This window comes from Macrotis lagotis, chromosome X, assembly GCF_037893015.1.
Source record: "Macrotis lagotis isolate mMagLag1 chromosome X, bilby.v1.9.chrom.fasta, whole genome shotgun sequence".
In the NCBI taxonomy this organism is placed as follows: Eukaryota; Metazoa; Chordata; class Mammalia; order Peramelemorphia; family Peramelidae; genus Macrotis; species Macrotis lagotis.
In genome coordinates, this window is record NC_133666.1 from 613,426,671 (window position 1) to 613,498,261 (window position 71,591).

The window sequence follows — 71,591 nt, forward strand, 5'->3', positions numbered from 1 at the left end:
TATGCTTATCAATAGATGGAGTATCCTTGCCAGGAGTGGCCCTTGTCTGTCAATCACAGGTCTGTAGCACACACACAAAACATACACAAACAAATTATATACAGAATCAATGCAAGACTGTTCCTTATAGTTGGAATGTTTTCCTTGTTTTTGGTCAGTCAGTAAATATTGAGCCAGGCATTGTAGTATACATTGGGGATACAAAGAAAGACAAAAAGTCAGTCCTTGCTTCCAAGCAACTCATTGATTCAGTGGGGGATATAATGTGCAAACAGTGTATAAGGTACAGGATAACCTGGAAATAGCCCATCCTTGAAAGCCCAAACTCAATGTCATTTTCTTCAGGAAGCCTTCCCTGATTTCTCCAGGTTAGTAATCTCACATAGAGTGTTTGTGATCTCTTCAATGTACTTGCCATATAGCTTGGGTATCCTTGTTATCTGTGTGGTGGCCAGAGAGAGGGAGATTGGAGTTGTGGATCGAGGGAGTGTAGGGAATTGTATAGAGAGGGTGACCATGGGCAGGCCATTTAGTCTTTTCTGATTGGCTTTAAGAATTGTACAATTGTCCTTTCTCCCTCAGGTCTCTGGTACCTCTAGATCTGTTCTTCCTCTTGTCCCCCCCCCCCATTTTCACTCCTTCTCTTGTGTTCTCTAAGATCAAAAGTTAGAAGTAGATTACAGTTTGCATCAGTGAAGAATTCCACATTGTTGAATTCCAGATCCTTTTTTCTATAAGGATCTCATCCCCTTGCTGGACTCTGAGGTTCTTGAGGGAATCTTACCTATTGAAACTTTGTTCCCCAGAAGTCAGTATAATTACAGTAGATTACAATAGCACCGTTGGTCCCCCCTGCTCATTAGAAAAATCATTCACAGTCTTTATTCACATGTACTGCTTCTCTGTATGGTGTGATACATGTGCGCTTGACCTTTTAAGTGTCATGAAATCTTCTGACATTCTTGGGAAGCCTAGAGATTCCTCAGAATAGGGTTTTTAGACATATTCAGTAAAATAAAAATGCATAGGATTACAAAAATAAGTATATAAATATTGAGCCAGGTATTGTGGTAAACATTGGGGATACCAAGACAGACAAAGACAATCCTTGCTAATAAAATAAATATTACAATAAAATATATAGGATTGCAAAAGAAAATTAAATACATTGAAAAAAATTTTATAAAATAAGTTTGTGGATTCCAGGTTAATAATCCCTAAAGTTAGTATATTCATTTCCAGAATGAAACAAAGACATGTTGATTATTGAACTGAAGTTAATAACATCTCCCAAATTAGAAATAGAATAAACATTGATGCTAGCAGGGGCATTGGACCATAGTGTTAGATTAAAGCCTATTGTGTGCAGAGTTAGGAGGAGTAGTCTAGGCCAGCTCCTTCATTCTGAGGAGGAAGAACCTAATGTCCAGTCATGGGTCAGAAATTACCCAAGGTCACCTAGTGATTTAGATGCATAGCAGGTTCTCTTGATTTCTAGGCCAAGTCAAGATTTTTCTTCATTACATCACAATAGCACCTACCCTTTCTCCTCTACACAGATAACACCTAACTGGGGAGTTTAACACATTATTAGAGAAGACTCTGAAGGTCCCACAGCATCTCTGCGCTTTCTTTTTCCCCCTTTGACTGACATCATGTACTTCACACAGGAAAATACTTAAGAAATCTTTGTAGTATTATATTATAACTGAGGGTCTGGCACCTAAGCCCAGGGTTTTTCTCAGTTCCAAGCTGGGCTTTTTCTAATACTTCTCTTAAAGTTGGGGCATAGGCAGATTTTCTCTGTGTGTGGTCAGTCCTGGCAGGGACCAACTATCCCTGGTCATATCTCAGATTGTAGGCCCGTGGGGGCCTCATCTTCCTCTTCCCTCTTTTCCCCCATGAGCCTTCAGAAGCTTGTGGCCTTTACAACTTGGCAACGGTCCCTCTATCCAAGCACAGAAGTCCCGAGGCAATCAGATTCCCCAAAGGGAACTGTGGTCTCTGTCCCCTCTGTAATTAGCCTTGATTGCACAGTGGAATGTTTTTGTTTGTAAAACCCCACTAAGAAGGGCAGGAGGCTGGGAAAGGAATAGACTTTGATATTCCCTTTGGAGCCTTGTACTTGGAAGGTCTACAGGGCTGTAGGCTCACCCAAGTGGTCAGCCTTCATAGGAGTAGATGGATCCAATTGGACACCCCCCATGTCCCCACTTTTTTCACTAGTAGAAGATCACCATTGGTAGACCCTCCCCCTCCCCATTTCCCTCACATTCTTTCCAATTTTTTTTTTCTCCTCCACACAGAATGCTCACTACTTCCCTGGATGTTGACCAAGAAATATTTACCTGGTATATTCATTCCTACATTTCCCCCTCCTGTCTTTTAAGTTGGATATTTTATGTCTCCTCAGTTTTATTATTGTAAGCTTCTTGAGGTCAGGGAATGTCTTTGGCCTCTTTTTGTACTGCCAACTTATAGTACCATACGTAACATATTGGTCCTTCTTTAAGTATTTACTGATCCAAAAACAGATGAGAAGTTGTATTCGATGATCTGATGGGCCCTTTTCTAACTGTAAGATTTTCTGATTTTGTGGTTTACAGTTCTTTAGTTCCAAAGTTCTTTGTTCTGATATTTTCAGGCTCAGTATTCTGTGGTCCTATAAGTCTAGTATGTTTTGTTCTAGTATTTTGTGAATCTGAGACATGCTTTATGATTCTTCCCCCACACACACACACACAGTTCCTTTTCCTTTCTGTGTTTTGAGGTTCTGTGATTCATTTCCAGTGTTCCATAGATGGGCAAGCAAGAATTACTTATAGAAATGTAAGTTGTAATGGTTATTTATTGAACACAGATTATTATACCTGCCCCGTCTGCATTGGGTTGCCCTGGGAGAGATACAAGACATATGGACTCTGTTCATTTGAGGTTTATGTACAGCTAGTGTGTGCTAACACAGAGTAGAGAAAGACCTAATAGATCGTTTTTGTAACTGGAATCAAAATGGCAAAGACAAATCACCCACCATAACCAGTAGTTATCAGAACAATTCAGGTCCCCTTTATTGTTTTAATACAGACACTAATGGCCTGGCTAGAGAGATCAGTGCAACCTAGAAAGGTGTCCCAGAGTAGGTAGGACTTGTTCGGGGCACTGAAGGATAGGTAAAATTTGCAGAGGCAGAGAGAAGGGGGGAGAGTATAGCAGGTAGAGCCAGAATGGCATCCCTAGAAGTTTCATACTGGAACTTGAGACTCCTTCCTTCATTCAGCAGGAGTTCTGATGCCCTTCCTAGGGACACCTCTATTTCCCCTCTCTGAGACTCAGTTTCTTCATCTGTGAAATGTGAAACTCTTACTTTTTGGGGAGGAAAGAACTAGATAAATTTAAGTCTTTTGCCCCATGATGTAGAGGGAAGTGAGCAGGGGCTAGATCCATTTAGAGAAAGGCTGCAACCTTCATCTTCAGCTAGCCTTGCTTCTCAGTTTGAGGCATTGCTCTCATGTTCTCTCATATGTCCTGGCACCATCTTCTCATTACAGTTCTGAAGTGTTCTCATACCACTTGACCATAATCAGTCAGCCAGTCAAATAGCTTTTATTAAGCATCTGCTAATTGCCAAGCACTACTAAGCTCTGAAGATACAAAAAGAAGCCAAAAACCAAACCAAACCATACCCTGCTGTCAACAGGGAGTTGGTGTTTTAAGAGAGAAGAGAAGCCAACACAGAATCAGATGAGAAGAAGAGAGATCCACCTTATTTATTAGTTGTTGGTTTGTCTGTATAATCTGCAGTATAGAGAGAGTTCTGATCATGAAATCAGAAGATCCGATTTTGAATCTTGGATTAGAAACTTTCTTGATACTGGGCAAAAGTACTTGAGTCACTGGGTTGATCATCCATAAAAGTGGCAGCAAGGTGGAAGATTAGGATTGGCCCTCGTAATGCCCATGGATCAAATCCTACCCACTGTCTACTTTTGTACAAAGCAAAGACAGGTTTTTATGTGGAAATGATTTGGCCCTTGGGGTATAATTTGTTGACCCCCCTTTGTATAGGGAAGAGTGCTAGACTCAAAGTCTGGAAGCCCTGAATTCAGATCTTGTTTCTGATTTAGTAGCTATGTAGCCCTGGTAAAGGGGGAATAATAGTAACCTCCTGCTATTGTTATTAGGATCAAATGAGATAATGTAGGTAAAACATAAGATCTAAAGTACTGTGTACTGTGAACAATCATTTGTAGGATTAAGGGCCAGGCTCGTGATTTCACTGATTCCCTGAGAATTTTTTACTAGGAAACTCTCTTCTCTCAATGAAGGACATTGTCTTCTCTACAACTTACAGATTTAGAGACTTTAAAAGATCTAGAACAACAAAAGAATAAGTGACTTATCTCCTGTCAGTTTTTGCCAGATGTCAGAGTTGAGAACAAGTCTTGTCTCTGAAGCTAGAACTCTATTCCACCACATCCAATCTGCCTCTTATTTCTTTTTCTTTCTTTTCTTTTCTTTTCTTTTCTTTTCTTTTTCTTTTCTTTTCTTTTCTTTTCTTTTCTTTTCTTTTCTTTCTTTTTTTTTTTTTTTTTTAGGTTTTTGCAAGGCAAATGGGGTTAAGTGGCTTGCCCAAGGCCACACAGCTAGGTCATTATTAAGTGTCTGAGGCCGGATTTGAACCCAGGTACTCCTGACTCCAGGGCCTGTGCTTTATCCACTGCACCACCTAGCTGCCCCTCTTATTTCTTTTTATAAAATGAATATGAGAATCAATCAGCAAGAATTTAAAATACTTGCTTAATTTATCTTCTAGTTCATACCTCATAAACTTCAAAATTTCTATAAATATGGTGTCTTGTTATTGTTTCCCACCCAACTACCTGTACTTTGGTGCTTAATGAATCTTAGTGGAGTTGAATTTGCATCCGTCCACCAATTCATTGAGGGGAGGTGGTATGATGATCTCTTAGCATTTTTTTTACCAGTTGGAGAAATTGAGGTTTAGAGGGAGAAAGTACTTTGTCCAAATACTTTGTAAGCTAAGAAGTGACTTAGACTTTTCATTAAGCACCTGGGAATTTAAAGAAAGGTAAATACACTGTATCTACCCTCAGGCTATTTAAATTCTGCTAAGGGAGACAGTTAATGATGTGCATACAAGTTGCATATTGGGTAAAAGGCCAGTAATGTAGGACAGAAGCCTAGTGCCTGGGGAGCATCTGAAAAGGTGGGATTTGATCTAATCCATTCATTCATTCATTTTAATTTTATTTATTTTTATTTTTTATCTGATTCTTAAAAGTAGACAGGGAGACTAAGAAATAGAGGTAAGGGGGCAGCTAAGTGGTGCAGTGGATAAAGCACTGGCCCTGGAGTCAGGAGTACATGAGTTCAAATCCGGCCTCAGACACTTAATAATGACCTAGCTGTGTGGCCTTGGGCAAGCCACTTAACCCCACTGCCTTGTAAAAAAACCTATTAAAAAAAAGGAGAAACAGGTAAGGATGGAGAGCATGATGACAGACAGTGGGAAAACTCACAGATGGGAGATGGTAAGACATAGGTAAGGACCAGCAAGAAGGGAGAGAGTAGAAATATGTAGAGTGGAGTAAGTTCTTTGAAGCCTGGATAGTTAGGTAGGGGCCAGTCTGAAAGTCAAACAAGGATTTTTTTCAATCCTGGAAATATTGGGAAGCCACTGGAGTTTCGGCCAGAGCTCTAGAGCTCTTTATCTTCAGGATACTCCATCTTAACCCTTTTGATATCTGAGTTGATGCCATAAGGATGACATAGGGACCTCAGCCCTTTTCCCATGCGTAGTGAGCTGTGAAAAGGTACAGGGACATACCCACTTCCTCATTGCTTAGAGTTCAAGGGCTCCCTGGAGGCTTTGCCCTTCAGCTCACATCTTCTGGTAAAGGTTTAGGGGCATCATGAAGAAACTCCACCCTCCTTGGCTCTGGCTCTCCTTGGCCTTGTGGCCCACCTGCTACTGAGTGGGAAGCCAAACCTGATTACCTTTCTGGGAAAGCTATTCTTAGCGGCCTTGAGGGAGCTCAGGGGCTGTTCCTAGAATCCTTGCCCAATGTCCTGCAGGTGGCCCCAAGGGCTGCGTGCCCAGCTCCTTCTACTCCCCACCAAACACAGTTTTGAGTCATGAGGCTGAAATGTTGGCAGGAGAAGCTTAGATTTCTTTGACCCACCTTCAGGACTCAACCCCAATCCCTTCCTTCAGGACTAGTGGGAAGATGATGTCTTAACTATCTTTTCTCCATTCTTCACCCCCCATCCTTCACATCTATAGAGGGCCAAATTCCTAAGGTTACCTGTAATATTTTGAGTAAGTCATTTTATTTTTTCCTGCCTCAATTTCCTCATTTGTAAAATGAGGGGCTAGATGATCTGGTCTCCAATGGTCCCTTCTAGACTTAAATATCTGATTCCAACATCCTCCAAGAGGAAAGACTAAGATTCAGGATGGGGTGGGAGTCCAAACTTTGCTACTTTACATGCAGGGTATCTTTGGGGCCACTGCTTAATCTGTCTTGGCCTTGCTATGCCTGTTTGTAAATAGAGGGAATTAGACCAGATGAATTCTAAGATTCGTTCCCACTCTCACCTTCTATGACTGCATGAGTAGTACCCATAAGAGGAGGCAGACCCCCTGGGGAGGAATCCAAGAGATGCTGAAATCCTGATATTGCCTGCTTGGGGAGACTGTGCTGTCCCTCTCTGCCAACCCTTGGCTAATTGCAAGCACTTGGTCTGTTTTTTCTTTTATGCCTGTTTGTTTTTCTTGGAAAACCTCGGAAGCCAATTCTCTTACCCAAGAGCAGAGGACTGCTGTGACTCAGCACTGTGGTCAGGTTATCTGCTGATGAGAGGGGGGCCTGGTTGTCTGGGAGTTGAAACTCTGAAGCCCCGTTCCCAGCTCTGCGAGGGCTTGGGTGACATGGGGAGGAGGTTTGGGGAGTGGGGCTGAGATCAGAAGGGATAATAGAATGCAGAATGTCAGAGCTGGAAAAGAGACTTTCCTTATAAGGCAGAAGGTTGGAACTGGAAGGGACCTTACATGATGATGGTGATGATGCTGCTTGTGTCGATTATCTTTGTCCAGGCTCCCTCATTATACAGTTGAGGAAACTGAGGCCCACAGAAGCTGTGATTTACCCAAAGCACAGTGTCTGGTACATGAGAAAGGTTAAATAACAAAGCTATACATGTCCCATTAGATACTAACAACAAATCCTGGGAGATAGGTAGTATTATTAACATCAGTTTTCATATGAAGAAACTGAGATGCAAGTTGAGTAATTTCCCAAAGTCGTGCAACTAATAAGCATCTGGGACTAAATTTGAAGCCAGCTCTTCCAGACTCCTGAGTCTATCAGTCTTACTCACTAGCTGCCTAAGTAGTTTTGATTGATTTTTTTGTCTAGGATTGATTGATTGTCTAATATTGATTGATTGATATGGTCCCACAAGTAGTAAGCAAGAGAGACGAAGTTTTGAACTTAGATCACAGAAAATCAGAGCTGGAAGGGAGATCTTAAAGATAATTAAATCCAACTTCTTAGTTTTATTTTTTTAAAGTTCTGTTTTTATATCACAGTCATTTCCAGAGACAACACAACCTATCCAGTTTATCAAGCCCTGCTTTGTCACAGAGAGAAAAGATTAAATATAACTGGTTGGTACAGTGACTACATCGCAAAGTGTAACTTCACATCCTGCATTCAAAGACCCCCTGCATCTCTCACAGAAAATTAGCAGGTGCAGATGCAGGCTTTTATTTTAGAGATCCAGAAAGGGAAAGGGACATTCCCAATCTATTTGAGGAAAAACTGCAAGAGTAAAGAATCTTCTGAATTTCAGGTTAGCAAGAGGCAACCTGGGAAGCAGGAGAGGCAGCTGCACAGAGAAGAAATCCTAGTAGGTTTGGTGTTAGAAAGCCCTGGATTCAGGTTCTGGCTCTTTTTTAGCTGCTTACTTGCTGAAGGAATGGAGGCAAAGCCCTTTTCTTCACTAAGCCTCGGGCTCCTCTTAATAATTCTTGTCAGTCTGGGGGCAGCTAGGTGGCACAATAGATAGAGCATCAGCCCTGGAGTCAGGAGGACCTGAGTTCAGATGTGGTCTCCAACACTTAATACTTAGCTGGGTGAACTTGGTCAAATCACTTAACCCTGTAACGTAGCAACCCTGTAACGTCTTTAGTGTGCTGGGAAGTGTTTAACAACTGACTCTGAATGGGGGAAGTGGACAAAGGAGACACTTTGAGGTTGGATCTGTATTACTTTCTCAAAGCTAGATGATCAACCAAACACTCATGGGCTGGGTCAGGTAGGCTCCAGGTCACTCTGCTTTTCCTGCTACCTCCCTGATGAGAGAATTTTCTGAGGAAAGTGCTTTGTAAGCTTTGAAGTGCTATAGAAATGGAATTTTATATCTGTGTCCATGTCTTATGTCTCTTATGTCTCTGTCCTTATCCATGTCCATATCCATTTCCATATCCTTATTTCTATATATCTATATCCATATATATGTATACACACACACACACACACACACACACACACACACAGAGTTAAATGATGTAATAGGTAGTATTCTGGGCCTGAAAACAGGAAGATTCATTTTCCTTCCTTTGAAGACTCATCTTCAAATCTGAGCTCAGTTATTTCTTAGCTTTGTGACCCTGGACAAGAGTCAAACTGTGTTTGCCTCAGTTTCATCATCTGTAAAATGGGCTGGAGTAAGAAATGGCAAAAAAAAATGCTCCAGTCTCTTTGCTAAGAAGACCCTAAATGGGTCATGAGCAGTAGGACATGACTGAAAATGACTGAGCAACAACAATAACAACAACAACAACAACAACAAAAGAAATTGGAATTTTTATTGTGGCCATCAGTTCTGTCTCTTTCTAGCTGTAGCACATAAATCTAGGGTGTCTTCTCCCTTGAGGTCAATTTTTCATTGTGGGGTGGGGGTCTCATACCCAGTAGGACCTGGAGAAGAAGAGATTTGCAGAGGTGGCTGCAAATGTAGACAGAGTTTGAGCTTCTTTCCCTCCCTTGTCTCATCACTCCCCTTTTCCTTCCCAGCTTGCCAGTGAATCTGCCAACCAGTGAGCAAGGTAGTCTGTGGGCATCTTCAAGCAAAGCCAAGAATCAGCAGCTCTCAGAGAACAAGTGAAGCCTTCTCTCCCCTTTAAGGCTCAGGCTTATTGTTCCAAACACTTGGAAGTATTACATAATGCATTAGACTACCTTAACTGTTGTTCGGTTGTTTCAGTGTCTGACTCTTTGTGATCCCTTTTGGGATTTTCTTAGTGGAATTTGAGTCTCATTCTTCCTTATCTCTCAATGAGGTTGGGGGGGTGAGGAAAGAGTAGCAGAGGGGATATGGAAGAAGAGAAGATGTGGACAAGACCACCATGGATGCCCTGTATTCTAATTCTGTCTTTTTGACTTTATCTTTTACTGACCTTGGACAAATCACTTAATCACCATTGTCTTCTGTTCTCTTTATTCTGAAAAAGGAGTGAGGTTGAACTACATGGACTGCTAAGATTCCTTGTTTTTCAGTTATCTTTAACTTTTTATAACTCTGTGGACTAACTGTCCATGATGTTTTCCTGGCAAAGATACTGAAGTGGTTTGCTGTTTTCTTCTACAATTTTATGGAGCCAGGAGTTAAGTGACTTGGCCAGGGTCACACAGCAAGTAACTCTAACTTTAGGCCCAGTATTCTATCCATGGTGCCATTTAACCACCCCACTATAGTTCCTACCAACACTTAGAACCTATGCTCCCTTTTCCATGCTCTACTGTTCAAGCTTTTCTCCTATCTATGTTGTAATACTAAGGAGTTAATGTAAATAGATTTCAGATAGCATGTGAACTTGGAGGGGGAATGCATCTTTATTTTCACTAACCAATGGTTTCTTTATAATACGTGTATTTTATTTTTTGACTATTAAAAACATTATTCTAAAGTTTCTGTGAGTTTTATCATTCTGTCAGAAGAGTACATGATAAACAAAAAAAGATGGAAAATTCCTTCATTGATCTGAGGCTGGTGTCCAGAATAAGAGAAGTGATAGTTCCCCCCTACTCCTACCCTCAAAAATGCCCTAGTTAGACTGCATTTGGAGTAATGAGTTGAGTTCTTTGAACTACAGTTTAGCAAAGACATTGACAGGACAGGGTCTGTGCTAGGGAGTATGACCATGGTCCCTAAGACCACAGACTAGAACCTAGGTCATGAGACCAGGAATGTTTAACCCAGAGAAGAAAAAAGGCACAGGAGGGAACAAGATTTTTCCTCTTAATTGTCTGAAGGACTTTCATATGGAAGAGAGAGTTGACTTATTTCATGTGGCCTTAGAAGGCAGAAGTAGGTATAGACTGGGGAAGTTACAGGGAGACATTTTTTATTGTTTAGTCATTTTAATTGTGTCTGACTCTTTGTGATTCCATTTGGGGTTTTCTTGGCAAAGATACAGGGGTGCCTTGCCATTTCCTTCTCCAGCTCATTTGACAGATGAAGAAACTGAGGCAATTTGAGTCACATGGTCATTAAGTGTTTGGACCATTTTTGACCTCAGATCATCTTGATTCCAGACTAAACTATTCTATCAACTGTACCATTCACCTATACCTGGTTAATATAGGGTAAAACTTCCAAACATTTGTGTTACACGATGCAATAGGCTGCTTTAATTCTTGTTTGGTTGCCCTCATTTGAAGTTTTCTTGGTAAAGAGCCTGGGAGAGGTTTGCCATTTCCTTCTCCAGTTCATTTTACAGATGAGGAAACCGAGGCAAACAAGGTCACAGAATTAGTGTTTGAGGCCAGATTTGAACTCAGGAAATGGAGTCTTCATGACTTCAGTCCTGATACACTATCCGACTGAACTACCCAACTGCCCTTTTACTTTCATAGCCACCACCTTATTTCAGACTCTTGACTCCTCTTTGTCTGGACTATTGCAATTTAGTCTCCTCCTTCTCTAATCTGTCCTCCATATGCCTGCCAAAATAATCTTCCCAAAACATAGTTCTGATCAAGTAACTCCCCTCCTCAAACTCCAGGGACTCTTAATTGTCTCCACATAAAATAGGAACTCCTCAGTTTGGCATTTGAAGCCCTTCACAACTTGACTCCAGCCCAGTTTCTAGACTTATTTTACTCTGCTTTTCTCCCTAGACTTGGATGCACATATTAGTCATACTGCCCATAAATTGGGCACCACAGTGGCTAGAGAGGTGGACTTGGAGTCATGAAGCCTGGAGTTTAAATCCTGCCTTGGACACTCCCTAACTGTGTGACCTTGAATCAGTTATTTAACCTATCTTACCCTCGGTTTCATCTGTAAAATGGGAAAAAGAGCACTTGCCTTCAAAGGATTGTTGTGACCAACAGATGACATAATCTTTGTAACTCTCAAAGTGCTACACAAATTACCATACTGGCCAACTTGGCTTTCATTGAATCCAATATCCTACCTCCTTGCAGAAGACCTTTGGACCCATTGTCCCCGTTACCTGGGACACATTCCTTCTTCACTGCTGAATCTTGGCATCCCTATCTCTATTCATGGCTCCACCTGTGCATTACCTGTGTGGCACTAACTTAGCTCTTTAAATTCCATGTTTCTAAACATAAATGTTTTGTTTTGTATTTCAGTGCTTAGCCAAATGTCTGATGCCTAGCAAGACTTGGTAAATACATAGTGACTTGTTGAAATGAATTTGACCATAAGCAGGACCTGCCTCCAAAGCTTAACTTTGCTCCTGTATAAGTTTACTCATCTGTAAAAGAGGGATAATTTTGGAACTGCCTTTGTTTTAAGGTGGTTGCTTGGAATGTGTTACATAAAACCTAATATGCTTTAGTTATTGAAATTCTTAAAAAGAACTAAACTAGACAGCAGGACTCCAGGCTCCCAGGTTTGTTGCTGCAGCTGTACTGAATCCAGAGGGACAGAGAGAGAGAGAGAGAGAGAGAGAGAGAGAGAGAGAGAGAGAGAGAGAGAGGTTGTTGCCTTTGATTTTGGGTTGGGTGAGGTGTGAGATTCCTCTAAGAGGGTTTTCTGGTTGTTCCAGTGCTACTAGGAGTTCTGAGTTCCAGCTCTGCCCTTATGTTGGGTACTCTCAGGCCCCTCTGGCCTGGTAGAGGTGAGGGTGAGGTATGCCCATTGAGACATCTCCTGACTATATTATTGAGGATGGATTTCATTGGTTGTATGAATCTTTCAGCTTCTACATCTGCAATTTTGAGTGTTTGTTCAACTATTTTACTAATTCTAGACCTTGGTGAAATATTCTTTTCTGAATCTCAGATTTGTCTCTAAAATGAAGATAGTCATACTAGTCCTATTTTTCTTACAGGGTAGTTGTGGGCCAAATAATAAACTTTAAAGGGCTATGGAAATGAAAATTCCTTCTATTTTCACTTGCTTCATTCTTGGATTTGAGTTGAAGATTCTCTAATGGACTAAACAAACTGATCTATATACCATTATCAGGGTTGGATCATGGCTAGCACTTGTCCTTGACTTGACTCCCTCAATGTACAGCCCTTCATTCCTGGACTTCAACAACTTCCTATAATGACCTTGAAGTCAGAAGAGACTTGAATGATAATACTGGGAAGGCCATTTACTAGCTTGCCTGACCCTGGGCTGGGTAAACCACCTCTCTGAATGAACCTCAGTTTCCTCCTCTGTAAAATGGGAATGATAGGACCTTTGACACCTCTCTATTGGGAGAGGGGAGTATGGTGAGGCTCAAATGAAAGAATATGTGCAAAGCCCTTCTGAAATCTTAAAAGGGTAATTTTAAGCTTCCAGAACTTCAGAAGTATAAACGCTACAAACTTATCTAAAAATATCATTTCTTGAAAGTTTGATTATTTAAATTTTTTTATACTTACTTCACTTTGTGACTTTTGCATAATAAATTGATCATTTTAATTTTAACAAAATGGGGCATTTTGCCATTTTGTGTGTGTGACTGACCAGCAACTTGAAGGAAGTAGTCCTCTTCTTTGACCAGCTCAGTCATCTGGCCTATCTCTACTACACAGTTTCTTGTGGGATCATGTCAGAATTACCATATGCATCAAAACCTTGATGTTTGACCTCATTGTAGGGCAAGGATTCCAGATCCATTCAGCCCCTGAGCAACAGCAGGGGAAAGTTTTTACAAAGTTTTAAAAACTTAGCTAGAAGGAAGTGTAGGTTCTGTTGAATTTTAATAAGAATCCTATTAATATTTTAAAATAGAACTAATTTCCATTTCATATGTTGTTTTGTTTTTTGGTAAATTTGCATCACTTATATTTTTGAAGTTATTAAAGCTTTAAAACTTCGCTGAGACTTTTTTTGTGACATCCTGTAGAAATGCTGATTTCCTCCCCCTCCATCCTTTACAGACTGCTGGGGTTGTTTTCTCTGTCTTTTCATCAGTAGTGAGCTTGGAAACTAGTTAACTAGGCTCATTACTAGTAAGTGTCAGTCCTTAAAGAGAGGCAGAGTGTTGGAGTTGGAGGGAGGAAGGGGCTCAGACAGTGATGGTTTTTGACCCTTGGCCTTAGTTTCTTCATCACTGAAACTGTGGTAACAACAGCACCCTCCTCCAGGGTTCTTGTGAGAATTCAGTAAGATCAATGCTATTGGCCTCTTGGGGCTTTTTAAAATCATCCTTTTGGTTCTCATCTGTGTTGCTTGAAAGCTTTGGGACTAATTCTCTCTTCCCCCCTTCCTGTCTAGAATGTGATAACAGTAATGAGAATGACAATTCACTTCAATAGGATGGCAATTTTTTTTCACTTGCCTGTTATCCACAAAATAACATGCTCAGAGGACAAGTTAAAGTTTAGGAAGGGTTGTTCTCCTGACTACGTTTCAGTGTTTATATCATCATATCATAGCTAGGGATACTGAGACCCAGAGACCTCAGAGGCCTAGGAGGTAAAGACCCCTAGGGTTGCATTGCCCAACTGGAACTGGCCACTTGGATCCCCTGTTGTTTGTCCTTCATTCTCAAAGAGGACCCTGACTCCAAGGAGGTACCATGTTTTGCAAGTGAATTGGATTTAAGTGAGGCAGGGAAGGGGACCTTAGAAATCAGTCTAATCTGCCTCACAGATTGTTTATCTATAGCAGGGGTTCTTAATGGGGGTGAGGTGGGGTCATGGGGTTGGTGGATAGATTTTGGTGTGGGGAGAGTCCATGAACATGAACGTGGATGGAGAAAAATTAAATCTTGGTAATTACTGCTCTCTAACTGATTTTTAAGGGGAAAAAAGGAAGGTTAAAAACCAACATGGTTCTGAGAAGGAATCTGTAGATGTCACAGTTTGTAAGCTCCTTGAGGGCAGGGATTGTCTTTTACCTTTCTTTGTATCCCTAATCCCAGCAATGGGGCTGTCCCCAGTCATCTTGATCTATACCTGACCACTATCTCCAAACTATATCCAGATGGCTCTGGAGGAGAGAGTGAGTGCCCAGCTGTGACCCCTTCCTTCCCACCCCTTCAATCCAGTTCACTCGCAAGACATGACATGTCCTTCATGTCACGGTCCTCTTTGAGAGTATAGGACAAACAACAACCTATGAGTAGTAGTAGTAGTTGCCCAATGGGGGGGTCCGAGTGATCAGTTCTAGGTGGGGGAAGCAACCCTGGGGGGTCTTTACCTCCCAGATTGACTGGGTTACTAATTTACTTAATTGCTGATTGGGTGTTGCCTCAGGCAAACCGAGATCTGGGAAAGAACTTAGTTTCTAAAGGCCAAGGTCTCCCCCAGGGCCAGCTCCTGTAGTCCTGATCCTTGTGCCCCCGGGACCCTGATGACTCAGGAGGAGAAGGTGAGACCGCTGACTGCAGAGCCCCCCTCACTCAGATCCAACGCCTGCGCTTGTTTGAGAACAGAGGACAAACATCCCCAAAGGTCCTGGGGGCATCCGCAGGTAGTGGGGCTGCAGAAATGTCCACTGACTGCAGCTTGGTGCTCTAGCCAAGGGAGCCCCGGGCCTGGATTTGGATGTGTGACCTTGGGCAAGTCACGTCACCGCTGCCCGCCTACCTCTTAGGGCTAGTGTGGGGAGGCTCGATCCAGAAAGCGCCCCGGAGCCTCGAAGGCTGGCAGTCAGCGCCTCTGTCTGTCGGTCTTGCCATCATGGCCCGAAGAGAGCGTCAAGAGAAGCCTCCTGGCTCAGCAGCATGGGGTGCCGGGGGTTTAGGCTTTGGGGCGGTTTTTCCCTTCTCTCCAGCTCTCATGGCCCCCGAGCCTCTGCCTCCCAGAGCCTCCGAGGGGCGGCCCCGGGGTGGCCCTCCGACTTCCAGAGCGGCCCCGGGCCCCGCAGCGCCCGTGCCCCGTTGTCTCCCCCCGCAGGCCCGGCGTGAAGCACAGCAGACAGGTGTGGGGGCGCCGAGGGGCGCGGGGGAGCCCGCGCGGCTCTATGACTAGCCTGGAAGGATGGGGCTCGGGCTAGAGGCCGTCCCGGAGAGCCGAGGGAGCCGGGGGAGCCGGGGGAGCCGGCCCCGCGGCCCGCTTCCTGCAGGAAGCCTCTGGAGGACGGACTTGTTTACCGCCCCGGGCAGTGGCGGCCCCAGCCCGGGTGCGCCCGGGCCGCGCTGCTGCTGCTGCTCCTGCTGCGGGGCCCGGTGCTGCTGCGGGGCCCGGTGCTGCTGCGGGGCCCGGTGCTGCTGCGGGGCCCGGTGCTGCTGCGGGGCCCGGTGCTGCTGCTCCTGCTGCGGGGCCCGGTGCTGTTGCTCCTGCTGCGGGGCCCGGTGCTGCTGCGGGGCCCGGTGCTGCTGCTCCTGCTGCGGGGCCCGGTGCTGCTGCGGGGCCCGGTGCTGCTGCGGGGCCCGGTGCTGCTGCGGGGCCCGGTGCTGCTGCGGGGCCTGGTGCTGCTGCTCCTGCTGCGGGCCCCGGCGCTGCTGTGGGCCTCGGCGCTGGAGAGGCTCGGAGAGCGCCGGGGGTCCTTCCCCTCGGGAGGGGGGCTGCCCTCCGGGAGTAAGGGCTGGGAGCTGGGACCCCCGCCATCGCGAGAGAGCAGGCAGGGCCGGCCCGGGGCCTGGTGCCGCTGCAGCGGCGGCTCTTGGGGGCGGGTGCCCAGCTTCTCGGGACCTCGTGGTCTTCTATCCACAGAAGGATGCACAAGCACCAGCGCAGGCCCTTGTGTCTGACCCCAGCCCACCTTTCTCCTTGGGCCTGGAGGGAGTGAAGGAGGATCGGGGCAGATGGGGGGAAGCAGCCCCAGGGCATCCCGGAGCTTCCATGGGTACAGTCATGCAGGTCGAGAGGGTCACCCCGATCTAGATGGGCGGCAGACTGGGACTCATGAGTCAAGAACATCCGCAGCACCTTGCTGAGTGAAGAAAAGAACTAGGGAGAAGGAAAGAAGGGAAGAAAGAAAGGAAAGAAGGAAGGAAGGAAGGGAGGGAGGGTGGGAGGAAGGAAGGAAATTGGAAAGGAGAAAAAAGGAAAGAAAGACTGACTTAGTGGAGCATGTGTGTGATGGGTTGGAAACCCTGGATAATTCAAAAGCGGCAGATAGTTAAAAAATTATCACTACTTTGCTAAGAAAGCCTATAAAGATTCTCTGCTGTGTAGACTTCTTTCCTTTCTGCAGTTGACTCATCCGACCTCTGGCTGTTATTTTCACACATTTTCAGACCATGTGTGTCCTCCTGAGTCTGAGCCATGGAGCAGGGACCCAGACTTGTACTATGTCCACGGTGTCCCCACTCAAGAGCTTGCTGTTTGTGTGTGTGTGTGTGTGTGTGTGTGTGTGTGTGTGTGTGTGTGTGTGTGTGTGTTTTACCTGTCTTTCCTATCCCCACCTCTGACACCCGCTATGGGGCTATGGGCAGATTGCTTAACCTCTGTTTTCTCATCTATGAAATAAGAATGACGACAGTTGCACCCAAATCCTGTGAGGATCAAATGCAATGAAACAAGTATTAATTAGGCACCTAATATTTGATCCTCACAACTCTGGGAGTTAACCATTTGACAGTTGAAGACACTGAGGCCAAGGGGTTAAGTGACTTGCCTAGGCTCATACAGTAAGTATCTTGAGACTGAATTTGAACTCAAGAACCTCCTGATTTCCAGCTAGAATACTATTCACTGAACCACATAGCTGTCTATGAACCATGTAAGAGTGATTTGCAAGCAATTGATGAAGTAATATATGTAAAGTATGTTGCAAAGTTTAAAGCACTATCTAATAGGAGTTGTTATGATGAGACAAATAAGTAGGAACATGGTCCCCAAGCCCATGTGTGTGGCAGGCAGTTGATGAAATATTTGATGATTTTATTTGCAATTTAGTAGAAAGTATCCTGAATTTAGAGCCAGGAAACCTGAGTTTGTATCCTATTGCCAATACTTAGCTCAACCATTTGACCCAACAACAAATTGCTGCTTCTGTGGAGACCTCTGTTCCTTATCTCTACCCAAGTCTTTTTTTTTAAGGCTTTTTTTTGCAAGGTGAATGGGGTTAAGTGGCTTGCCCAAGGCCACACAGCTAGGTGATTATTAAGTGTCTGACACTGGATTTGAACCCAGGTACTCCTGGCTCCAGGGCCAGTGCTTTATCCACTGCACCACCTAGCCACCCCTTGTTCCTTATTTCTAAATGGGCATAATACAGTTGTTCTATCTACCTACCTGCAGGGGGTTGTTTGATGAAAACCCTAAGTCCTTGGCCCTTTGTGAACACTTAACAAATAAATCTTTAGTTGTTACAGAGATAATTTTATTATTTGTGGGGTGGGCTCTGTGGAAGATAGAATGGAGACCAGCTGCTTAGGATGACTCTGTGCTGAAAGAATGTGTGAAATGGATGTTGCTGCCTTCATAATGGATCTTTATTCATTTATCCTCATTCCATACATTGGCAAGCCAAAACCTGGACTGCTGTGGTGGAGAAGCCATCTAAGTTATGGCTGATTGTACTGAACTAATAGCCACTGATTCAGGGGTAGCAGATTTTGAAGGAAGGAATCTGGGATTAGTGGGGTTAGTCTCTCATCCTCTGGATGGGCAGCTTAACCTGGCATAACAGACACCCCCCCCCCCCAGGGGCTAACCTAGGATAGCAGGTCTCCCAGAGATGTGTTGAATAAAATTTAACATGCCTAGCCTGGGGTGACAACGTCTACAGTAAAAAGACCTGTGTAAGGGAAGATTCCTTCTAAGTGTTTGCCTGTCATCCTCAAAATGTATGTTATGCTTGATGAGGGAATGACAGGGTCCAGCTATTCTCTTAGAGAATCTAGTGTTTCCCCAACATCCTAAGGCCCTGTTGTCTGACACCTTTGGGCTCTTGCTTGAGGCCTTCCTTGGTTGTAGTCCCCTTTGTTCCATGCATGTGTCACTCTGGTGATAGTGGACCATGGTTCATGTGGAAAAGGCCAGATGCACTAAGTAGTTTGGAACTCTGCTGGTCTCCCTGCCCATATCTAACCTGACAACCAGTATGTTTTACAGGGCAGGATTCTGGGGAGATGCCCTTTGTGATAAAGGGAGGGGCAAGTGTGTGATTGTAATCATAATTAAAAGATTGACAACGATTATTATTGTAATTATGGCTCACCTTTCTATAGCTTTTATGACTTGTAAAGTCCTCACTAAAACCCTTTGACATAGGTTGTCTAAGTATCCTCATTTTTTTTCCCAGTTGATATTTAATTATCTTCATTTTGCTGATGAGGAAATGAGATGAGAGGCAGTGTGGCTTAATGTGAAAATAACTGGTTTTGGAGTCAGGGTCCAAGTTCATACACTGCCTTTCCTGCTTAGAGGGGGTTCCCTTAGTGCTTAATAATAGCATTATGAGCTTCATTGAGTAGTGAGAGAGATTGGATGTTCTTGAGGGCTCTTTGTGGTTTTTGATGTGATCCTATGAGCCTAACTTCATCGTGGCTGCCCGGGTCAGTTAACTGTCAGAATTAAAGGTCAGACTCATCTCTCCTAACCAGTATTCTGCCACATGTTGACATGGCTCATATTCTTATGTGCCTGTTTTCAACAGCTGAACAAAACTACTACGTACAGGACTCTGTACTAGTCATCATGGATCATGCCTACTCCTAAGGTGTTTGCACTATAATGGAGGGGATACTATATGCAAAAAAATAAGAAGGGTGTGTGTGTGTGTGTGTGTGTGTGTGTGTGTGTGTGTGTGTGTGTGTGTGTGTGAAAGAGAGAGAGCAGAGACAGAAGAGAAAGAGGAGAAAGAGGGAGAGAGGGAAGGAGAGAGAAACAAAGAAGGGAAGAGGGAGAGGGGGGAAAGGAAGAAAGAGAAGAGAGGACAGATGAACAGCTGGGGACAGAGGAAAGAGATCAAGGGAGGCTCTACTGTGGAGGTGACATCTTGAAGGAAGACAGGATGTTTTTAGGGTTTTGTCTCTTCCTTCCTAATTCTAATTCCTTCAATTTCTTTTTCTTCTCTTATTGCTACAGTTAACATTTCTAATATAATATTGGATAGTAGTGGTGATAATGAGCATCCTGTTTCACCCCTGATCTTATTGGGAATGCCTCTAGCCTATCTCCATTGCATATAATGCTTGTTGATGATTTCAGATAGGTATTGCTTATCATTCTAAGGAACAATCCATTTATCTATGCTCTCTAATAGTAGGAATGGGTGCTGTATTTTGTCAAAAGCTGACAGGATGTTTTTAAGGATGAAGATGACTCATGCAGATGTTTGGAGGTGAGTGTTAGAAGATCAAGGTTGTGGTCTAGCAACTAGTCCAGCTTGATAGGAAAGTAGAGTTTGTAAAGGTGAGTTAAAAAGTTTTCTGTATTCAGGAATTCAGGAATCCAGCAATCACATTAGGACTGGCTATGTAGATTTGAGAGTCATCTGAATGGAGATGGAACTTGAACTCCTAGGAATGGATGAGTATGTGTAAAGAACACCTCTTTGTCCAACCTTGACTTTTCCTCCCCTCTAGAACTGTGATTCAGGTTCCATCTCTTCGTTACCTGGACACTGGAGGTTTCAGTCCTGCTTGAATGTACAGGTGTACATTGTACCTCATTCCACTTTCTCTCCTCTCACTGTGGTGTGCATTCCTGATGGATCAAGCCACTAGTCCTTTGGCCTTATTCAACTTCTGATCTCATTTCCCCTTTTCTACCAATCCTTAACTCCAACCTAATCTACTCCCATGGACAAAAAAGCAAGTCACTTCACTACTCTGTCCTTAGTAAAATAAAGGGATTGGCTTAAATGACCTCTAAGGGCTCTTCCTATCTGGGCCTTCCATGTTCCACAGGCCCTTTCCAACCTTGCCATTCCATGTTCCAGTGACCTTTCTTACTTAACATTCTGTATTCTAAACTCCCATGTCTTCCATCTTCCTTAGTCTTTGGACACAGTGTGCTTATCCATTCTCTGCCTTTGCTCAAGAATCACACAGTTATAATTTAACCTTCTGGAAATGTTATTAGCATTCGTCCCAAGGCTTCAGACAGAGGAGTCTGTAGGAGATTGGAGGATTCAGATGAGAAATGTCAGCCATTTCTATGGTAACTTTGGTCCACTCATGTATTCATGAGTTCAAAAAAAGAAGACTCTTAGAGGAGGATGAGACCCCAGAGGTAAATGCTGACTCTTCAGGCATAAGCCTGAGTCTCCCCAACCCATCTAAGATTTTCTATTGGTAATAAGATAAGCCCATGTGTCAACCAGCTGATATCAGAGTCATCATCTCAGTTTGAGGAAGACAAAGATCCTTTGCTGATTTTAATGGATCAGAACATCAGATGCTCAGAGCAGGAAGGGACCTTCTCAGAGACCATCCTAATTCATTTCCCTCATTTTGCAAAGGGAGCAAGCTGTGGCCAAGACAGGGAAGTGATTTGTCTGAGGTCATACAGGGAGTTTTTGCTAGTGCTTGGACTGGCTAGAATCCAGGTCTCCCGAATTTCTAGCAACGAAGCTTTTTACTGCAACAGACTTCTGACAGTAATGGTTCCCGTGTAGAAAGGATTTTTTTTTAAAGAACTGCTAAGATATTATCTGATCTGATTCTCACAACCCTGTGAGTAGGTGATATTATCACCCCCATTTCACAGATGAAGACCCTTAGTCTCGGAGAGGAATGACTTGTGCAGTCACATAGTTAGGAAATAAAAATCAGAGGAAAGGTTTAAGCCTAGGTCTTCTGTCTGCTACTACAGACTATTGGAATAGTCAGACCTCTGTGCATCCGTACTGACCCTGATACCAGGTCTCTGGGGCCTCCTTGTCTTGGAGAATCTTGTGTCAATTTTCAAGGAGACCTTTCTTCTTCCCACCTTAAGATCCTTGTGTCCAATGGACATCAAGCAAAGCTTTACAATGAGGTCAGCAGGACAGGCAGGTGCCCAAAGAACTACTAAAGTTCCTTTTCCTTTTGGAAGTTGTTGAGAGAAGGTAGAGGGGGGGCAGCTGCAGGACTACCCAGCCATGGGGCTTCCATAACTTACTGGGACTGACCTCATTTATACCGAAGAGGCTTAATTTTGGAGCCTGACAATGTGGGGGAAGTGAACAGCTGGGACCAGAACCCCTAGCATAGAATTTCAGTCTTCAGAGTGGAAAGGGACCTCTTGGGTGATCTAATCCAAGCCCACAAGACCTGGAATCCCCTCTATAGCCCTGCTTGACAAATGGTCATTGAGATTACAGCTTGAAGACATTCAGGAATGAGGAACTCATTCCCTCATGGGGGTAGTAACCCACTGAATTTTTATTAGCTCTTATTGTTAGCTCTTTATGCTGAACCAAAATCTTCCTTTTTTGAACTTCCTCAGATTGCTCCTAGTTCTGCCCTCTTACACCAAAGCAGAAGGCAGCTAATTCCTCTTCCCCAGATAGCTCTTCAGATAATTGAAACCAGCTCTCCTGGCATGGACTCCATCACCTAAATCTTTACTTCTTCAGGCTAAACAACACCAGTTCCTCCTGTCAATCCCCATATGGTATGATCGCTAGTCCTCTCACCATCCTGCTCACCCTGCTCTGGACACATTTCAGTGTATCAGTGTCCTAAATGTGGCATCCAGAATAGAATATGATCCCCCAGATGTACTGTGACAAGGGCCCATCGCTGTAGAAATGTCAGCTTCATTTTTCTGGACTCTAGCCTTCCAAACTACCTTGTAGTTAGTTCCCTGGCTTGGATTTGTATATATCTATATCTTTACACTATCAATGCTTACTAAATATTTGTCACCCATATAAATTCTTTATTTTATTTCTTGTATTTGATTCACCAGTGAGTTTTACAGTTCCTAGCATATAGGAGACACTTAATAAAAGCTTGATTAATGTGACCTGATGCCATATTAGATTTTTGGGCTGCTCAGACATACTGTTGCCTGTTTATACTTGAAACCCACCAGATCCTCAGATCTTTTTCTATTTCCTAGCAACACCTTTCTTCATTTCCATATTTGTGCAGCGATATTGTAGACCCCAGCATAGGACTTTACACATTTCTCCTTCCCTACTACATTGGATTCAGACCAGAGTTTGTTTTTGCATTCTTAACTATTTCCAGTGGCCTCAGCTTTCATCCGCCTTGTGCTGGGATCATCAGGATTTATTGGCAGTTTAATCCTATGTGATGTTTATGCCTTCCTCTTCTAAGTCTGATTTCTTTTTAAAGTTGTAGATTTCTTTTGGATATAAGGAAAGATTTCCTAACAATTAGATCTGTTCAAAAGTGGAAGGGGCTGCTTTAGGAAATTGTTGGTATGCTCCTGGAGAACTTCAGGTGATGACTGAATGATCTTTGTCTGAAATATTTTAGAAAAGATTCCTGTTTTTCTGAAAGTCTTTCTAGTTCTGAGCTTCTGTGATCCTTAACTATTGAACAGAAGGAAGGACAAGAGCCTTTGGGCACTCCACTAATGACTTAATGGTCCCTCAATGTTCCATTAATACTACTCTTTAGTTCATTATATAAATGGTTCTAGAAACATGCTAACTATGCTGTCATCTGATCCATATCTCCACTTCTTCACAAGGGTGTATATGCTCAGAGATTTTGTCAGTTGCCTTATGAAATCCAAATATGTTTAGATCCACATCATTCCTATTATCAGTTTAGTAATCCTGTTATTAAAAAAAAAGGAAATGAGAAGCCCTTCCTTCTCCCTTTATAAGGTTTGCCCTCATTGAGGTTTGTGGGTGGTGCTTAGCCTGTCATCCACCAGCTGATATTATTTTGTTCAAGGCTGAGTAGGTTGTTGTTCCTGATCAGATTACTTCTTTATTTAAATGCTGACCATCTTCATTCCATTCTTCACTAGGACCAAAATGCAAATCCCTGCAACCCAATAGTAGTTATTAGGAATTTGACATATACTGGACACTATGTTAGTTTTTGGAAGCATATATTAAGCACCACTTGTTTGCTTAGCAGTCTAGACACAGTCCTTGGTTTTGATAAAAACTCTCCCTATCCTAAAGGAGTCTTAGTGGGTTTGGAGTCCACATAAATGATTTTGGTACAAATCAGTTCACAAGAATTTTTTTAAACCATCACTCTGTGTTAGGCTCTGGGGATTCAAAGACAGACTCAAAAGGTCATGTAAACCCCACCAGGAACTTATTATTTCATAGGACTGAAGGATGGGGGGGGGCATCCCATATACATGTAGACAAGGTATATTTACAAGATCATATCTTGTGTATAGACAAGGGGAAAGGGGAATGACACTAGTAATTAGGAGGATCAGGAAAAGTCTCATTTTGATAATAGTACTTGAAGCAAACTTTGAAGGCAACCAGGAATCCTGAGGGTAAAAGGTGAACCATATAAAACCTATGAGAAATCAGAAAGTCTCTTTTACATCTTAGGATGATAGATTTTAAGAGCTAGAAACCACCTAGTGTTCTTCCCCAGTTTAGAGAGAAGGAAACAGAGACCCAGAGCAATTAAGTGAATTGCCCAAAAGGACCCCAAATGTGTTGGACGTTCTATTCCAGCCCAGAATCTCCTATGTGGGGTGGCCTCAAAGTCTTACTAACATTTTATGCCATTGAAGTTTCAAGCTGCAATAAGATGTTGGGGTCACCATCTATCTATATTGCTGTTTCTTGGGTTATCTGGCAAGGAAGGCTTGATTTAGGAGATAGCCCCAGAGTTGGGTCTTGAAGGACAAGAAAGAAAGGATTGATTTTTCTGACCTGGGCGATGGGAAATGACCTGTGTTTTGGGTTGAATTCTGATTTTTAAGATCATGGGAAATACAATTAGTTTTCTTCTCCCCTCTTTACACTACTTAAGAGGTTGGGATTAGGGAAGAAGATGTTCTTTATCTGAGAAATTAAGTTCTAATGTGGATATCCAATCTTCAAATTCACCATTGAGTTAGACAACTTCCTTCTAATGAAGCTGTGCAAAGTAGGTCTTTGCCTTTGACTTCTCTTCTAACTTTCCTGGATATCAGTACACCCCCTGGGAGTCATTCTTGAGATTATTTTCTTTGCCTTTTGCAATTCTTCTCACTTGTCAGGTTCATCTTTGACTTGGCACCTTTCCTTTAGCTTCTCATTTCTCTCCCCATCCTCTCTAATCCCCTCCTCAGTTTAGAAAAGTGTTCTTTCTACCTCTCCTCGGCTCATTGATCCTTCCAAGCTCCACTCAAGTTTCTACTTCTTCCAAAAAACCCTCCCTGACTACCAGGAGCAATGAGTAGAAAGGTTCCAGAGGCATATCTTGGCTGAATTGGAGACATGGAAGAGTAGGCAAACTTGGGAAATAGAAGGTTTCTCCAACTTGGGAGTTTTTCAAGTAGTTCTAGAGGTGGACACTTTTGTGGTGTGGAGTAGAGGGGAGACCTGTTCCAGTTTGGGTTAGAGTAGATGTCCCCTGATGTTCCTTCCCATTCTCAGATATTCTAGAATAGCTGTTGTAGTGGTCTTCAGAATCCTGGGGCATCCCTGATACTCTTTTAGGAAGATATGAATTCAAAACTTTCTTTTTCTTCTTTCTTCTTCCTCCTTCCTCCTCCTTCCTCCTCCTTCCTCCTTCTTCCTCTTCCTTCTTTTCCTCATCCTCCTCTTTCTCCTCCCTCATCATCTCCTCCCTCATCACATAATTTCTAATTAGGTAAATATTAATAACTATAACTCACAGAAAACTCTTTGGGGGAAGTTTTTTGAGTTTAAAGGTGACTTGAGACTAAAAAGTTTGAGAACCACCACTCTCGAAGATACCACATAATACTGAGATAGTGTCTGAGAGCTCAGATTCTGGACTCAATAAGAAGTAGGGAAAATCATCAAGAATCTGAACCTGTGTGACCCTAGAGTAATCACTCCTCTTCGCCTCCCTGAGATTTGGTTACCTCCTTAGTCAAATAAGGGGATTTGGCTGGAACATCTCTAAGATCTTGATTGCTCTAAGGAGCTGAACTGCACTGAGATTCAGAAAATTACCATCACAAAAGCAAGATGAGGCAGGCCTCTTGAGATGACCTTATCTGCAAGAGAGCTCCGGGTCTTAGTGAACCACATTTTTAATATGAGTCACTTGAGTGACTTGGCAGTCAAGAGCTAGTGAGAATTTCAACTTTCTTTAGAATATCTTGACTTTGTTAAATGACTATAATGAGAGAGGTGATATTTCTACTGTCTTCTGCCATGTTCAGTATCATATTCAGTTCTAGGTACCACATTTAAGAAGGATATTAATTAACTGGAGATCATCAAGGGCCTTGAGATAATGTTAGATAGCAAGATGATGAATGGAATTAAGAATGTTTAGCCATAAGGCTAGACATTTTAAAGTATTTGAAGGGCTATTGTTTAGTAGAAGGGGGTTGTGGGGATATTATAGATAGAATCATAGATCTAGGACCAGAAGGGATTTCAGAACCCAACTCTTCATTTTATGGATGAAGAAATTGAGTCCTACCAATGTGACTTGCCCACAGTCATCCTGTTGATAAATAGCAGATGAGGATTCAGGCCCAAATCCTTGGGTTTACAAGACAGTATTTTTGTCCTGCTTATACCCAGGGAGTAGCAGAACCGGGTTGAGGGCTGCAGAGAGGGATTTGCTAAAGGAGTGAATTAAATTTTCTCAAGTCATGGGTTTCCTCTTACTAGAGGTCTGCAAGAGAAGGCTAGATAACCACTTTTTAGGTCTCTTGTAGAAAGGAACACCATTTTGTGAACCAAAAAGGATGGGATTAAGTAGAAAGGGAGTTTGAAGCTTGATGTTCCATTTCGATCTTCTTTTCCACAGCAAAATACATGGGGTCTTAACCTGGGATCTCTCAGTGTGTGCTTTAAATAAATAAAAAAACAAACAAACACTATTTCAATATAATTGTTTTCTCTTGTCATCTATTGTATTTTATTATATGCTTTTAAAAAAAAATTATTCAGAGAAGGGATCTTTTGGCTTCTATAGACACTAAAGGGGTCCAAGACATACATAAAGGTTTAAGAATCCCTGCCTGCTTTAGAAGAAACAAAAACTGCTTGAAGTTTCTGTTGGAGTAGGAGGAAAGACCAAGCTATTTGCTTAAAGTACTGAGCTGAGATGATAGGTGAGAAAGCTAGGGGTAATGGGATCGGGAGTTTCCGAACTAAGGGTATGTTTTCCCCTAAATCCTCCCTTCCTCCTTCTTTTCTTTCCTCTTTCCCTTCCTCCATCCTTCCTCATTTCCTTCCTTTTCTTTTCCCCACTTCCTCCATTCTCTCCTTCCCTTCTCTTTCTTCCTACCTCCCTCCCTTCCTTCCTTCCTCTCCCTCTTTCCTTCCTACCATTACCTCGAGAAGAGAAGTATCTGTTTAGAGAAGATTGTCTTTGCAGAGAGGTTGGGGTATTAGATGAGAAAAGAGAGGATCACTCTTATACTCAGCACTTCTGAGGAGCCCCAGTTCTCTGTGGCTCTTCAGCTGCCTCTTGGGGGAGGTCAGGGGTGTGGCTACTTAGGAGGTCTAGGAAGCTATCTTCTAGGTTAATGGTCTAACTGGGGAAGAATGAGGGGTGAATGTCCCACTGCTTGCTGCTGGTTGGGAAGGAGGAGGAGCCAGTTAAGGGAGGACAGGGGGAATAAACAAAGCTCTGGAGCTTAGCCCTCCTCAGGTTTCAGTTTACTTATAGGCTTAAAGGTCTATTTTGAGAGGGTCACGGGGCAGGGGAAGGTGTTCCCATCTGGAGGGGTAGCTCTTGAAGGCCTTGGATTCTTAACACTTCACTGCAACAAAGCATCTGTGGCTTCATGGATGTAGGTACTCACCCCAGGCCTTCCTTACCTGGGCAGCTTCAGAACATTGGGCATCTTTTGGGGACAGACCTTTTATCCTTATTTAGACTGGTGCTCATAGTCAGTGGCTAAACCAGCACCTTTCTAACTTGGTGTTAATAGTTATTCCTATTTCTGCTCTTTTCATTTCCAAGGTGTCTTAAACTTAGGTAGTAGAATTTATGATTCCATATGATTACAGATGAGAAAATGGGGGTTTCACAGAGAGTTAGGGTTGGTGTTTTAGTGACTATAGTCTTCAGAAATCCAGGGTCACCTCTGTACCAGAATTAGATATCTGAGGAGGGCTTGTTTAAAGAGCTGATATATGAAAGAGTGATTAACGGATTCCTTTTGACCCTAGAAGGTAGAACTAGGATCTGCAGGTGGAAGTTGCAAAATGGCAGATTTCCTTATTGATAGGAGAAAACCCCCAAAATGATACTCTCCAACAATTGAGGTGGTCAAAAGTGGGATGCCTTGCTTGGCCCCCAGAGGACTTCTAGCAGAGACTGAATGACCTGTGATTGAGGGTGGGGGGTGGAGTATAGAGTAGCTAAAGCTAGATGGTAAAATATGTAGAGTGCAGACTTGGGAATCCAGAAGGCCTAAATTCAGATCCTTCCTCAGATATTTATTTAGTCAGTGACTTTGAACAAGTCCTTTAATGTCTCTTAGTATCAGCTTCCTCATCTGCAAATTGGGGACAACAATAACTCTTATCTTACATAGGTTATTCAAGTAAGATAACCTATATAAAGGGCTTTGCCAACCTCAAAGAGCTATATTGTTGTTTGGTCATTTTAGTTGTGCCTGACTCTTTCTGGTCCCATTTGGGGTTTTCTTGGCAGGATGCCAGAGTAATTTTGCCACTTTCTTCTCCAATTCATTTTACAGAAGAGGAAATGGAGGCAGACAGAGTTAAATACCTTGCCCAGGATCATGAAGCGAGTCCAAGTGTCAGGGGTTGGATTTGAACTTGGGTCTTCCAGATTCCACTCCTGAGTTTTCTATGTATTGTGCTATCTAGCTGTCCTTAAAGAACTCATATACATGTGGTTACTATTATTATTATTGTTGTTGTTGTTGTTGTTGTTATAACCAGCATTCCTCTTCTATACCAGGGAACAAACAGCACTGAATTATTATTAACTCATTAAGAAGTGAGGAATCTGATTCCCTGGAGAAGTGACCTATGTAGATGAAGTGGATTGAAGCTACAATTGTACCTTTGTACTGTTGTACCACTGCATTTTATACCTCTCTAACACATGATACTGTTTATTATGGTTATATGGATTTGTAGTTTATGTCTCTTCTCCATGGCTGGTTCCTTGAAGCCTGGTATTTCATAGTATCTGAACGGTGTAGCTGGCTCCTATGGCATGGATCATATGCCAGACACTCTAAAATGTCTGTCATTTTGTAAATGAAGGAGTGATTCCAGTTGTGTTGGTAGCAGTGTAGGGGAATGTTGTGAAAATGTGTCAGGTGTCATGGAGACGGGAGCAGGGGTCTTCCTGGAATTTCTGTCTTTATTATTCCTGTTCCCACTGTACCCCAGCTTCCACATCAACCTGAGTGGCTTCTGGGATAGAAGGCACAGCCCTTGTGATGACTAGGAGGGTCAAGCCCTTAGTTGTTAGATTTGAACAAAATAGGATGTGTAAGACAAAGCTGTCCCTGTGCTTGTGCCCTCTGGGGCCTGGAAGAGATGGAGACCATTAACCCTGAATTCCTGGAGTCCTTGACCTGGGACAAGAAAAAGCCCATCCCAGCCTTTCCAGCGCTATGGTATGGAGGGATCTTGGTGGTGGTGGGGGACCCCCAGGGCATTCCAGACAGGCTATGGGATGAGCCTTCTTTGGGTGGGCAGGCGGAGGACCCCTGGACTACTCAGATGTTCTCGTGCTGTCTCTGCCTCTGACACACACTCTCTCTCTCTCTCATTTGATCTGCCTGGGAGTTCTCTACCCCCATTTCCCCCTCAGTTTGTCCCCTTCAACCTCACTGTGACCTCTCTTTTCTTGTCTCCCCCCACTTCTCTTCCTTGTTCCTCTCTCTCTCTGTTTCTCTCTCTCTCTGCCTCTCTCTCCCTCTCTCTCCCTCTCTCGGTAGGTTTGGTAAAGGGAAGAAGGGTTGGCTTCACACTGAGAAGCCCTCCAAGACTGCAAACTTTTTGCCAGCCCACTTCCCTTCTGGGAGGAGGGTGTTCATTTATCTGTGAAATGAGGGGGCTGAACTAGGTGGGCTCTCGGGCCCCTTCCTTCGGGTAGAACGAAACCTTGTAAGACCCGGGCTGCCGTGGCGGAGTCTTCGCGTGCCGCTAAGAAGTGGCTTCTCCTTTAGCTAAAGCCCTCTCCAGGTCCTGGCTCTCTCTCTCTCTCTCTCTCTCTCCCTTTTTTCTTTCTTTTGTTCTTTTTCTCCTCCCACCCCCTCCTCTTCGCCCACCTTCCCTCTCTCTCCCGGCCCCCTGCCCTCTCCCCGCCTCTCCCCGCCCCCGGGCCCGGCCCGGCCCTGGCCCCGGCCCAGCTCCCTGCCTGCGAGGGCCCGCCCCCTTCCCCGATCCCGGCCCCGTTGGCCCCTCCCCCCGGGCCGGCCTGGGAAATGCCTCGGGGGCCCCGTGAGCCGGAGAGGTGAGTGTGTGGCGCGGTGTGGGCCGAGCGTGCGTGTCCGCCCGGCGCTGCCGCCTCTCCGGGCCTGGCAGCGTCATGTGCCCGGCAGGGCAGCCCCGGACTGGTTCCCGGCGGCCGTATTAAGGTCAGCCGCGCGCCGTGCAGCCCCACACAGCCCAGCCCAGGCCGGCGCGGCGCGGCGCGGCCCCGGCCCGGCTCAGCCCCGAGCGGCGCGGCGCGGCGCGGCCCCCGCGGCCGGGACCCCGAGGTGAGCCCCCCGCGCGTGGGGAGCGGGGCCGCGGGGACCTCCGGGTCCGGGCCCGGCCCGGGGCGCCTCTGCCCGGGAGGGGGGTGGGGACGGCTCCTTTGTGTTGGGGAAGCTTCCTGCGCCGAGTGTGAGTGCGCGTGCGAGTGCGTGTGCGCGTGCGCGCCGCCACACGTGTGCGTGTCATTGTGCCCGCGGCGTGGGCAAGTTGCGAGGCGGCCCCGGGCCGGCCGGGAGCAACTTGCGAGCCCCGGGCCCGGCCGCGTGCGCCGGGGGCCGCCGAGGGGCGCGGCGGCGGCCTCGGGCCGGGAGCCGGGGGACCCGGGGGACCGGGGGGACCGGGGGGACGGGGCAAGTGCGGGGCCCCCCGGGGCGGGCGTGTGCGGCGAGGGGGGAGAGGCTGCGGGGGGGCGCCCGGGAGGGGCCGCGCGTGTGCGCGTGTGAGTGTGTGTGCGCGCGTGCGCCCCCGAGAGGTGGGGCCGGGGGTCTGGCTGCAGGGGAGAGGAAGGTGTGAGGGGCTGTGTATGTGCATCTTCATGAAGCTGCCGCTGTGTACATGTCTACATGGAGTTGTGCGTGTGTGTCTGCGTGTGTGCTGTACATGGAGTTGTGCGTGTCTGTGTGGCGTACATGTCTACATGGAGTTGTGCGTGTCTGTGTGGCGTACGTGTCTACATGGAGTTGTCTGTGGCGTACATGTCTACATGGAGTTGTGCGTGTGTGTGTCTCTGTGGTGTACATGGAGTTGTGTGTGTCGGTGTGGCGTACGTGTGTGCATGGAGTTGTGCGTGCGTGTCTGGTGTACATGTGTACATGGAGTTGCGTGCCTGCGTGGTGCACATGTGTACATGGAGGTGTGTGTCTCTGTGCGTGCCTGCACGCGGTGTGCTCCTCTGGGAGGGATCTGAAGACACCACGCTGCTTGGGAGATGGGGGGGGGGGCGGGCACTAATCCCACCCTGCCCCAGGGCCCTTCTGGCTGTGGCTCCGAGCCCTGAGCCAGCGTCCGCGAGCCGCAGCGAAAACCTCCCGGCTTTGTGGGTCCCACTTTCCTCTCCCGGCTTTGCGGGTCCCACTTTCCTCTCCCGGCTTTGTGGGTCCCACTTTCCTCTCCCGGCTTTGACGGTCCCACTTTCCTCTCCCGGCTTTGAAGGTCCCACTTTCCTCTCCCGGCTTTGCGGGTCCCACTTTCCTCTCCTGGCTTTGCGGGTCCCACTCTCCTCTCCCGGCTTTGTGGGTCCCACTCTCCTCTCCCGGCTTTGAGGGTCCCACTCTCCTCTCCCGGCTTTGAGGGTCCCACTTTCCTCTCCCGGCTTTGAGGGTCCCACTTTCCTCTCCCGGCTTTGCGGGTCCCACTTTCCTCTCCCGGCTTTGCGGGTCCCACTTTCCTCTCCCGGCTTTGTGGGTCCCACTTTCCTCTCCCGGCTTTGATGGTCCCACTTTCCTCTCCCGGCTTTGCGGGTCCCACTTTCCTCTCCCGGCTTTGAAGGTCCCACTTTCCTCTCCCGGCTTTGCGGGTCCCACTTTCCTCTCCCAGCTTTGTGGGTCCCACTCTCCTCTTCCGGCTTTGACGGTCCCACTTTCCTCTCCCGGCTTTGCGGGTCCCACTTTCCTCTCCCGGCTTTGAAGGTCCCACTTTCCTCTCCCAGCTTTGCGGGTCCCACTTTCCTCTCCCGGCTTTGCGGGTCCCACTTTCCTCTCCCGGCTTTGCGGGTCCCACTTTCCTCTCCCAGCTTTGCGGGTCCCACTCTCCTCTCCCGGCTTTGTGGGTCCCACTCTCCTCTCCCGGCTTTGAGGGTCCCACTTTCCTCTCCCGGCTTTGCGGGTCCCACTTTCCTCTCCCGGCTTTGTGGGTCCCACTTTCCTCTCCCGGCTTTGACGGTCCCACTTTCCTCTCCCGGCTTTGAAGGTCCCACTTTCCTCTCCCGGCTTTGCGGGTCCCACTTTCCTCTCCTGGCTTTGCGGGTCCCACTCTCCTCTCCCGGCTTTGTGGGTCCCACTCTCCTCTCCCGGCTTTGAGGGTCCCACTCTCCTCTCCCGGCTTTGAGGGTCCCACTTTCCTCTCCCGGCTTTGAGGGTCCCACTTTCCTCTCCCGGCTTTGAGGGTCCCACTCTCCTCTCCCAGACTCTGTTCTCACTCCATCCTCCATGAAGCCTCCCTTTCTGTTCTCACTTCGCAGTCGGTTCCCTCTGGACCATCCCCTTTTCCAGCCTTCATCCTTATCCTGACTACTAAAAGTGGGTTTGCCAGTAGACATCCAGAGCTTTCCTTTCTACTTCTCTACCTCTCCTCCCTTTTGCCCCAGGTGGAAAGAGATCTGAGGGTGTCAGGGACTGTGCGAACTTTGTGACTTCAGAGATAGAGGTGTAGTTCTAAAGTTTTTGTTTTTCTGAGGAAGGGCTTCCCAAACCAATTTCAGATCCTAGAACTCCCTGGCTTTTCAACAAGTCTTTTCCCTACACCTTCAATATGAAAGAAAATCACCTTTAGGGCTTACTTGTGTAAGAAAGAAATAGATTAAAAAGATTAGTTAAGGTTTTCTTCTCCCTGGAGTGCACATCAGATTTTGTAACTATCGATTAAGATCAGTTTGGAGTTTATGGATTATTTCATCTGCTACTCGTTCCTTTGACAAATTTCCTGTAACTCCTTGGGAGTCTGCAGATGCCAGGTTGAGAACTCTGAAACACTGCTCTGAAAGGAGGCTAATGGGAAGTGAGGAGTAGTTGGAAGAGCTGGGGACTTTATTTACTTTATGTACTTTATTTCCTTCATTTACTGCTTAGTGACCTCAGGCCAGCCATTTGACCTCCACCAGGGAAATAAAATGTAAAATGAAAGGTTGAGCTCCAGCTCCAGCTCAGAAATATTATGATAAAGGAAGAGAGATTGGAAAAAGTAGACACTCCCAGAATGTCAGGAGAGTAGAGGTAGGGGCCCTGGAAGAACTTCTACCCCAAGGGGCTTCCCCACTCCTGATAGGTGCTGCTAGGAAAGCCCCAGTTGGGCTTCACTTTACTCTAGTTTTTAGCTTTTTTACCTCCTCTTTTGCTCCCTTTTTCTTCACCTCCTCTAGCTCTCTAGCTCTGGATCAAGGACCATGATCATATCAACTCTGTCATTGTTCCTGGATGGGACGTGCCAATCTTCACCTCCTTTAGATTCAGTAATCTACTCATTGACTTTTGTGACCAAAGGGCCCCTCCTTGGCCATTCCTTTCAGGTGGCACAGTGGATACCCCCAGACAGGAAAACATGCAGAATTCTGTCTCAGACAATCTCTAGCTGGGTAGCCCTGAGCAAGTCATGTAACTTCTCTGAACTTAAGTCTTCACATCAGAAACGAGCCTCACAGGGTTATTGTGAGGCTTTGATTAGATAACCTATCTAAAGTGTTTTGCAAGCCTCAATGAGTCCTATGTGTGTTAAGTGTTATTATTTTTTATTTTTTAAATTTTATTTATTTAAGCAATAAGTGATTTGCCCTAGGTCACACAGCTAGGCAATTATTAAGAGACCAGATTTAAATCAGGTCCTCCCAACTCCAGGGCCGGTACTCTATCCACTGCCCCCCCCCCCATGGGTGTTATTATGATTATTAATATTATCCATATATACTTTTGGCATTGGAATATGGTTTACTTGAAGGCAGGAACTGTCCTGGCAAACATCAGAGTGCTTGGTACATAATAAATATTAAATGCATGCTTTTTCATTCTTTTATTCATTCTTCTAATTCTGTCTTCTTTATAGAAAAATAAATTGGTCCAAAGTCATACTAGTTTTCCAAGGTTCCTCATGTTTCTTTCATACTATCTTGCTTCATGTAATTCTAGGAATATGGTTGGTTGTTTTTACTGTTGTTCACTTGTTTCAGTCATGTCTAACTCGTCGGACCCCATTTGGGGTTTTCTTAGCAAAGATCCTAGAGTACTTTGCTTTATCCTTTTCTAACTCATTTTACAGAGGAGGAAACTGAGGCAGATAGGATTAAAATACCTAGGGTCAGACAGGTGGTACATGAACTCAGGTCTTCCTGACTCCAGGTCTGGTGCTCTGTGCCACCTTGTTGTCCCAGGAGTGCAGTAGAGCAAACATTTATTAAGAGCCTTTTTTTTTTTGGTGCCAGACACTGTGCTGAACAATGGACCACAAGACAGAAACAAGTTTGTGTGAATATTTGTTGTTCCTTAGATGCCAAGGGGGTGAGAGAGAGTTTCAAATTAGGACTTCTTTTCCTTTACCAGCTTCTTCCTGCCAATCACTGACTTCCCTTTTGATGATTCTCATTCAGAAAGGAGCTGTTTCCCTATGTCTAGGCATTGGGCCAGGTCCCTGCCTGGCCTCTTTCCTGAGGAGAAGCTCAGGTCCTTTGGGGGTCTCACTGGGGGGGAGTTGGGCCTGGGGTCCTGCCTTTTCCTGCCTTTCTATCTCCTTTTCTGCCACCAGGAGGCAACAGGGCTATCCATGAGGGACTGCCATTCTCTGTCTCTGTCTCTTTCTGTCTGTCTCACACACACACACACACACACACACACACACACACACACACACACACACTCTTGCACATGTGTGTTCAAAAGCACCCTCCTCTGTAGCTCCTGTATTTGTCATTTCAGACACAACTAAATGAGCATGCATGCGTGTATATCCCCACTTACCCTCCCACTGAGTTGGTTATCTCCTTGCAGCAAGCACTTATTAAGCTGCTTTGTGCCAGGAATTGTGCTAGACCAGTTTACATTCAACAAGCCTTCACCATCAATACGCATTTTATTAAGCACCTACTATATGCCAGAAATCGTGCCTTTGCTCATTTTATTCTCAACAAACATTTATTAAGTACCTGCTGTGCCAGGAACTAACCAAACAGCACATTCCCTGCTCTCATGGAACACATACGTAATGGAGGAGATAACTTTTTAGACTCTGTGTTCTCATAGGTCCACCCATATAAGCATGTGCTCATATATGTACAGGTTTAGAACCCACATTTGAAGATGATGATGTTTTCCTTTGTTCTTGAAGGTGATCAGGACATCAGGGACGTGAGGCCATGACAAGCACATGAATTGGATTTGAGGGAGGGGCTGTGCTAAGTCACCAACCTCTCTCCTCCAGGGCCATCTGGGTCCATTGGCCAGAGATGACCCTGTCTTTGAAGCAGTCAGGCTTAAGTGACTTGCCCAAGGTCTCATGTCTAGTGAGAGTCCTCTTGACTCCCAAGGTTGGTGCTTTATTCACTAGCATTAACACACATACAGGCCCACTCACATAGATCATACATGGATGCCCCCCTCCATACACATGCAGATATTTTTGCCCTTATTGTCTCTCTCGTGCATGTAATGCAAAGGTAGTTGGGTAGACACTGATTGTGTCATGCACAAATTCATACACGTGTGTCTGTGCCCCAAAACAAGTACTCTCATCCAGTCACCTCCATATTTACGGTGCTCTCCCTGCCCTCCAGACCAACACGCCCGTGTATATACTATTCTCACTTCCACTCCCTGTGTGCACACAGCACACACATAAACACACAGAGGTTAGGTCTCTGCAGTTGTCTTCCCTACCCACAACTTCTGTTTCTCTTTTCTTAGCTCAGGCCCTGGAAGGTGGGGGGGGGTTTCCCCAGTGCCGTGTGGGGGCGGCGACCTTGACACTAAGATCCCTTCCATCTTTGATGATCTGTGAGCCCCAAATTGGGCAGGAGACCAGAGCCAGAAGAGTTTGGCAGTAGTCTCCCCCCCCCTTATCTTTTTTCTGGGGGGAGGGGTGGGGATGTGGGAAGGTGTCTCTGACAGCTGCCCCACAGCGTCATATCCTTCCTTCTTGACTGTTCTACCCTGACCTTCCTGGGTCAGCCGACACTGTAACACCGGAAAATGTGGCTAAGAAACCCCAGCCGGGGCCCTCCCTAGCTCTGATGGCTTCGGGACATAGGTCACCCCATGACCTCCTTCCTCACGGTGCGGGAAAGATCACTGCTTCCTGGTCAGAATAAGGCGGAGACCCCTGTCTGCCAGTGGCACCGTGTTCCAAAACACTTCTATCTCATTGGCTCTTTCCTAGAGATTTTTGCAACGGTGGCAGGCCGGACAGGGATCTGAGGATCCTGGGAACTAAATCTAGAAGTGACCTTGGAGAGCATCTAGTCTAATGCCCTTCTTTTGCCAAAATCACCCAGGCAATAAGGGACTGAGTCAAGATTTGAAGCCAGGGACGGCTAGGTGGCGCAGTGGATAGAGCACTTGCCCCGGAGTCAGGAGTCTCTGAGTTCAAATCCAGCCTCAGACACTTAATAATTACCTAGCTGTGTGGCCTTGGGCAAGCCACTTAACATTATTGCCTTGCAAAAACCTTAAAAAAAAAAAAGATCTGAAGCCAGGTCCTTTGAAATCCAAGTCATGGGCTTTCTCATTATACCACAGCCTCTCATTAGCATTATTTTACAGATGGACACACTGAGGCCCTGAGTGGACATGTGGGCAATTAATGTGGACCTGTCGATAGAGCCCTGACTTCAAATCTGACCCTTAGACATTTACTTGCTGTGTGACCATAGACAAGTCAGATGACCTTGCCTCAGTTTCCTCGTATCTATGCCAAGAAAACCCCAAAAGGGGTCACATGGGGTCGGATATGACTGGAACAAGCCAACACTGTGTTTGTAGTAGCCAGACTTAGAACCCATGTCTCTTGAATCTTTAATGAGGCAGCCTGGTATAGTAAGAGAAACACTTGGGTGCTGTCATCAAGATCTCTGGGTTTTAGTTCTATTTCTTCCCCTACTTGACTGGATGACTTGGGGACAGCTAGTTTTCTCATCTGTAAAAATGAAGGCAGTGGCCTTGTTGTCTCTTTAGTTCTCTCATGGCTCTGACATCCTCGGTTCTATGTTCTGAGATGCCCTCTAGTTCTCCCAAGATTCTGAATGAGGGCATCTTGGCCGTGTCCTCAGTGGTTGTGGCATTTAAAACCAGCATTGCCAGTTTGATTCCTCTGTGGGTCAGTTAGCTGTAGGAGTCCTCCCCTCAGATTTCTGACGGAGTCCTAATTTTACGGCCACTCTCTTGCAGTTCCATGTTCTAGGACCTTAGGAGATTCCCTGGCAAGAGAATGAGGATGGTTCAGTGCCCTGTCATCCTTGCTGCCATAGCTACAGCTCAGAGTACACATGGTCACCTGCACTGGTTAATTATCTCAGAGTAGGAGTTGATGGCAAGGTGATATCAAAATAATGGATTAAAAATTTTTTTGCCTCCCTCTTTTCCCAGAAGTTACTGGCCTCTGAACAGCCTGGGATTTATGGAGACGCCTGTGGGGAGCAGCTTTGAATACTGCCACGCGCAACATCGCGGCCGCCGGTGAGGAGGCGCCCGCGCCCGGCTGTCACCATTCAAGGCTCCTGCGAATGGCTCCCAACGCCCGGCTTCCGCCCGTGGCTGTCCCTGCTGCCTGAGCCCCCTGCTGCTCCCAAGGACTCCCCGTACCCCGATGGGGTAACGTGACCCAGGACGCCATCACTGCCCCGAACTTTTCAGTATCTACAGAGGCCTTCTCTCCCCAGTCGAGTTCAGTTTTACGTTGTTTCTGTTCCTTGAGTTTTTTTTGTTTGTTTTTGTTTTTGTTTTTTTTTTTTTTTAACTTGGATCCCTCTGTTCTTTTGGTTACCCACCCCAAGAGTGAGAGGGGAGGCTGAAGGAAAGGAGGCTCCTTGAGCATCTGCCTGCTGCTGGACCGACCGGGCTGAGTACAGTTGCGTCCCACTGCCCAGACAGGGGCTCACAGAACAGCAGGATCTATGGTCTTTGTCCTTGGGGTTCTTCCCTTCCCATCCTACCCCATATAAGTTTTGGGTTTCAAGTTCAGGAGTCTTGGCCTGCTTGTTTCATTTATAGGAGGGCTTTTTGGGGGGGTTGGGGGGAACGAGTGTTTTTTTTTTTAAGAGTCAGGCTTTTTGGTGATTTTTTTTTTTTTCCTTTTTAACAGAGTAGAACCCTTGTTCTTCAAAGTAGAACATTTAACACGTTCCCAGAAGCCGATAACATTTGCACAACATTTGTGTTGGTTTTGAGGGGTGTTGATTTTTAACTCTTCCCCTGCCCCCCTCACCCTCCTCACAAAGCACAGGGCTCTATTTTTCTCATCTGGGTGTTTTATTTTATTTTAATTTTTATTTTTTTGGTGGAGGTAGGGATCTGACAGGAGCCCTGGTCCCTTTGTGTACCTCCCCATCCCTGATTGCTCCTCTGGTCTTCCCCTCCCTGGCCCCTTTCCTACCTTCCTGCTACCACAAGAGGCCACACCATGGCTCGGATGAACCGGCCAGCCCCTGTCGAGGTCTGCTACAAGAACATGCGGTTCCTCATCACTCACAACCCTACCAATGCCACCTTGAACACCTTCATTGAGGTAAGTCTTTCCAGTGGGCCAGGACACACGGGGGCAATGGGGAGAGGATGAGCATTGATTCACATTTCAGCTCTGCTATTTTAACTTCTGTTTGTTGGTTTGCTCCTCTGTAAGATAAAGAGGGTGGATGAGGTGATTGCTGGGGCCTCTGAGCTCTTATGGTGGAATTCTGGGGTCTTTAGTAATAGTTGTTCTGCCCCCCCACAAGTCATCTCATTGTGTTGTGGGGGTAAACTGACCATTTACAGGCCCCCCACCAAGCTGAAAAGGCTAAGAGGTCCACTAATCAGACCTTTGACCATTGCGTGATAATGATTTTGGCTGAAGAACCCAAGACTGTTTCCTATAGTATCAAGGGGTGATGATTTCTGCCAGTGACAACTCTACCCACACCAGTGAAATCACAGACCCTTAAAGTATGGAGAGATAATTGCTCTCATCTCTGACCCAGAGCAAAGTGCTGGGATGCCGCAATAGGGAGATCTAGCTTTGAGTCCCAGCTTTGTCACTCACTCTCGGCATGCTGCCATGACAAATGTCCCTAAAGAGTTATGTTGGCCATGTGGGTTATGTGACTGAAATGGAGCCCCACTTGTTTTCTTCCTTCCACCCAGGACACAGTGTCTTCAGCGGGTGGCTCGAGCTCCTTTTTTGCAGAGATTGAGTGTTTACAGAATCCCTTGGCTGTTGGCAATGCTGGTGCTTTTTGTCCAGCATCCTGCAACATTTTCCCATTTGGTGAAGGTTTGAAGACCGAACTTCTAGGAAGTGGCAGTCAGAAAATTTGGATTCAAATTCTGGCTGGGCTACTTGTTATGGGATCATAGTCAAATCATTTTCCTTCCCTGTCCCTCCTTTTAAATGACCTTTTCTTGAAATAGGGGAGTTGGGCTAATTGACCTTGGAGGTGTCCCTCCAAGTTCTAAAACTGTGATCCTCTAAATTCCCCATGTCCTGTGATCTGTTTTTGTGTTTGTGGAAGCTGTATCTAACAAGCAAACAATTTACATGCTTTCATTGTCCAAACAACTTACAGCTTTTGATGGTGTTTTCGCCTGGAAGATTTGTTTTTAGTTCCCCAGATATCCTTCTTCCACTTAATGGTGACTGATTCACCAGGCTAAAATCTGCTTGCGGATTCTGGTCCGTAGTCCATTCTTGCCATCTAGCCTGTGGTTTGTATCTCTGGTCCTTGCTGCTACCAGTGCTGTCCTTTTCAGGTTTCTTGCCTATTTCCAAGGGAGATATGGAAGAAGGAGAAGAGGAAAACCACTTAGGTTCTCTCTGTGTCATCCTCAAGTTGCAGATAGCATAAAACTAGGAAGAAGAACTAAATCAGGATACTTTTGTCTAGATGGGAGATTATTTTGGGTTATAGAATCATAGTCTAAATCTAGTAAAGAAATATTTAATCCGTTTAAATGTAAAGATTTGCCTTTGGATTAAAAAAAATCAAGTTTAAGGCAGGGAAGGATTGTCCTGTGGTTGAAGGCTTAGATTTGAGATAACTTAGGATTCACTTTGTTTAGAGCACTGGACTTGGAATTAAGAAGACCCAAGTTCAAAACCAGTCTTAAGACACTAGCTGGGCGATCCTGGGCAAGTCACTTAAATCCTTTTTGCCTCGAATTCCTCAACTATAAAATTGTGGTGAAGATCAAATGAGGTAACATTTGTAAATTGGCTAGCTGAGCCTGATGGGGTGGCCTGGTGGTGCAGTGGATAGAGCATGGTCCCTGAGTCAGGGGGACCTGAGTTAAAAATTTGGCTTCAGATGCTTTTTTTTTAACTAACTCTGAGACCTTGGGTAAGACACTTAGCCCTGACTGTCTCACATCTGGGGCCATCTCCAGTCATCCTGATTCACATTTTTTTTTTTTGGCAAGGCAATGGGGTTAAATGACTTGCCCAAGGCCACACAACTAGGTAATTATTAAGTGTCTGAGGCCAGATTTGAATTCAGGTCCTCCTGAATCCAGGGCAAGTACTCTATCCACTGCGCCACCTAACCACCCCCTCTGATACACATCTGGCCATTGATCCCAGATGCCTCCAGAGCAGAGTGAGACTGAATACTTAGCACACCAAACCCTTACACAAATCCAATTCACATGCTTGATGTCATGGTCTTCTTTGAGAACAAAGGACAAACAATCACAATAACAGCCAAGGGCCTGACCCATAGTTGACATTTAAATGCATATTCCCTTACCCTTTCCTCTTGTTCTATTTAGCTTCAGAGACAGATATAAGTTCAACATAAAGACAAAAAAAGCACATGCCAACAATTATAATTGTGTAGGTGTGGTAAGAGCTCCCTTGGAAGTAGTGAGCTCCAGTATGGAGAGATTCAGATGGAGTCAAGGATTTGTGGCAGTGATGGCTCTGAATTTGGGCCAGTTAAACTATCAGCTACTTTTCAAAAATTCAGGAGAATCTATTTCATAGAAGAGAGACTGAGGATGCAGGTGAGTCAGTTTTAAGATATTTCTCTAATAGATCTGCCTTAGAGATCAAGGGGATTCCAATGATCCAAGTGTAGAAATCAAGCCTTTGAGCCTCTGAATCTCTTGAGTTTCTCCTCAGAGTGATTCTGGGTATGGGCATCCCTGTCCTGCGTCAGAAGCCTGAGACAGCCCCTCTGACTTTTGATCAAGTCATCAGAAAGACTGTTGTCTCCAAGAAGCCAAGGTCACAGTCTTGATTTCTGGATGATCTGGTGAGGGAACTTTGTTTTGTTGGGGCCAGAAATGGAGTCCTCCCCTAGACACAGATCTAATTCTTCATTTCCTGAGACTGAGCCTAAAACTTGGCCACTAATTGAGTTTCTAGCCCCAAAGTTCACCATTCCCCCTAACCTATCCTATGCTGTACCTTAGAGATGATCTAGTCTAATATTATTAATTAGAAAAGGAAGCTGACTCCCAGAGGGAAAAAATTGCTCAAGATTGCCCATCAGTGGCATTGCAGAAACAGACTTAGAACCTGGGTCTGCTGATTTTCCCAGGTCAGAAATCTCATCTTTCCATCAGACTTAACATTACAGACCTTGCTTTATGAAGAAGGGGATGTGGAAGCTTCCTTCCCTATTGCTACCCCTATTCTTGGACTGAGGCCCCTGCATTCCTTTGGGGAAGCCCCAGAGCCCTCAAAATAGCCTATGGCATTTCACTGGGGCATCTTGCTATTTTTATTCTTGGAAGTGGGGGGGGTTATTTCCTCCTGGGCCATGTGCTGTCATTACAACCCCTTTCCAGAGGAAGAAAAGGCAAGGGAGAGGTTTAGGAAAAGAATTTGGCCTTTCCTTATCTTTGACTAGAGAAGCCAGCAAAGGCACCATCTGTGGTCAACCTAGATTGGAGGGGGAGACTGGGGTGGGACTGAGCTCTGGGCTAATGGGGATCCTCATGGTGGAATGCCCTTGACACAGCCTCAATCTCACTTAACTGACTGAGCTGTAATTCTGGTCTCAGGCTGAACACTAACCTCAATCCAGAGTTTGTACCCTAAATGTGATGGACCCCTGATTCCTCCGATATCTTGTAAGTTAAGGTTACCTAGGACTTTAATGAGAAAGAGAATGTGGCTCATTCTTATAACTGGAAGCATACCTCAGAACAAGAGTTGAGTTTGTCAAAATTCCACAAAGAACAAAAACTGTAAGGAATAGAATGTATAGGGATGAATATTTTATAGTAGGAAAGAATGCTTTTAAAAATCAGAGCATTCCAACAATAGGTAGGTAGTGAGCTCCCGGTAACTATGGGTATTCCAGCAGCGGCCGTATTTCATTCTGCTCTTCTCCCCACTGCCCTCCTTCCAGACCAGTGTCCCCCAAACCAAAGGAACTGGATCCTGCTGGAAAACCAGGATTCTATCCCCATGGGGGACTGGCCTGAGAGGCAACAGAGCTTATAATGGGAAAGTGTACTGGACTTAGGTGCAGAGACTCAGGGTCATACCTTGGTTCTGCTACTGATTAACCTTAGACAGATTACTTCTCTCTCTCTCTCTCTCTCTCTCTCTCTCTCTCTCTCTCTCTCTCACACACACACACACACACACACACACACACACACACACACACACCATAGAGTTCACTTTCTACATCTGCAAAAATAGAGTTTCTTGTACTCCTTGAGTTATTGGATTAGCATTTCTGTAAGAAGAAAGGAAGGAAACAAGTATTTGTGTATTTAAATGCCTGTGTACTTAGTGATATTATTAGGCATGTTACAAATAGATCATTTGATCTTCACAACATACCTGGGTGGTGAAGGCTATTTTTTTATTATTCCATTTTAGAACTGAGGAAAGCGAGACATAGAGAAGTTAAGTGATTTGTCCAGGATCACACAGCCTTTCTGACTCAAGATGCAGTACTCTACTGTACCACCTAGCTGACTGTTGTGAGCAATGTGTGCAGGGGTAGATTTGACTCAGATGGCTGTGCTTGTCCTCCAAGGGTAGGGAAATTGGGCTCCTAACAATTTCAGGCGGGGAGTGAGTGTCTTTGAAGAGGGTTAAGGTCAGTCCCTCCCCAACTCCCCCTTTCTAGGAGACATGGCTGTAAGGTCTCACTGAAAGTTAGTGAGAGCTGAGACTAAGTCATTTCCCTTTATGAGACACTGTAGTTTCCTGCCTGCCTTAATGAGGCTTTGGGATTAAAGGGTTATCCTAAAAGAGGCCTAGACAGGTAAGACTGGGATATTTAGGAAGGAAGCAAGGGAGGGAAGAAAGTCAGAAAAAAGGGAGGGAGGAAGGAAGCCTAAAAGGTAGGGAAAGATGAGGAAGGAGGAAGGAAGTAGAGATGTGACAAGGAGAAGAAAAAGAAAAATGGAGAGGGAAGGAGAGAGAAAAATGTGAGGAAGGAGGAAGGAAGAAACGAAGGCAGGGAAGGATGGAGGGAGGCAGTCGTGAAGAAAGAAAGAAAAGTGGGGGAAGGAGGAAGGAAAGAAAGAATGAGAAGAGGGAGGGAGGAAGGAAATAGATACTTTCTATGTCCTTGCCACTGATGTACTAAGCACAGATATTCGGGAAAAGAAAATCTTGGCGTTGCAATTAAAAGTATCTTACTTGAATTCCCTAAGCCTTCCTTTCCTTATCTGTAAAAGGGGAATGATCATACACTATGTAGCACATAGGGTTGTTGGGAAAAAAGAGTTTTGGAAATCTTTAAAAAAAGACTGTAGAAATGAGAAATATTATTTAAAGAGCATGGTGGAGTAGGATGAAGGTAGGGTGTGGGTAGGAAGCGGGCCGGCTTCTAAAACCAGAAGGCCTTGACTTCAAGGGTTGAGGTCCTCTGCTTGCTTTATTTGTAGGACTAGGAGCTGAACTTGATGCCACCTTGTAGGTCCCTCTCAAATCTTGATCCTCCAATCCACTTGTCCTTTCCCTCCTCCTCCCCCACAAATCCTTCCCCATCTTCTCAGATTCGCCCTCGGCTTCTCTGGGCCAGGCAGTGATCACACAGTGTTCCCTGCACCCAGGCTTGTCCTTGGCGGGACTGAGGGCAAACAAAAGATAGGTCTGAGCACAGTGTCCTCCCCTTGGCTGGGCCCTGGTGTCTGCCTGGGAAGAGAAGTAAAAGCCTGGGGCCCCAGAAGGGAGATAGAGATGCTGCCTGAAGAGCCAGGCCCCAGTGCCATGTTGGGGAATGTTAAGAAGCTTGGCCTGGCAGGTGGGGATTTTAATCTAAAGTCTGTTACTGATGTGCTGGGTGATCTTGGATCAGTCCCATCTTCTGTCTAGGTTTTCAGTTTTCTGATCTGTACAATCAGATGCTTAGACTAAACGGTATCTGAGGTCCTGTTCTAGGAATCTGTATGTCCATCCGAGCATCTAATCCTGAGGCCCTGGGCAGAGGGCCATGGGGGCTGGCTCAACTAGTGCCAGTAGCGCTTGCTGCCAGGTTTTCTACCCGAGCTGTTCTTGGGCCTCCTGTGTCTGGGGCCCTGAGGAGGGACAGGAGGAAAGGCGCTTCCCTGGGGAGAATCTCTAGCTTTCAGAAAATTCTCTGCCTTTCTCAATATTGCCCAAGAGGTCCATGCTTTAGTGCCTCTATTCCTCCTGAAGTTCTTCAAGGACAGAATTATCTGGGTTTTTCTATTATATACTAAACTTTGTACACCCTGGCTGCATAGCAATAGAAGGGGCTGCCCTGAGTTATCTAGCATGCTTTCCCCAGGTCTTGGGTAGTCCTCGGGCCCTCTGCTTTGAAGGGACTGGGGATTTGAGAAGGGACTGGAGGGACTCAGCCTCAAGTTCAGGATTTGAGATGATAATGAATAATACCAAGAGTGAGTGAGAGGCGACTAGGTGGCATAGTGGAAATAGCACTGGCCTTGGAGTCAGGAGTACCTGGGTTCAAATCCGGTCTCAGACACTTAATAATTGCCTAGCTGTGTGGCCTTGGGCAAGCCACTTAACCCCATTTGCCTTGCAAAAACCTAAAAAATAAAAAGCAAAGTGAAGAGTGAGTAGGCATTGATTTGAGAGATTTCCTCAGACTTAGTAGCACATCCACTTCATTACCAGGACTCTGGGGGCAGAATTCTCAGTCATTAGAACCCCCAGGAATCTGTCAAGAGTCCAGGATTACTGATTATCTTAGAGGTGGGCTGGGTGGTACAGGAGAGAGAGAAAGTGGGGTCAGGAAGACCTGAGTTTGGATCCTGCTTCAGACACTTGTTTACCTGGGTGACCTGGGGATCTCTCCCAGTCTATTTCTTGTAAAATAGGATTAACATAGAGACATTCTGAGGATTAAATGGGAAAGCATAATATGAGTTGTTTTTCAATCTTGTCTGATGCTTTGTAACCCTATTTGGGATTTTCCTGGCAAAGAAAAAAATGTTTTGCCATTTCCTTCTCCAGCTCATTTTACAGAAAGGAAACTGAGGTAAACAGACCGACAATTCAAAAATGAATTGCCTAGGATTACAAAACTAGTAGATGTCTGAGACTAGATTTGAAATTGGGTCTTCCTGACTCTAGGGGCAACTAGACAGCTCATTGGATAGAGTGCTGGGCCTGGAGTCCAGCCTCAAGACACCCACTAACCAGGTTACCTGGGCAAGTCTCTTAACCTCTGTTTGCTTTAATCCACTGGAGAAGGAAATGGCAAATCATTCTAGTATCTCTGCCAAGAAAATCCCATGGGCAGCATGAGATGCATAGTCACAGAGAATCAGACACACTTAAACTGGTACTCTTTGCCCTGTGGGACCACCACCAATTCACTTGCAAAGTCATGCCATCTTCCTCCTGATGTCATAGTCCTCTTTGAGAACAAAGGACAGGCAATGGCAACCAACATTTATATAAACTTTTTTTTTAAAGGTTTTTGAAAGGCAATGGGGATAAGTGGCTTGCCCAAGGCCACACAGCTAGGTAATTATTAAGTGCCTGAGGTCAGATTTGAACTCAGGAACTCCTGACTCCAAGGCCGGTGTTCTATTCCACTGCGCCACCTAGCCACCCCATAAACTCTTTAAAATCTACAAAGTGCAGTGAATGGTTATCCTGTTTGAGCTTCATGATGACTCAGGAAGTGGGTGCTATAGAGGTGCTATATAAATTGTCTCCATTTTATAGATTAGGAAATTGAGTTTCTATGAGATTCAGCAACATGGCTTATAGTCACAAAGGAAGTCAGTGGCAGAGATCACAATGGACCATAGGGTGGGCTCTAGTCACTTACACTGGATTTGGAATAAGAAGAAAACAGTTGGTTTTTATTTGAACTCCATCATTACTACCTCTGTGACCCTGGGCAAGTCACTTAGCTTTGTGAAACTATAAGATGGGAATAGTGTTATTTGTGAACCCCACCTCATGAGGAATTTTGTGAGTGAAGTACTATAACCTGGTAGGCTGTTGGTATTGTTATTGTTATTATTATTACTATTGATTCTTCCTATTTTTCAGGGAGCTTTCAGGCTAGGTGGAAACTAAGACCCTTTGTTGGTATTACTCCCTATGACTCTCTTTGAAATAGGATTGCATTGGAGGATTGCCCGGGCTGAAGTCTGGGAGCCTAATTTTTCATCCCCTCTGTTCAATGACTTTCTTCTTCTCCTCTCTCAGGATCTTAAGAAGTATGGGGCCACCACCGTGGTTCGAGTTTGCGAGGTGACCTATGACAAGACCCCGCTGGAGAAGGATGGTATCACTGTCATGGTGAGCAAGGACTCTGTGGCCCTTGGACCATCTCTCTGATCTGCTGGGAAGGGAGACTGAACATAGAATGGGTGGGCTTGGGGGGAGGGGCAGAGAATATTGGTCTTTTAGAACTTGGAATGTCTGAGCTGAAGGGGACTTTAGAACATTGCTCATTAGAAGTGGGAGGGACCCTGGAGATCATTTAACCTAGTCCCCTGATTTTAAAGAGGAATAGATTAAGGGCTAAAAACCCAACAGTGACTTGCCCACAGTGATACATCATGACATCATCTGAACTGGTCTTCAGCCTCACTCTCTCCATTGAGCTGAGGAGTGATGGAAGCCAGTTGCTGTTCCTCATGTAGTTTGGTTTGGCACCCTCCTACTCAATAAACTCAAGAGTCGTCCTTTCAATTCCAGGATCAAATACAAAATGCTTTTTGGCATTCAAAGCTCTTCTTAACCTGCTCACTTCTCCCTTTCCAGTCCTATAAATTTCATCTTCAGTCCAGTGACCCTGGCTTCCAAGAACACAGGTGCTTCATCTCTTGACTCTGGGCATTTTCTGTGGCTTTCTCCCATGGCCAGACCCCTTTTCCTCCTTCCCCCTGATTATTGACTCTCCCTGGTTTCTTTTGAGTTATAGATAAAATCCCATCTTTTCCAAGTTCTTTCAATTTGAGGGCCTTACCTTTGTTGATTATTTCCAGTCTATCCTATGTATAACTTTTTTTGTTTATTTTTATTTGCTTGTGGTCTCCCTGTTTAGACTATGAGCTCTTTGAGGGGAGAGGCTGTCTTTTGCCTTTTTTTTGGTATTCCCACCCAGTGTTTAGCATAGTGTTTGGCTATTAATGATTATTTGACTGCCTGAGCCTATAGCAGGTTAGCAGAGATGGAAGAAGGGATATGTGGTGATGTATGCAAACTCACCCTCATCTGTGTGTGTGTGTGTGTGTGTGTGTGTGTATGTGTGTGTGTGTGTGTGTTTGTGTGTGTGTACCTATGAAACATGTGGAATTTCAGGGATATACAGTTCTCATACTCAAACATATATGAGCATACGTCACACTTCATTCTTGTGTGTGAATTTTGTACCTGTGAGCATGTTGTTTGTGAATTTGTTTCTTGTTTGTGTGTATGCCCAAGACGCAGCATAATGTTTGGAATGCTTCTCAGCAGACCTGGGTGCCATATCTGTAAAATAGGGGAAACATTTCTCGCCCTGCTGACTGTCAAATGGGTGTAGACCACTCGATGCATGTTCTTATTTATGATGTGTAGCTTAAATGGTGAGACTCGGAGGCCTTCAAGGAAAAGATAGAGAAGGTTGATTCAGGAAGACTTCCTAGAATAGACCTTGAAGGGCAGGTAGGTTAGGGATAATCAGAGTTTTGTTTCTATGGGATATGGACAGCCCTCAAGCTGAATTCAACCCTGGTTGAAATTAGTCCTGAATCTCCCCTGGGCTGTCTCTGGGCAGGTAGGAGCTGTTTCCTTGGCTTTCCCTACACCAGGGAGGAGGAGGATGGGGAGGTACTTAGGCCTTCTCTCCCCAGAGTCTCAATCAAGTGTGTTAAAACTTCATCAACAAGAACAGGAACGTGTTTTATGTTCCTGGCCCTTCTTTTGGTCCCTGATAAGAGAAGTCGACTGTTTCCCTCCTGGGTAAAGCAGGAGAATCAACCACAGAGTCCTCTCAGCAGGTCATTGGTTTAATTGAAAGTTGGGTCCAGCTAGATTGATTCCTGGGCACTCATCTCTGGGCATTTTCTCTGACTATCCCCCATGTCTAAAATGCTCTCCTTCCTCCTCTCCTCTACTAGCTTCCCTCCCTGGCTTCCTTCAAGTACCAACAAAAATTCCATGTTCCACAGGAAGCCTTTCCCAACCCCTTTTGATTCTAGTACCTCCTCTCTTAATAATTTCCTTTTCATCCTGTATGTCACTTATTTGCACATATTTGTCTAGATATTGTTTTTCCCCTATTAGATTTTGAGCTTCTTGAGGGCAGGGACTCTCATGTGCTTCTTTTTTAGCCTCCCACTTAGAGGGTGCCTGGAATGTTCATTAATATTAGCTGCTGTCATTGTTGTTATTATTATTATTTGTTGTTGTTGTTGTTAGGGGCCTTGATTTCCTCTCTCCTAGAGTGCGTCTTTCCACATACACACAGCCCATAGATGAAATGGTGTCTTCCATTGGAAGGACAAGAACGACTATCAAGCTGAATAATATGAAATTCTCTTCCCTGAGGCTCCCTGGATCATTGATCCTTTCCAGCCAGTTAGCGAGCATCCTGATATCCAGTGCCACTGACTTTTCCTTGGCTTAGATGGAGTTGGCTGGCTTAACAATAATACAAAGCTAGAAAGAGTGGCTACTAAGTGATTAGGAGCCAAAGAGATCTCTCCAGGCCAGAATGTTGAATCAGATTGAATAAGATGAAATTTAATAGAGATAAAAGTAAAGTCTTATGCTTGGAGTAAAAAAACATTAGCATCATAAATGTAAGTTGGGGAGGGGGAATGTGGCTCCATAAACAGTTCTTTTGAAAAATATATGAGGGATTCCTTGAGGAGAGGAGTATGAGTCAGCAGTGTGTTAGAGCTATCCCCACTTTGGGATCTTGGGCTGCATTGCAGAAGGTAGAGAGTCCAGAACAGAAGTGGGGTGAGGGCCTGGTCAGGTACAGCTGGTTCACACCTGAACCAGCTGTGGAGTCCACATTTTAGGAGGGACACTGATGAATCTGAAGAACACCCAGAGGGTGGTAATTGGGGGAGTAGGAAGACTGGAATTCATATGAGGTGAAGATTGGCCCAAGAAGCTGAGGAGATTGAACCTGGAGGAGGAAAGATTTAGAGGGACATGATAGCCCTCATTATTTTTATGGGGGACGTCCTATGGAAGACAAGGATGTGAATGGAAGAGGCGTTGAACATGGTCTGATTGGCTCCATAAAGTTAAACCTTATAGTGATAGGTGAAGTGGAAATTTTAGACTTCATTTCAGAACTTTCTAGCGATTTGAATTGTCCCAGAGGGAATGGGTTGCTTTTAAAGTGATGGGTTCTCCATCACCAGGCAACCCCAGACTAGTGGAGTATCCTTTCCTCAGCAGATTAGATGACTTCTTGTTTAGGGGTATGATTGAGGAAATTTTTTTGGTCAGGTGTAGATTAGACAGAGTGGACTCTGAGGCGCTTTGCATATTAGATCGTATGTGACTCAGATATCATCTGGACAGTCTTGCCCTTGGTCCAGGGGAAGGAGGTCAGCATTCTGCCTGGATCTCTCCTTTATCCACCATCATATTATATAACTTGGATCATAACTTATTTTTATATACAGATTGTATAGTCTTGAGTATAAGCTCTTGTCATTTTTTCCTATATAGACCCAAGCCTAGTCCAGGGTCCTGCTCATAGTATTTGTTTAATAATACATATTTATTGAACTGAAATGAAATGATTAAAATGTAAGCATTAGAAAGTACATCAGGGTTCAGCTGGTCCCAGGATCTCTATGAAGAAGGATGTCTTTTTTGCTTTTTAATTGAGAATTCCCTATTTTTCAAATTGAATTATTCATGTTTTTTTAAGCTAATTGTAATCCCATTCTGCAGCAAGATGGATGTGAGACTTCAGGACATCTTGTAGTCCCAACTAAATTCTTAACTTCTAAGAAAGCATTGCCCAACCTTTCTTAATTCTAATGCCTTTCTTCTGTTAATTATTTCATATTTATTCTGTATATAGCTTGCTTTGTATATATTTGTTTGTATTCTTTTTTCCTGTTAGACTGTAAGTTCCTTGAGGGCAGGGGATTGGTTTTGCTTCTTTTTTGTATTCTAGAAATTAATAGTATTTAGCATATAGTTGGTACTTCATAAATGTTTATTTATTGATTGATTGAGGAAACCAAACCAGATGAGAATCCTTTAAAGAACTTCAAGTGTTTACTTGGAAAAGAGAAGATGTGGGGGACATGATATCTGGGTACTTGCATCCCCTTAGGTTGCCATCATGACTTGACCACTGTTAACTATAGGTTCCTCTCTTAGCCTCTTTTCTTGATCTGTAAAGTAGGGTTAATAATACTTCTATTACCCCATATTGCAGGATCATCATGAGGGAAGTCTTTTGTAAACTGTCTTGCTCTTTAAAAATGTGAATTGTTATTCTTGAGTGGTAAGTATTTAAAGGGCTCTCATGGGGACAGAGGGCTTTCACTGATTCTGATTGGTCTCAGAGGACAGAGGAGGAATGGGGTAAGAATTACAGAGGCTGATTTAAGCATGTGGGAAGAGCAGTGGATATGTGGAAAGAACACTTGATTTAGCGTTAAAGGGTTCAGTGTTTGAAGCCTGACTTGTTAGGCAGATTGACATTCTAAGTCTATCATCCCAAACTTCTCTCCCCCTCTTTGCCTTTCCCTACTTTTAAATTCCTTATCTGTAGAATTATAGGGTTGGGCTGAATGATCTCAATAAACCTTCTAGCCCCAAAACAAAGCCAGTTTAGGAAGTGAGAGTAGATTGAGTGATTAACCTGGAGTCAGGAGAACCTGAGTTCAAAATCAGTCTCAGATTCTTACTAGCTCTGTAATTTAAGGTAAGTCACTTAATATTTCTGGGTCTCATTTTTCTTATTAGTAAACAAACAAACAAAAGCAAACAAGTAAAGAAAGTTAAGTGACTTACTCAGGCTTACACAGCTAGTAAGTATCTGAGAACAGATTTGAATTTTGGTCTTCTTGACTCCAGTCCTGTCTTCCTATTTACTATACTGCCTGGCTTTTCAGGAAGAAGAGAAAAGAGTCATTTAAACCAACCAAACCAAACCAAAATATAAAGACTGAAAGTATATGGAATGTTCCAGTTGTGGACCTCTTCCTTCTACAAAGAAGTACAGGTCATGTCTGTTAAATGGATACACAAGCTTTAGCTTTTTCACTCTCGAATCACTCTCTTGACTCATATTGCTCCAACAGTTCCCCAAAATCCTCAGATCTTTTTCAGACTAAATATACTGAGGGTTTTCCTCACAAATAATCCTGTGAATTTAATAGTATAAATATCATCACCCTAATTTCACTGTTAAGAAAATAGTCTTAACTGAGTTAAAAAGACATGGCTTTTAAGTATGAGAGATGACATCAGACCCAGGCTTCCTGACTGATCTGGTGGAGTTTTTTTTGGGTGGTTGTTTTTAAACCACCTCTTTATGGATTTCTTCTCTTTGGGTAAATGTGGTTAGAGGCTTAAGTGACTTCTTGTTATGGATGCTCTAAGGGGGTTCCTTCCCAGATACCAATTTGAGTAGATGACTCTTCTTACCCTGAGATGCTTAGCTCTTCTAGCCTTGTCAACAGACTCTTCAACTTCAGTGTCTGCAGGAAACAAGAAACACCTACCTCTTGAGTGTAGAAGTGTGAGAGAAGCTGCACAACTGGAGGCTGTGAGATGGACTCTCAGGGTTGCTCCCATTCCTACTTTTAGGTTGTCCAGGTACTCTTAAATTTCTGAATTTTCTTTCCTCTTCTCCCCAGGACTGGCCTTTTGATGATGGAGCTCCCCCTCCTGGCAAGATCGTGGAAGACTGGCTCAACCTGCTGAAAACCAAATTTTTTGAAGACCCTGGCAGTTGTGTTGCTGTCCACTGTGTGGCTGGCCTGGGGCGGTGAGTCTGAGGGGCCCAAGAGAAGCAGAGTGGGGGCTAGCCAGTTCAGAAAGCCTCCAGGAGAAGAATGTCTAGGGACCTTCACCATTGCTGCCCTCTGGGAGGATTTAGATTAGAGAATAGGGGCTCATAGCAGGAGAGCTTGATATTTAGACTAGACACAAGGAAAGACTTCCCACACCATAATGGTTGTCAGACTCTGGATTGAATGACATGGTAGAATCGCCGTCCCTGGAGAGTTTCAGTCTCTCCCAAGAAATAAATTCCTTTTGTCTGTCATTGGGAACTTGTCATAGTATCTATGCTTTTGGTCTGAGATTGCATTAGTATTTTCTGGCTGCCACATCACTTTGTTGATTCATATTGAAATTATCCTCATTAAAAACTGGAGTACAGTGACAGAATCTTAGAGAAGGAAGACAGCTCAGAGGCTATCTGGTTCTACCCTTACCTAAAATCCATCCAGCCTTCATTTGAAGACCTAAAATAAGGGGAGATCTTCTTTCACAAAATGCATTTTGTGGCATCTCCCCTATTCTTTACTAGTGCAGGTAATTTTTTTTGTACCCCATTGTAGGGACACCAAAATTACAGTTTCATTTTGTTTATTGTTTTTGTTGTTTGGTGGTTTCAGCTTTGACTGATTTCTTCTTGACCCCTTTCTTGGCAGAGGTTTTGGAGTAGTTTGCCTTTTCCTTCTCTAGCTCATTTTACAGATGAAGAAACTGAGACAGGGTTAAGCGACTGGCCCCGGATAACACAGCTGCTTAGTGTGTGAAGCTGTGTTTGAATTGATGAAATGGGCCTTTCTGATTCCAAGCCTGTTGCTCTATCCACTAGCAGTGTGGTGTGGTGAAAGGCATACTAAATTTCTAGAGTTAGCTTCAGATCTGGTTTCAGATCTCATCACTCTTGCTCACTACTTGTATGATTTTGAGTGATGGATAGAGAATGAGAGAACAGCATCTGAGGGATATTTAATCTGATGAAAGGACTTATGGGATACAGGGTCATTGCCTTTCTGTATCTGAAAGATTGTCAAGTAGAAGAGAGGTTAGATTTGTTTTGCCTTGGCCCTAGCTGACCAGGACCAAGAATGGGTTTGTGAAGCAGCAGATTTCAGGTCAATGCAAGCAAGAATTCCCTAAAGTGGAGTTATCTGCCTTAGGATATAGTGAGTCCCTTTCTCTAGAGAACCTTGAGTGGAGGTTAAGATTCCTATTTGTCAAAGATCCTGTTGCAAGGGTTCTTACTTGGTTAGAAGTTAGACATTTAGGGAATCCCCTCTTATTTAGAAATTGTCTGATTCTATGAATGACATAGATGCCCCTGATTGTAGGCACGCAGAAGAGGGAGAAAAATATTCTGCAGTGAGGAAACTCAGCATGGAACCCTACTCTCTCCTCTTTCATCTGAGGAAAGGAATCTCCATCATGCCCATCCACCACTGTCTCCAAACGCTTGCCCTTTCAGATTCCATAGTAGCTATCCCTCTGTCTCTATGCCCATCTGTTTTTTTGAGTAATAGCAGTGCTCTGCTGTTGAGCCCTTATTGTGTATATAATAATCTTTTTCTCAATGTCTCTGTGAGGTAGATAGTCCAAGAATTATTATCTCCATATGCTAGTGGAGAAACTGAGTCTCACAGTGGAGGGTCATACTATGTGCAGATACAGCTTTGGTTTCCTGACTACAAAGTTCAGGTCTGCTGTACCATATTAACTTTCAGTTTGATTGGCTGAATTGGGAGGGAAAGGGTTGAAGGTCTCTCTGTTACCTTTAGTAATAACTCATATGTTCCCGGTCTGTCTCCTAGGGCTCCTGTCCTTGTTGCCCTTGCCCTGATTGAGAGTGGGATGAAGTATGAAGATGCCATCCAGTTCATTCGACAGTAAGTGACCAGAAAGTTATTTCTTTTGGGGGGCATTGGGGGGAAAGGGCCCCACTTTCTATTACAGGAACCCGGTCTACAAGGCAGTGAGATCACTTCCAACCCACCTTCCCCCTTTGTACCTCCCAACACATAGTCCTGTGGGGAATGAATACAGAGAAGACTTTGGCTTTCCCAAAGATAAAATGTAAAAGATTGAAGCCCTTCCTGGTCAGAGGAAAGGACTTTTTCCTCAAATAGTCCCAATCTTTCTACCTTGTTTGACCTGCATGGATTTCTGGCAGGTCACTGGGGCCTTTTTGGTCCACAACAGTTACAGCTTCCTATTTTATTGATTTAGCAACAACTACAGGAAAAAGAGGTCTGAGGCCTGAAGCCTAGAAAGATTTATTGACTTGCCAAAAGTTACTCAGCTAGCTGGGCACAGGTCAGAGCCATGGTGGCCATGACTCCTAGCTTGTATTTTCACTGTATCACATAGCACATGGAAGTAATCCCTGTTTTACATTCTACAGAAGGGTCTACAGGAGGAGGGAGTTGAGATAGAGCTTTTTTGGGGGGGGGGGAGCAAAGGGAGAGGAAGAATCCAAGTGAGGAGCCAGGAAAACCTGTACTCTGAAACCTGGCTCTGAGTGTGAATTTTCTATGTGCCCTGGACGAATGACTCCTTCTCCCTGGCCTTTAGCATCTTAATATCGTAAAGATCCATCTCTGTCCCCATGGTGGCATGACAGGTTGTTATTGTCTCCTTTACCACAACCACAGATGTGAACTCTGGCCTAGAGAAAATTGGTCACCAGTCTCAATGGGAGATGTTTTTCCTGCCCCCAGTCTCCATCTTTCCAGATTGTTTATTTCATAGGGTTGTAGACTCTGCCATGTGAAGCTTTTATTAAAGGAACCAGGGATATTTAACCTTGAAAAGAAAAGGCTTAGATCATTAGTGTCTTTTACATCTTAAGGACTTAACATGTGCAGGAGAGAAAGGACAGAACTAGAAGTAAAGATTGGAAATTTCAAAGTAGATTTAGTTTGAATGTAAAGAAACAATTTTTTTTAACAGTCAGAGCTATCCAGAAACCAGATCGGGGTTGTGGGTTGCCTCTCACTGATAGTCTTCTACTGGACCCTGTTAGATTGCATTTTCTCTTTCTGTCTATCTCTCTATTTGCCTATCACTTTGTGTCAGTTTTCAATCTCTATCATCCATGTCTGCCTGTCTATTCATTTGTCTGATTTTGTCTATCCCTCTGTGTCTTTATTCATCTATCTCTATCATCTTTCTCTCTGTCTGGTCGTGTCCATCTATGTTTCTTTGTCTCTGTCTCTCATTAGGGATGTTCTTGAAGACATTCTTGTTCAGGGATGGGTTGGATCAGGCGATGTCTGAGGTCCTTTCTGACTCAGATGCTGTCACATAGGCAGATTCTGGTGTAATTTAGACTCTGCTGCTATTTTGCTATACGATATTAGAAATGCCAATTTTCCCTCTCTGGCCCTTAATTTCCTACCCTGGAATAATAGGGAGTATAATCTCTCCTCTCCTCACTTAATAGGCCCTTTGTAAGGATGAGACGAGACAGCGTTTTATTTGAAAAACTAACCGAGGCTCTGCTGGTATGAGGGATCGTGACTATTTACGGGGAGCGTTGCCAGGGCTGGCTTAGGAACAAAGCAACAGTTGCCCAGGGGATCCCTGGGGACTCCAGATTAGCTTTCTTATGAAAACACCTGGGTGAAGATTAATTGGAGACATAGAATCTTGAAGCTGTAAGGAATTTGGAAGGTCCCTCTTGTTCAGCCCTCCTTTTCCCCTTCTTGATGCAGAGGGAGACTTCACTAGAATAGTTTCAATGGTGTGGGGGATGGAGACATTAGAGGATCTGCTGAAGAAGACTTGAAGACATGATAGCTTATTAGTATTTTTTATTATTATTATTCTCATTAATCATTTGAAAGGAGTGTCACCTAGAAGAGGGAACAGACTTTCTCTTTTGGACCCCAGAGGATAACATTAGAAGCATTAAGGTTTGGGTAGTGTGAAAGAAGTTGTTGGGAGATAGATTTAGGTTTTCCTAATGCTTATAGATACCTCAAAGTCATTCAGTCTCCAGGTACTTATTAAGCACCTTTTTTTTTTTGTCATTACTATATTAAGTACTGGGGATATAAGAAAAAATAATGGTCTAGGTGATGTGGTCTGCCTTGGGAAGGTAGTGAAGTTCTTCTCATGGAGGCCAGGGAATTGCTCATCAGGGATTCAACAGAGAAGATTCCTGTTTGAGTGTAGTTGGGATTAAATATCTGCTGAGATCCTTCTCTTCTAACTCAAGAATTTGGTAATTTTGGGCTTTACTAGGGGAATGAACAGGAACAAACATTATTAAATGCCTTACAAATATTATCTTATCCCATTAACTCAAAGGCCCATTCCATTATTCGACAGCTCAGGTTACTTTGAAAATGCTTAGCTTTCTATGAGATACTAGCTCCTTGAGGGAGCCAGGGAACCATTTCTTATCTAGACTATTTCTTTGATGCCCAACACGGATATGTGTCTCCTGTATTCAGTTGAACTGAGATTTTATTGCTTTTGTATTTTGAACCACCAAAACCTTCACCATTTTGACTCTAATTCTGGAACCCCATAGGGTGAGTCTGCTCCTTTAACCCTGGGACAACCCCTGGATGAAGAAGGGGAGCATTCTGGTTCATTGGAAAAAATCATTGGCCTTGGTATCAGGAGATTTGGGTTTACATCCAGTTCTGACATTTCCTAGTTAAATGATTATATACTAATCCTTTCTCTTCTCTGGTCTCAGCCATCACTCCTTGTAGGTAAAGAATAATGAGGATTATTATGAGGAAAGCATGTATTCAGCCTCTAAAGCCTTATAGAAACATGTAATGATGATGTCTTTTCTTGATATTTTCTTTACCAAATTTACCACCCTTAAGTCTTTTTTTTTAAGATTTTTTTTTTTTGCAAGGCAAATGGGGTTAAGTGGCTTGCCCAAGGCCACACAGCTAGGTAATTATTAAGTTATTAAGTGTTTCAGCACCCTTAAGTCTTTCAAATGATCCCTTCATCCTCTTCTGACCCTGTCATTTTTTTTAAAAATTTCAATTTTATTTTTTCCTAATTACACTATCAAAGATAGATTTCAGTATTTATCCATTTTCAAGTTTATGAGTTTCACATTTTTCTACCTTTTCCTCCCCCTCCCCATGGCAGCTTGCAATTGTGTTTAATGTGTTTCTGTATTTGGTTGGAAAGAGGAATTAGAGCTAAGGGGGGGGGGGAGAAAAAGAAAAACAATTTTAAAAATCGATCATAGTTTTCTTTGTTTTGCATTCAGACTCCATAGTTTTTTTTTTTTTAATGGGTTTTTTTCCTGGATGTGGATGGCATTTTCCATAACAGATCCCTCAGGATTGTCTTTTGATCACTGAACTGTTGAGAGGAGCTGTGTCCAACATAGTTGATCCATCTCACAGTGTTGCTGTTAATGTGTGCAGTGTTCTCCTGGTTCTGCTCATTTCACTCCACGTTATTCATGCAAATTTTTCCAGGCTTTTCTAAAGTCCAATGGCCATGCTATTTTATCACTGCTCTTCTAAACTCTGGTGCCCAGAACTGAGGTCTGTTACTCCAAATGGAGTCTGGTTTATAAGCACCCAGGGGAAGATTATCCTTGTTCTGGATATGACTTTGTCTGGGGTCAAGTTCAATTTTCTTCAAAGGATAGAACTTGAAACTGGTGGAAAGAGAATTGGACGAAGAGTGTAAAGTGGATTTAATAAAAAAAAAAGGCAACAGGTGGAATAGATAATCTATAGCATTCCTTCTCTCTCTAAAGCCTGTGGTCCATTTGGAAACTGGCAAATACTAGAGAAAGCTGGAAGAAACTGGACTCAAATCCCCACTGAAGTGGTTTAGCTATTTGACCTTGGGCCTCAGTTTGCTGATCTGTAAGAATGAGGTGTTAGAAATGATACTTAAGACCTCATAGATAGGGTTGTTGTGGAGAAAGAGATTTGTGAACCCTAAAGAAATCTCAGTACAATTATTGTATCATGGTTTGATGGAGAAATCCTCTTGGCCAGAGGGAAGGGGTGTGGTTGTTGAACTATTTTTCTCTTTCATTTCCCAGAAGAAAGCAGACCTCTAAGGCTAACCAGTGCTCAAACCCATTTCCTAAATACTTCTCAAAGGTCCTTCTCCCCAGTGCTAAAGGGACCTCATGAAAAAGTCTCTCCCTCCCCCACCATGATTCTGAGGAGCCTCAGAGATTTGGGATTGGGCATCTCTGTGGTGTCTCTGCTAGCTCTGGGGATACTCTGAGCTCTTTCCCAGAGGCTGGCTTGTTTATGCTACAAGAAGGTAGGCTGGCTCCCGCAGACCTCATCTAGTGGGGATAGGTGGGAGCAGTGCTGAGATACCCGCCTGGAGGCTCATGGGTCCAATCTGCCTGGAGAGATGGCTTGTGTCATACACAAAACACCTGTAGGAGAACAAGACAAGGAGGCCTGCACTGTACATGAGGAGGCCAGTTGGACCTGGTTAGTCAGTGAAGGCTTCCTGAGGAGTAGTCAGGATTTTGAGAAATGACCGGCTCTATAAATATTCTGAAAATTGACAGAATAAAAACTATTACCTCCATTCTGGCACTATTCCTACTTACATTGTTAGCCTTATATTTTTTTCCAATCTCTTAATTTTAATGGAGTAAACCCTTTTACATTAAATAAATTTCCTATGATCACCACATTCACAGAGTTTGTTATTTTCTTTAGCTTTTTCTTTAGATGGAGAAAATTCAGCTCATTCATATTTCTGAAAATAAATGATAATTTGGCAAGAATTATGGTCCACACAACAAGAAAGGCTTGATCTGGCCCTTAAAAAAACACTAAAGAAAATTGAACCCTTTTCATGTTCTCTTCCTCTCCTTTCCAGTACCACCTTCCCCTCTAGCCAGATTCTTCTCTAGTCTTCTCATCGTCCTGCAATGCCAACCTTGTTCCTGCCCTTACATTGGATCCTAGGATTTAGAACAGAAGCAGGGATGTTAGAACGGAAGCAGGGATGTTCTAGTTTAACCCCCTCATTTTACAGAAGAAACTGAGTCCCAGAGGGCTGAAGTAACATTTCCAAGATTACCCCATCCTTCCAGGACCAGGACCAGCTTAGCAGGCACCTCCTCGAAAAAGCTTTCTCTGATCCTTGTGACCTAGAGGGACACCTCTCCCTCCTGGCTCCAGTTCTATTGTGGTCTCCTCTTCCTTGAGCCCTGACTCAAAGTCAGGGCCTAAGCTCTTGTCAACTGGGCTCCTCTTCCTCCTTCCTTCTCCCCTCTGTGATTCACATTGTTAAAGGTGGAAATCAGGTCTATGCTGGTTAGTTTTGCTTTGACCAGCTGGGGCCCTGTCCATTTGTCCGTCCTCTTTTGGTCCTTCTTTAGCTGACCTCCCTCTTTTTCCTCTCCTTTTCTCCCCCTAGGAAGCGAAGGGGTGCCATCAACAGCAAACAACTAACGTACCTGGAAAAGTATCGGCCGAAGCAGAGACTCCGATTCAAGGACCCCCACAACCACAAGAATAAATGCTGTATCATGTAACCTCGGCAGCCTCTTGCCAAACACACACACACACACACACACACACACACACACACACACACACGCACACACACACCGGCCCCTCCACAGATTGACACTCTCTCTCTCTCTCTCTCTCTCTCTCTCTCTCTCTCTCTCTGCGCCTCTCTCCCTCTCTCCATCCCTCTCTCCCTTTTCTTAGCCTTCTTTAACTTTTAGTTTTATGTCTCTCTCTGTTCTTCATTCTTCCAAACTTGTTTTCCTTCTGTCTTCTTTCTCCTCTCCTTCCCTCTTTCTCTTCCCCAATGTTCTGACTTTGTTTCTCTTTCTTTAGTTCTCTCTTTCTCAGTTTCTGCCATTGTTTCCCTCTATCTCTGTCTCTCCTTCCTCTGAAACAATTGCTGCATCAAGGGGGCAGGGAGCCCACCCTGCTGCCCGTGGCCCCAGACTGTCCCTCCCCTCTCTGCCTGAGGGACTCAGCCCAGTTTGGCAACCTGCTTTTGGAGGTGTGCTTTTTTCTTTTAGTTTGATTTTTTTTTAAGTTCACTTTTCACTCCTCTTCCACTCTTCCATCCATCCAGCCCTCGATCCTACCCCCACCTCAGCCTTTTGTCATCATCACCTTTAAATTATTGGACTTTTTGAGGCAAACCATTGTTCCAGAAACTGAAATGCAATAAAAGCCTAACCTGTGCCTGGGCTCTCTCTGCAGGAGGGTGAGGAAGCCCAGGCAGTGCCAACCCACCTGGTCTTGGCTTCCAGGCTGCATCCCCCCCACCCCCATCCTCAAGACCCTAGGATTGGGAAACCCACTGGGGAGATGGACGTGGGGCTGTCCCTTCATGCTGCCTTCCCTGTCAGCCCTTGCCCGGGGTTGGGAGTGAGTCCCTCCTTGAGTGGGCTTGGAACCTATTGCCTTCTCCCCCCACTTCCCTGGGTATTTCCTTGAGTGTTAGCAAGCCAATGGCTCCCTAAGCACAACAGGGTCCAGTCACCCTCAGCCCCTTGTGGTTGGGCCTAGAAGTTGCATCTTCTGAAGAACAGGATGAAGGAACATGGATGGTGAGCTGGAAGAGACCTCAAAGGCTATGTAGTCCAAGCTCCTCCTAGTAGAGTGACTTGTTCAGGGTCTCTGCTCTTTTTGGCCAGAGCAAGGGGAACTGTCGGACCAGAGGGCCCGTGGTGTGCTTTAAAGTGGGGAGATCTAACAATAAAACAGTAGTGGCAACCCACTCATGTCTATGTGAAGTACAGGGTCAGGCTTGGGGGGAAGGATGCTGGTGTAAATAAGAGATGACTTCAGTTTCCTTGCTGAATGTTATTTTGGCCTTTCTCTCTTGTCCTATAGTGGAAAGACCTGGGACTTAAAGGTCCTGGGCTCTAGATTCAACTCCTGCACTGCTTGTAATTTTCCTATTCTAGGCCTCCTGAAAAATGAGAGGAGCGGGACTAGAAAACTCCTATGGTCTCTTCCAGCTCCAAAATTTTACGGTCCCTTCTAGCTTTCTCATAGGTGAAGATCCCATCTGTCTTGGTCCAGAATTTGAGGAAGGCTTTTGTTTTCAGACCTGGCCACAGCTTCACATGAATGAATGGGCCTTAACGGGCCTAGACACAGGCAGATGAAGTTGATGGTTTTGTCTAAAGCCTTCTGAAAAACTTGGGGCAGGGGTGGCTATGCCAGACTTGACCCTGACGTGCTTTGGTGCCTTACAAATAGTAGGCGCTTAATAAATATTTGTTGAATTAAATGAAATTGAATTCATCCTCAACCCAGCCTTCCTAGCCACTGGGGTCTATTGTGGGAGGGACCAAGAAGGGATTGTGAATGATGGTTTGACCCCCAAGGGGAACACATTGGTTAACAGAATCCCAGAATTTCGTAGTTGGGAATGTTCTGAGGCCACAATTCAACTCATGCTTTGGGCAGGTTTCTGAATCTCCTTGGGACTCCCTTTACTCTTTGGTGGAGTGAGGGGGCTGAGTAGATTGCCTTTGGGGTTCTTTGAATACCCATATTCATACTTATGTCTTGGTGACCCCTGTGGTAAGGTTATACCTATGACTTGAAAACCTCCAATTTGGGGATCTCCTCAAGGAATCCCACTGGTGAATTCCTTTAATTGCTGGTAAGTGTTTTCCAACATCAAGATGGAATCCTTCATTGCATAAGTTTGCATTTCTTCCACCCTTCAGCCTTTCACATAATTAAATATAGCTAACTATGTGCCTCCTTCAGGGGAAGCATTCCTCATCCAGCTCATTCTCATAAAGATATGGACTTGAGAACTCCTGGACGTTCCCAGAATATCAATGACTTCCTAATTTGTGGGGTCCTGGTTTCATAGAGATTTCAATTTTGAAAACTCAGAGCTGAGTGCATACTCCCCTCTGGAGGACTGTTTGGGAATTGTGGCCTTGATGGAGTGTGAAATTCAGTGTTTTATATTGAGCTTCAGAATAAGTGAGCAGCTAAATTAAAATTCATCAAACATTTAAGAACTTACTGTGTGTAAGACCCTGCAGACACATACATTGTGTCTTAACAGCAAAACTTATTTAGCACTTTACAGAATTAAATTGATCCTCACAGCCCCATTATGATGTGGATACTACAGGTATATTTAACAGATGAGGGAGGAAATTGAGACCCAGAGGAGTTAAATAAATGACATGACCATGGTCACACTAGTAATATTAATCCAGGTGGTCTGACGAATCCTGCGATTTTCATATTGTATCATCATTGTCATTTATTACTTTTTACCTACATCTCTGATTTGATTGCTGTAGGATCTCTTTGTTAAGAACCTCTAACAACCCAAACTGGCAGCTCCTCTTCAATTTACAGTCTGGAATGTTGCCTGGTAGAAGTTCAGGTCCTGGTGACTTGCCCAAAGTCACCAAAGCAGAAAACATGCTGCCTCTTCTTCCCATTATAATCCTACCAACAAGAGAGATAAGGAGAGTTGAAGTACAAGAGGGTAGACTAGGGAGGACTACGATCATCAAGTCCTATGCAGAGATGTTTCATGAATGATGGAACTTATTGATTTGATTGCTAACGTTATGGTATATTTAGATGTTTGTCCATTCTGGAAGAAGGCTGTGGCATCGGAGGTGATGCCATGACATGTAGTGAATTGTAGTTGAGTAAGAGGATACTGTGCTAAGTCACCAACCTCATCTGAACCCATCTGGGTCCTTTGGCCAATTAGGAATCAGAACGACTGGAGATGGTATGGGACCTAAACAAGATTTCAGAGTTTGGAGGTGAGGATGGGCTGGGGCAAACAGACATGAGGGATATATATATATATATATAATCTTGAACTGTGGGTATATGGTATGATAAATGGTATATGTGGGTATATGAATACACCTTTAATGTGTGACCCATGCCTTTCTCGGTCAATGTGACTGAAGTCTGTGAGCCTGTGTCCTGAGGGGAGTGTTTCCCTTAAGCTAACAACAACCCCAACTGATCTGTTGGGATCCCAGGCTCATCTGTGTTTGAAATAATTAACCCCAGGGTTTTGATTCACAATCTAAGGAAAACCCAGTGCTGTCTATTTCCAGAGGTGGGAGAGGGAAGACTCTCCTTCATCGTTATATTCTATATTTACCCCAACCTTCATTCCTTCTTCCGTTCTTCACATAAGTCTTAGTGACCCTTAAGGTTATACCTATGGCTCAAAGAACCTGAGACCTAATCTATAAGTTTAGTGCCTGCCTGGCCAGCTGACCTCTACAAAATCCCTGACAAGTGTTTGTCTAGGCTTCTCTGGAAGACTCCCAGTGGTGGAGATGCCATTTTGTCTAGAGGTAGCCCATTCTACTTTGGGCAGTTGAATTCTTTAAGTATTACCCAAGTCGACATACAACTTCCACCTTCTGCTCCACTGTCCCCTCCCTGTCCTTCTGGTCAAGTAGAAGTCCAATCTCTTTCCACCTGTCAGCCCTTCAGATGAAGCTATCAGGTCTACCATAAGTCTTTTCCAGGTAAAGTACCACCAGTTTTCAAGCAAACCTATTTCATGGCCTCCAATTCTATCATCATTCTGAATATATGCTAACCTTTCCTAAAATATGCCCAGAACCAGGAAGATCAAACCTTCCTATTCCTAGAATGTGTCTCTCCAAGCAACCTGAGATGATCTTGGCTTTATTGGACACTATGTTGTACTCTAGGTCATGAAAGTCCCAAGATCCTTTTCAAATAAGTTTTTGACCTAGATATGCCTTTCCCTGCCATCTTGTGTTTATAAACTATTTTAAAGTTGCAAAGACTTTGCATTTCTATTAATCATTAGATTTGACCTTACTGTTTTAATTTATTATCTTTTGGATCCAGATTGACTGTTTGAACTCTCTCATTAGAACTTTGCATATTTGTAAGTTGGCTGCACATAGCATGCTATGCTATTTAAGCAGCAGATTTTTGTTTTTAACTGAACCTATGATTTCAACAATATGAGGACCTTGGGGCAGCTAGATGGTGCAGTGGATAGAGCACTGGCTCTGGAGTCAGGAGTACCTGAATTCAAATCTGGCCTCAGACGCTTAATAATTACCTAGCTCTATGGGCTTGGGCAAGCCACTTAACCCCATTGCCGTGCAAAAAAAAAAAATTAAAAAAATAGAATTCCCAATGAGGGATTCCTTCTATCAATATATGTAAGAACCTTCCTTGCAACTTAGTCTTAAGAGTATTGCCTGGGGAATTGAAAGATCAGCCAGTAAATGTCAGGCAGGATTTGAACTCTAGTCTTCTTGACTTCAAGTCCAAATTTTCTATTCATTATATTAAGCATAGTATTAAATAGCACAGCATCAAGCACTCATCCTTGGAATACTCTATTAAAGCACCACTTTATTAACTTTGCATTCAATCAGCTCCCAGGTCCACCAAACAAAACCACCTCTTCATTTTATCCATTGGAACAACATGACTATTACATTGCTGAAATCTACGTAAACTGTCAAGAATGTCCTTTTATCCACCACTGTTAACTTGTCAATTTAAAAAAAAAATGTTGATTTGCATGATGTGTTTTTAATGAAGTCATGCCAACTTTTCAAGAATGTCTCAAACCATCTGTTTAACAATGATTTAGGATGCTTCCAGAAATCAAAGTCAAGTCTCCAATTCTATAACTTGTGGATTGCATTCTCTTCTCCTTTTGGGGAATTGGAACATTTCCCCTTCATTCTTTTAGTGTCTACCCTGTTCTTGACAGCCTTTCCAAGATCACTGATAGCTCAGCAGCAACATTTGTCAATTTTTTTTTAGTATACCTTATCATACAGTCTTGTTGGAACCTAAACTAATCAAGAGAAGTTAATGATTCTCTTTTTCTATTTTGCATTTTAGTTCCCCATTAACTATTTTCATTCTATTTTTTTTCTGACCCCGAAGACCATTGACTTTAACAGGGAAAATTGACAAAGTAAAGATTTAAGTAGCTCATACCTTATCCCACCATTACCAATCAGTGGTTCCTCCCCCATTTTGAACCTCTTCTCTCATACATATTTAAAAACAGTTCATTCTAAGTACCAGTGCTTTTAAGTAGTCTGTTAACAATGTCAATGTCATGCTTTAGTATTTATACATACTTGAACAAAATAATCTTGGCTCTAATATTTAAGAGTCAGAGATAGAAGGGTCATTTAGCCTAACCACACTCTCATCCTAAAGATGATGAAGGTACCTATTACTGAAGGTCACCCAGGTAGTGCATGGTAGAACTAGGACCCTAACTGCTAATTATTAGTGGAATGATTTGGGGTCAAATTGCTTAGCCTCTTGGTTTCTTTATTGGTAAAAAATGAAATAATCCCTGCCTTACCTCTCACATAGGGCTCTCCTGAGAGTAAAAGAGATATGTGTGAAAGCACTTTAAAAATCCACTCTGAATATAAATGTGATTTCTTTTTTCCAGGGGAAAGTTATACCCACATGATACTATATCTATTTTCCAGTTTGACTTAAAAATTGGGGTCAAGGGGATCGTACCTTGCAATTACCCCAGGGTCAAATTGGGCTAAATTTTCAAGATGCATCAAGGTTTCAAAGTCGTCTTCCTGTAGTGGATTTATTGTACTCTATAGCTAATCGGTCATAGATTATGTTTCACAAATATTCACCTGTTGCTGTTCCTCACTTCTCTCCATCTGCAATAGCACTCACTGGGACTTCCAGAGACTATGCCCTGTTCTCTGTAGGAATTACTCCATTCTGCTGGATTGTTCTGATGAATAGAAGTGCAAACTCATCTAATCTTATATCTAGACTGCCCCAGACCATGCTTAATATTCATCTACCCTGGACAGTTTCATCTAGCTATTCAAGGATATCCCATTTCTCCCTTCTTAACCTTTTACTTTAGGAATAATAATTAAATCAATACTATTATTGTTTCTGGAAAGAGAATAACAATTAACCACCCTGTTTTCACTCTTCGATTCCCTAAAAAAAAAAACCAAACCTTCTAGCCCTCACCTCCCATATTTAAATATCATTAAAATACCGTTAAAACAGCTCCTGGAAGGCAAGGATTATCTTACTTTTGAATTCATATCCTCAGCTCCTATCATAATGCCTGGCATGGCACAGAAATGACATTTTTTTATTCAACTTTCTATCCATCATCCATGACCTCATCTTGTTGCAATTTTCCTTATATCTTTCAAAATTTAAATTAGCTGATACATTTCCTGTGTATACATATGGAGTCCTCTTATGAATTTTCTCCTTTCCTCATTAGAATGGTTTTTCTTTGAAATATACTTTGGAGACCCTCCTTTCTCTCTTGGGCTGACTTCCCCTATAACATTTCAGTAATGGGATCCTCCCTATCCTTTTTCTAACCCCCTTGATATCTGTTCTATATATAATGAGGGTGCATGACAGAGTATGTCCAAATTTCTTCTCCTTTACTATCACAGAATCTAACCAGGAGTAATTGAGTGTCTCTCTCTCTCTAGGTTTCCTTCATTTCTTCTCCAACAACCAGGGCTATTGTGGGAAAGAATTAGATCTGGAATAGCAGTTCCTTTTATTGTTTTCCTGCCCTTTGAAAGGACAAAATGATGTTTGGGGAAACCAAGAAATTATCAGAAGACTTGGGAGAATATGGTAGTTGTCATTAACTAGTTGAAGGGTTGTCTACTGTAGAAATAGCATCAATGGTGGGTTGATGGGGGGAGGGAAGGTGAATTGAAAGGAGACAGATTTAAGCTCATTGTAAGGAAACTTTCCAAATTAGCCCTTTCCAATGTGGCTAGGTGGTACAGTGGATAGAGCACCAGCCCTGGAGTCAGGAGTACCTGAGTTCAAATCCGGCCTCTGACACTTAATTATTGCCTAGCTGTGTGACCTTGGGCAAGTCATTTTAACCCTATTGCCTTGCAAAAACGAAACAAAAAACCAAAAATGAATTAGTCCTTTCCAAAAATAGAATGGATTGTCCCACATTGGAGCTTTTAGGTGAAAGCTGGGTGACCACTCATTGAGGTCATAAAACACCATGCCTTACATATAGTAGATGTTTAATAAGGCCTTGTTGACTGTACAGGAAGTTCCTGGTCAGATAGAGAGAGGTTGGACAGGATATTCACTTAGGTCTATTCCAATTTATATTATGGGAATCAAACTTTTGATCTTTTTTGATCTTTTCATTTTTCATTTTTAACTCTTGTAGCCTAAAATGATAATTTTGGGTATTAACAATTATCATGCATAGTGGTATTAGGTAATGACCCTGGGAAGTCCAAAATGCTGTGGAGGCTCAGAAGAGGTCATTGTGTTTGTCTCAGTGTGTGTGTGTGTGTGTGTGTGTGTGTGTGTGTGTGTCTGTGTAAGGGTCATTTTGGAGGAAGTGACCTCAGAACTGAGCTTTGGAGGGCAGTCTGGAGAGGGGAAGAGCACAAGTCAAGGTTCAGAAAAGGACAACATAATGGAAAAGCAAATAGTTTGGTTGCAAAGAAGATCCTTGCTACAGGAGAAAGGGGAGGTAAAACTGGTTGGAATGGGAAGGACATTGACTGGCAGATTGGGTTTGGACAATTTCCTGAATATCATACATGCATGCATCAAGTCAGAGGATCATGGGTTTAGAATGATGAGCCTGGAAGTCAACTAGTCCTTTCTCCTCATTTCTCTCATGAGGAAACAAGCAAGGGAAGTAAGGTGACTTATCCAGAGTCATATAGTAAACAAAGTAAGTGAAACAGATTTAGAACCCAGGTTTTCTTCTTACTCCAAAAAAAAAATCACATACTGTCCCAAAAGATTTTGTGTAGTTTTTAGCTTTAATAGATTCAGAAGTATAAAGCCTACTTAGAATTACAGAAAACATCATTTGAAATTTAATTTATTTAAATTTTTTTATACTTATGTAGTTTTATGAATTTTGATTTACACATTTTAAATTTTAATAAGATAATATACTTAGTCATTATATATTACAGTATTTGGCAGTTTCTGCATGACACTTTCTAAGACCCATGGATTGATAGAAAAGGTCCTCTTGCTGGCCCCTCAAACCCCTGATCTATCTACATTAGACTTTTTTTTCTTGTGGAGGGTCATCTGAAAATGGTCATATATGCATCAAAACCTCATTTCTTTCAATGCTCATGGTTAGAATTACAAATGTAATCTTTTCAGTCACTGAACAGCAGCTGATGAAAGTTATGAAATTTGAAAATAGTTTGAACGTCAAAAATTTAAAGATGGAAATAATTACCCTTTCAAATGTTGCTCTTTAAAGTTTGTAGCATTTATATTTCTGAAGTTATTAAGGTTTGAAATTGCACTAGGACTTTTGGGACAGCTGTATACACGGTTGCATGACCATACAACCACACAATCTTACATATAATATTCCATACAAGTCACAGGCCACAACCACTGAGACCCACATACATTAGTGATTATAGAGTCTCACAGACACAATCATAGATGCACACAAATACTTGTATGATAACTTCCCTAGGCTTCGGTGTATTTGTAAAATGAAGGTTGGGCTATAGCAGATGGCCTCTTAAGGTTACTTCAAGACTTTCATAGAGTCCCTGACCAGAGTCTCATTTGACCCGTCATTGTTCCAGTTTCTCTGCTACTATGTGAGTGTGTGTGTGTGTGTGTGTGTGTGTGTGCACGCGTGCATGCATGCTTGCCTGTGTGTGCAGAATGACTGGGAATTGTAGCTCATTACTTGGGCTACTCTTGGAGTTTTCTTAGGGCCATTATTAGTAAGGTGCTTAGGCATGGGTAGATGGAACAGTAACCTTGAAACTGAAAGGGTGCATGTGGGACATGGAGAGAAGAGTGATGGTTTAATATTCTCATTCCACTACATTTCTCTTTCTCCCTCCCCCTTCACTTCCTCTTTTCCTTCTCTTTCCCTCTCTCCTCCAACTCTCTTCCTCTCTCTCTTTCCCTCTCAAATATGACCTTTAGAGCTGCATCAGAAAAATAGCTCATTCCCACTGAAGTAGAGAATATCTTAAGTTTGAAGAGATTTCAGAGGGTACCTGGAATCCCCATTCCAACCATTCTGATGGGCTAATTCAGCACTGACAAGGTTACTCATTACCTAGGAAAACAGTCTATTCCATTGTGGGTAGCTCAGATTGGTAGGGAGTTCATACTGTAATTACAAGACTTGGAATTATAGACACTTTAGAAATCATCTAATTCAATTCTTTCCTCCCCCAATTTCTGTGCCCCCCAATACCCTGGGGAGATTAAATATCTTGCCCCAAATCACACCCATAGTTAGAAGCTAGGACTTGAAGTCTGATCCTCAGACTTTAGTTCTCTTTTCACAACATTCCTCTACCTCATTGCACAGTTGAGCTGAAAGCTACCTTTCTGTGACTGTCCATTGCTCCCAGCATTGTGCTCTGGAATCAGAAGAAAAGCCTCATTTTTCTTTCTGGTTCATAAACACATTTCCCTCCTAAGTCCTAAAATTCTTTCAATTCAATTCAACAAATATTTTAAATGCCTACTTTTGCCTGGCACTATGGACTAGGTACATAGTATAGAGCTAACTTTCTTCTGGAGGAGATACATGCTTACAGATAAGGAAAACAAGAGGTAATTCAAAGAATGTTGGGGGGGGGGATTAAGTAAAGGCTTCATGTACAAGGTAGCCCTTGAACTGAGATTTAAAGCAAGAGCAGGAGTTTGAGGGCTAATGGGGAGAGAGAGGAGTCTAGGAAAACTCCAAGGTTATGAACCTGGGTGACATGGAGTATAGTGGTGCCCTCAACAGAAAAAGAGAAGTTTAAAAGAGAAGGGAGGATGATGAATTTAATTGTGGATGGGTTGAGATTCAAATGCTAATAAGACATCAACATGGAGGTATCTGGCAGGAATTTGACATTGGGAATCCTTTGCAGAAATGTAATTCAACCCGAGAGTAGAGGAGATTGTTGAGTAAAGAATGAAGGTGTAGGACAGAGCCTTGAGAAATACCTCTTCCTAGGGAACTTTGTTGTTGTTCAGTTGTCTTGGACCAGATTTGAACTCATGAAGATGAATCTTCCAGATTCTAAGCCCACTGAACCACCTAACTACCTTTCCTAGGATCTAGGAAGTGGCTAATAAAGCTTCAAAGTAGATTGAGAAAGAGCAGATAGGAGAATCAAGAGAGAACAACATTAGGTAAGCCAAAAGAGAACAAAATATCCCAAAGGCAGGGGCTGGTGATGATCAATGGTATCAGATGGTATAGGGAAGTGAAGTAGAATCAAAACCAAACCAAACCAGCCATTCGCCATTAAGAGATAAATGGTAACTTATGAAAGAGAAATTTCTGTAGATTAATGGCAATCAATCTTGGAAACAAAGGATCAACCTCATTTGGTCTAGTCTCTTGTCTTCTCTTTATAAACTCTCAACTCGTTGCAGCTGTAAAATGTATCTCCAGAACTAAAAGAATACGTTGGAAAATGTCTGACCAGGGGAGAAGATTACAGAACTAGCATTCTTTACTTCTGTACATGTAGCTTAAGATTGAATTTTATTGATCTCAAGCTTTTCTTGAAACAAGACTGTTTGTTTGTTTTAATCATATTTCTTGGCACGGGAGTGAATAGGGTGTTGGGCATGGAATGAAATAGTCTTGGTTTAAATTTTGCTGTAACGCTAGTTTTATGACTGGGCAAATCATTTAATCTCTGAGGTCCTCAAACATTTCCTTAAGACTTTACTCAGTTCCATTGGTAGGGATTTTCTGGGACAGAGGATATAGGAGAGGGGGGTGTGTTAGTATGTTTCTACATCCAGAACTCTCCACACTGATCCTAGCTGTATGACTGAGAACCCTGAAAGACCAGTCAATGTAGAATTAAAGTTTTGTTGCTGTTGTTGTTTAGTTGTGTCTGACTTTTTGTGACCCCATTTGGGGTTTTCTTGGCAAAGATACTGGAATGGTTTACCATTTCCTTCTCCAACTCATTTTCCAGATGAGGAAACTGAGTCAGAGTTAAGTGACTCGCTCAGGGTCATACAACTAGTCATACAGCTAGTAAGTGACTGGGACTAGATTTGAACTTGTGTCTTCTTGACTCCAGGACTGGTGTTCTATCCACTGTACCAAAGTGTCAGGTCACTTTAATTTAAGAGGGAAATGGTGGACAAAACACTGTC

The 71,591-nt window shown here is 43.9% G+C and overlaps 1 protein-coding gene across 2 annotated transcripts; it reads left to right on the forward strand.

Annotated features, from left to right (window-relative positions):
• The first annotated feature begins 29,888 nt into the window (after positions 1-29,888).
• PTP4A3 (protein tyrosine phosphatase 4A3) lies at positions 29,889-60,616 on the forward strand. Of its 2 annotated transcripts, XM_074202796.1 has the most exons (7): positions 29,889-29,920; positions 37,446-37,926; positions 38,469-38,583; positions 46,675-46,767; positions 52,302-52,432; positions 54,249-54,323; positions 59,827-60,616. In XM_074202796.1, the coding sequence occupies exons 3-7, from the start codon at positions 38,479-38,481 to the stop codon at positions 59,942-59,944; spliced, it is 522 nt and encodes a 173-aa protein (XP_074058897.1). In that variant the 5' UTR covers positions 29,889-29,920; positions 37,446-37,926; positions 38,469-38,478; the 3' UTR covers positions 59,945-60,616. The 2 variants fall into 2 exon arrangements, with proteins under 2 accessions (XP_074058897.1, XP_074058896.1); XM_074202795.1 differs by lacking the exon at positions 29,889-29,920 and adding an exon at positions 29,984-30,044 and having other exon boundaries at positions 37,446-38,583.
• The last annotated feature ends 10,975 nt before the right edge of the window (positions 60,617-71,591 follow it).

Bases quoted from the DNA above. Each gene is read 5' to 3' on its own strand.
- PTP4A3 (XM_074202796.1), top strand. From the start codon at position 38,479: ATGGCTCGGATGAACCGGCCAGCCCCTGTCGAGGTCTGCTACAAGAAC. The intron at 46,768-52,301 runs GTGAGCAAGGAC...TCTTCTCCCCAG, and splicing joins AGGATGGTATCACTGTCATG to GACTGGCCTTTTGATGATGG. The intron at 52,433-54,248 runs GTGAGTCTGAGG...TCTGTCTCCTAG, and splicing joins TGTGTGGCTGGCCTGGGGCG to GGCTCCTGTCCTTGTTGCCC.